Below are 72,089 nucleotides of genomic sequence, written 5' to 3' on the forward strand. Positions count from 1 at the left end.
TAGGGCAACTTTGTTAACATTGGACTTGTTTTTCAAATGCAGTAGTCTGGATTTGGCTGTCTTTGGAAAGGAGGGTGATTTTAGAGAGAAAAATTACGTTCTAATAATTAACCTTTGTGGATGTTAAATTCTAGTTCTGATTAACTGTTTCTGAATAATTGTTGTTTGCCTAAGCTAGACAACTTGAGGTAAACATCAGAGAATTTGACACAATAGCTCATGTATAGACAAGCTTCGTGACAGGACCCCATGGGCATATGGTCACTTGAACAACTGAACAATAAGATGGACTCCCTGACAATTGTGTAAGCCAATGATCACCTTGACCAGTTCTATGTGGCTGGAATAACAAATCACTCCTTAAATGCCAGAGCATACCCCACTCCATGGTGCTAACTGTGAACTTGTGGAAGTAGTGGATGGCCCACTTTCCTTGTGACTGAATAGAGGATGGACTTGGGGACCCATAATCCCAGACCAGTCTTCTCCCACTTGTCAGTGATTCCTCTTGCAAACTTAGGATAATGTTAAGGCCAGACATCAGGCAAAGAGGGCTTCTTGACCCCTCATTCTAACCTGCTTTATTTAACTGTCCCTTGTATCTCAGCCCCATATATTAAAGATGGGTCAAGGTGTTTATGCCACTTTGTCAGTGCCTATCAGGTTCTTCCTGATGTCTGACCACCATTCCTCTTGCTGTGTCCAAAGCCCCCTCCTCACAGATGCTGCCCTTAAAACTCATATTCCCAAGGAATAACTGAGCAGGCAGTGTGTGGAGAGGAGTGACAAGAATGGGAGGGAGGGAGAGTCTGCAGGGGGAAATCAAAAGTTGAAGAAGCCAGAGCAGAGGGAGTGAAAGGTATAAAACATTATCCACAACTCCACCAGATGGTTATAGAAAGAAATAGGCCCAGTGAGGTGCGAAAACAGGAAGAGGGAGAGGAATGGGGAGCAGATAGCTTTTCTGTGGGAAAACAATGTGTGCAGGACACCACTTGCAGAGAAGCTGGTCCCAATGGGGTGGGGGAAGACTGAAGAGAGGTGAGGACTGCAACTTCAATTAGAGGAACTTATGGTCACCTAAGTAAGACCTTCTCAACAGTCTGAGCTGTCCCTCAGCACGACCAAGTAGGGCAGGGCCATTGTGAGGACAACCACTACTCTTGAGCAAGCAAGTAAAATGTGTTATCCTAGCAGGAAGTGAGCTCAGGAAAGAGTGGGTATAAAAGCTGCAAGCTCCAGTCTCAGAGTCCTCTTACCCACTCCCAAGCCTTTCCTAGTGGAGCCATTGCTCTGCAAGAGACGGAAACCAATGCTACCAACCTGTGCCAGGAGGAGAGAAGTAGGAAAAGTGGTCAAAAGAAGACCCTGCTAATGAAGGAGCTAGCTGAGGCTGCTGGGATACTGGCAGACTGCCTGCTCCTCACAGCCTGGGTTCACTTTAGCTTTGGAGCAGGGATGAGGGCAGAGGATAATGGGGAGGCGGTCTCTAAAGTCACTCAGGGGATATCTTCCCTGCCTGCAAAAGGCCAAAAGGCTTGACCAGGTCTCCCAGGAAGTACAGAGCCCAGAACACACTGAAACTGAGGTGGGAGGTGAGAAGGAATCTCTGTGACAGCAATCAGCCTCTCTCTTTGTGTATTTCTGTCTCCCATCTTTTCCCTAGTTTCTCACATCCTGGGGCATTATTTCAGAGGCCACTACCTTGATCTGTCTCCAGGTCTCTGGCAAGATCAAAGCTCTTAACACCTGTTTTGCTTGTGGACTCCTAGGCTGGAGAAGAGGGGGTAGGGTCCATCCTGAGGCAAGAAGAGGGCCCAGACTTCCCCACTTTCCAAGAGAGGGTGAGATGGGAATTTGGACCCAAGAAGGAACCAATTATAGATTGGGTTGACCAACATGCCCCCTGTTGGGAAGGCTGTTATTCTCTTCCTGTTACTGATTTTATTATTATTGATCTTCAGGTTAAAAATTGAAATAACTCATAAAAACAGTAGGGTAGGGGGTGCATGGGTGGCTCAGTGGGTTAAATGTCTGATTCTTGATTTTGGCTCAGGTTATGATCTCAGGATTCTGAAATGGAGCCCTGTGTCAGACTCCCTACTGGACATGGAGCCTACTGGGGACTTTCTATCTCCCTCTCCCTCTGGCTCTACCCACCCTGCTCTTCTGCTCTCTTTCTCTCTAAAATTAAAAAAAAAATAGTACAATAAGTATATTAGAGTGACCAACTGTATACCACATGCGGAAGTTATATAACAATTCTTTATCTCTGTGTTAAGCCCTGTGGAGAGAATATAAAAATATATAAGGTACAGTCTCCTGCTCCAGAAGCTTACAGGTGAGTGTGGGAGGAAGGGAGACATAAGGTAAGCACACTTGAAGACAGTGTGCAGAGACACAGCTATGGTAGATTGACACAAAAGAGTAGAGGAGGTCAGAAGAAATAAATTGCTTCTTACACTGATTATCCAGTTAGTCGTGGGCAGCAGGTAACATTTAAACTGGACTGTAATGATTGTGTAGGATTTCAGTAATTAGTGATTGGGAAGAAAGAATTCCAAAGAAAGACATAGCTACTGGGAAGGATTTCTTGACTTTGGGTATCACTTGATATTGAACTTCTGTTTATTATGAGAGAGTGAAATGCAAGGACCAGTGAAATTCAAGGTAAAAGTGCAAAAGCTGGAGGCTTTCTATAGGGAAGACAGGAGCCTTTGGTCCCTACCAGGGTATAACCCCTTAAGCAGTCATCTGGTCTCTCCTTAAAGCTTTTGAAAGATGTAACTTTCTAATATCCTGGACAGAGTTCAGAATTCCTATTTCATCCCACAACTTCGCCTCCTCAATTAGTATATCACGTTATAACACATTTGATTAAGGGACAGTACCAACCAGAGGGGAGGGATGACAACTATGACCTTCCCAGTCCCATTCAGACCATCATATGAAGTAGGGGAAACAGAATTGGCCAAAGTCCAGACCCATGCAATGCTTGCTCCAGGGGAGCCCCTGAGGACTAGGCAGACCCCAGCAAGGGCACAGCAGGCATGTTTCCAAAGTCAGAAGAATGCCAGAACCTGCCATTGTGACTGGCATGGGAAGCCTGGAGACAGGAGGGTGCCAGGACCCAACTTCTCCCTCTTCTCCAAATTGAATTTCCCCAGTCTAGGTGAGTTGCCAATTCCAAAGTTTTCTGATTTTCCATAGTGCTCACCTGAGGCCAGACACCTCTAATTGATCATCTCAGGCCAGTGCTTCTCAAACCTTAAAGACCATACAGATCGCCTGGGAACCTGTTAAAAATGCATATTCTGATTCAGTAGGTCTGGGTTGTGGCCTAAGAATCTGTATTTCTACAAGTTCCCAGGTGACATCCATGCTGCTGATCCATGGACCACAGCTGAAGAGCAGGGTCTAGATGACCGTAGCAGTTGCACAAGTGGTCTCCCAAGAAGAGTCTATCTGCCCACATCCTTCTGTCTGTCTATCCTCCAGATGGCGATAATCATATCTCATCCCTTCCTGATTCAGGAATCTTGCTCCAGGGCACAATACACAATACAAACCTGGCCGATAAATTCCCTTCAAATGTGAAAAAACACATCCCTCACAAGAGTCACATTCTTTCATGACTCTTAAAGGTCTATGTAGCCTAGAATCACTATCCCATTTCTTTCCAGCTCACCTGGCCCCCTTTTTTCCCCCCAAATTACTCCATAGACAACCTCCTGCGGGAAGTGTGTCTTGACCAATATCTCTCTCAGTTTCTACTTATAGCTTCCTTTCCGAAGTAATGATGCTTCAAACCCTATCCAGTTCCTAATTTTCTCCTGTTTCAGTCCACTTTTATTCTCATTTGGGGTGAATTCTCTCTCCCCAAAGAATCTTAGATGCTCTCACAAGGTTTTTGCACCAGCCTTTCAAAAAAGCATGTAAAGGAGTAGGTAAGTATATGGATAACCTGGCCTCCTCAGGCTTCCCTGGGGTCATCTACTCCCTCTTAGGAAAATGAAAAATTCCATAAGTAAGAAAGTAGCTTCTTATCCCTCCCCCTCAGCGCAGGGCCCATACTTAAATACAATAGAAAAACACTGGCCCTACTAGGCCAACTATAAAACTCTGACTACATCAAAAAGATGCTTATTGTAATAGCGCAAGCTGGAGCCAGTCTTGTCTTCTGGGATTCCCTGGCATCAGGTAGAACTGGTGGAGTCTCCTATCAATTTTACTACTTCTGGCCCCTCCCCAAATCTCAGAATAGATGGAGCAGGAACAGGGGAGTTCATGTCGGGCATTCTCCTTCCCCAGGTCTGTATATTCCCTATTGCTCTTTGAATAAGCAAACCTGTTCTTACTGTTGGGTCTAGAGGAAATGCAGAACCTTCTCCTGGCCCCAACCAAGATTCCACTCTGATGGAACAGACAGGATAGGTCCAGAATTCAGGCATAACCACAGAAAGGCAAAACTAGATGTGCCTGGGTACAGGTCAAGATGCAGGGCACAGATCTAGATATAGTTCTGGATGGAGAGAAATGCTCTTTGTCAAGTAAGTCTCCCAGAAGATAGTTTTAAACAAGTAGCACAGTGATATCCTGAAAGGAAGGAGAGTTTTCTGTACCAAAGAAATGTGTAAGGCTCAATTCAGTTGAACATGGATTTAGAAATGCTCATTATGTGCCTGTCTCCAGGTGGATGCTCAGGGGAGTGAACAAGATAGCCTAACATATGCTCTACAGTCAGGTAAAAAAACTAAAAAATACTAAATAAATAAATAAATAAACAATAAATAATTAAATAAATAAAGACACATAACTGTAGTATTTTATTTTTTTTTTATTTCAGCTTTATTGAGGTATCATTGACATATAAAATTGTAAGATATTTAACATGTACGTTGTGGTGAGTTGATATATATATATATAGTATGTGAAATTATTCACTATGATTTCTCCACTGTGAAAGGATTAATGATTCTATTTTAATATAAATGTTTCATTATGAGGAAATTGTTCAAAGGGCGCCTTCATTTCCCCCGTTTCATCTTTACATGTTGAGGGCTTCAGCTGGATTCTTGGTTCAATGTGAGATCCCTTGAGCATAAGCATAAGGATCACCTAGGTACTTGTTAGCAGTACAAATTCTGGGCCCCGCCGAGACCTACTGAATTCCAAATGCTGGCAGTGGGGCCCAGTAATCTGTGTTATCACAAGCCCTCCAGGTGAGGTGACACCAGCTGAAGTTTGAACATCACTTAGCAAAGAACTATTCCTGGCCTCTATCCACCCTCAGCCCCCCTCATTGTGACCTTGATGAGTGGGTTGAAGAGATAGCACTGAGGATGCCCAGTTCAGCCTCTTCCAGTTTGTTGTTGATTTCCTTTTTTTTATCCAGAACCAAACTGCCCACTTGAGACATGCATTCCAACCTGTTCATACAGAAGAAAAGCAAATAAAAACAAGTTCTCTCCTTGCTGGGAGGTAGGAGGTGCTCAACATTACATGTGATGACTAAGTCTGTTTAATTTAGTGATATGGGATTAGCAAGCCGATGAGGCTGCAGATCTAAAGCTGACATTTTAGTCATCTCTCTCTATGTCTTGGTTATCAATTAGTTCCAAACACAGGCAGGGAAAATTGGGTGGTATTTATTGGACCTCTATAGCTCCAACAATGGGTAGTAATTAAAAGTGGGCAGGATGCAGGTACAGATTGCATGCAGTAAACAGACCTAGTTGAGGGGTGCCTGGGTGGCTCAGTCGTTAAGCGTCTGCCTTCGGCTCAGGGTGTGATCCCAGCGTTCTGGGATCGAGCCCCACATCGGCTCCTCTGCTATGAGCCTGCTTTTTCCTCTACTACTCCCCCTGCTTGTGTTCCCTCTCTTGCTGGCTGTCTATCTGTCAAATAAATAAATAAATAAAATCTTTTTTTAAAAAAAAGAGAGAGACCTAGTTGAGAGAATAATAGGACAGAAGAACAGAGGTAATCTTAGAACTTTTTAAGTAAATGTAACTTTAGAAATGATCAGTTGTGACTTCTAGTGTTATAGGTAAATAAGCAGAGCATGGAAGGAACTGAGTGGTTTGCTCAAGGTCACATTGCTAGTTAGTGGTGCAAACAAGACCAGGACCCAGACATGTGGCTCTTAGCTGTGCACTTTCTGAGCAAGTGGGCCAAAGCAGACAACAGTAGAGAAACTATTTAAAGTCCAAGAATGCAGATATCGCCAAGAAGAACCAACCCCAGGGATTTTCAGCATGAGTAGTGGGTTCAAAGCCAAAGTGCTCTGTGCTCAGAGGAAATCTCTGGCTCATGCTCTGTTGTCCCCTCACATAGTCACAGCTCAAGCTACACAGCCTGCTCAGTGTGCTCGGAATGCTGCTTCCTTCTCCTGTGCTTTTTCTCCTGGTGTTCTCTCTGCCTACAATCTCTCCCTGCCGCACACATGGGGCAAAAACCTACCTGTCCTTGAAGAGAGCCAATTCAAATGCCATTTACTACAAAATCTTATCTGATTTCACCACTCAACCCTCACCACTGCTCCAGCCACAGATGGTCATCCACCACTCTGAATTCCTAAGACACTTTATTTGTATGTTACTTATGACAACACTTTTTACCCTTTACTTCAGCTGTGCTTTACCCCTTGTTCTAGAATATAAAGTCCTTAAGGACAGGGGCTGTATTTCCACTTTTTTTGGTTTTCTGTATTTTTTTTAATTAAAGTATAATTAACTACAGTATTGCTATATTACTCTTAGGTGTACATTGTAATGTTTCAACATTTCTGTACATTTCTCAGAGCTCATCAAGATAAGTGCACATTTAATTCCCTTTATCTAATTCAGCCATCAACCCCCCACCTCCCCTTTGGCAGCCACCAGTTCATTCCCTCTATTTAAGAGTCTGGGTGGGTGTTTTGTTTTCTTTTTTTTTTTTTGTCTCCTTTTTTTCCCTTTGTTCATTTATTTTATTTCATAAATTCCACTTGTAAGTAAAATCATGTGGTATTGTCTTTCTCTGACCAAATTATTTTAGCATTATTCCCTTTAGGTCCATCCATGTTGTTATAAATAGAAAGATTTTTCTTCTCAATGGCTGATTAATATTCTACTCTCTATATAGACCTTACCTTCTTAAAGATTATTTATTTATTTGACAGAGAGATAGAAAGACACAGAGAGAGGCAACACAAGCAGGGAAAGAAGGAGAGGGAGAAGGAGCTTCCCGCCAAGCAGGGAGCCCAGTGCGGGTCTCAATCCCAGGACCCTGGGATCATGACCAGATCTGAAGGTAGATGCTTAATGACTGAGCCACCCAGGTGCCCCTAGACCTTATCATCTTTATCCATTCATCTATTGGTGGAAACCTGTGTTGCTTCCATATCCTGGCTATTGTATATAATGCTTCAATAGCCATAAGGCATGCATATTATCTTTCCAAATGCATGTAAGTAAGAAGGTTTTGCACAATGAAGGGAACCATCAACAAAACAAAAAGACTACTAACTGAATGGGAGAAGATATTTGCAAGTGATATATTTAATAAGTGCTTAATATCCAAAATATATAACAAACTTATACAACTCAACACCAAAAAATCTATTTATAAAATGGGCAGAGGCCAACAGACACATGAAAAGATGCTCAGCATCACTAATCATCAAGGAAATACAAATTAAAAATACAATGAAATACCACCTTACACATGTCAGAATGGCTAAAATCAAAAAGACAAGAAATAACAAGTGTTGGCAAGGATGTGGGGAAAAAGGAACCCTCATGCACTGTTGGTATGAATGTAAATTGGTGCAGCCACTATGGAAAACTGTGTGCAGGTTCCTAAAAAAATTAGAAATAGAATTACCATATGATCCAGTATTTTCACTACTGGGTTTTATTCAAAGAAAACAAAAACACTTTGTCTAGTTCCTTTAATAATAATTTTTTTTAAAGCCAGTAAGCCCCAACAGACACGACTGGAAAGCAGAAAAGTTGAAAGAAAGAAAGAAGAAAGAAAGAAAGAAAGAAAGAAAGAAAGAAAGAAAGAAAGAAAGAAAGAAGAGGAGAAAGAGCAAAGACACATTCTTTACACCACAATACAGAGCTGGGTTAGTGTTCCCCCACCAGATCTCATGGGAGATCTAACATTCCATGAGCTCAAGAGTACTCTCCATTATTGTGCAGGTGACCAGACCACATTCAGGTAATACACTGTCAAAGCAAGTATATACTAGGACTGCTGAGTTCAAGGTCTACAGTTTTGGTCCAAACTTAAGTGGATTTTTCCAAATGACTGTGCTGGATCCCATACCCAAAGTAGAGCGCAAACCCACTGAGTATACAGACACCAAATCTCAGCCAGGTTCCAGTTGCCAACTGCATCATAAGGCAAACATTCACAAAGATGCTCAGGAGTGGGAGGAGAGGCAGAGCAGGGACCTTAAAGGGAAGGCGGGTGGAGCTCTGTGGCTGTCTCCAGATGACCCCAGTGATCCCGGTGATGAGCACCAGGAGCAGCACGACCACTGTGATGGGACCTGGGTCTCCAGAAAGCAGACCTGGCCAGTGGGCCAGCACCAGGCAGAGGAGAGTCAGCAGCAGAGCAAGCACTGAGGAGCAAACATAGACAACCTGGCCAGAGAGTGGAGTGGGGGTGCGGCTGCCTGGAAAAAATAGTCCCTGTAGAGTCAGCTTCTCTGCTTCAGGTCCATTCTCCTCCTGTACCTGTGCCTCATTTCCTCCATTCTCCTCCCGCACCTGTGCCTCATTTCCCCCATTCTCCTCCCGCACCTGTGCCTCATTTCCCCCATTCTCCTCCTGCACCTGTGCTTCATTTCCCCCATTCTTCCTTTCAGGCTGATACCTAAGGATGAGAACACAAGTAGCCACCAGGGAGTGAGTAAGCAGAATCCCAACTAACATGAAATCCACCAGATCAATGAGCTCAAAGAGGAGTATCATGATTGCTGCCATAATGCCTGAGACGACAATGGCCATGACGGGGATGTCTTTGCTGGTGTGGGTCCTAGCAAGAACATGGAACAGGAGGCCATCTTTTGCCATCACAGAGATCATCTGATGGGTGGAGAAAATGTTATTCAAGATGGTGGTAAAAACAGTAAAGAGGCCTCCAGTAGCCACAACATAAGAAGCAAGTTTCCAGTCAATATGCAGAAATGCTTCAGGCAAGGGGATCCCAGGATGAATCTGGTAATAAGGCACCATAAGGGTAAGTGCTGCAGAGACACCAAAATATATCAAAGAGCTGATGAGCAGTGAAATCACAATGCCCATGGGGATGGAACGCTCAGGATTCTGGGCTTCTTCAACTCTGGTAACAATATTGTTGAAACCTATAAATGCATAGAAACAGGTAGCTGCTCCCCGAAGAATCCCTGGGAAACCAAAAGGCACAAATCCTCCATAGCCCAAAGGGCCCAAGCTAGAGGTGCCATTGAGTCCAGCCTTTACATAGTCCTCTTCTGTGAGCTTCCAGTTGTGCAGGTCCCCCTTAATGAAGCCAGAGATGATGAAAAAACTGAGAACCAAAAAGCTCACCAACGTGACCAGTTTGGTAACCAGGATCGACTGCCAATCCCTCAGAGCCAGTATTCCAGTAAGCAGCAACACCAGGCCCATAGCAAAGAAGTCTGTATATTCTAGAAGTATCTGTGGAACATGCAGTAAAACGCTCCCATGGGCCTGAAAAAGCTGGTTCCCAATCAGATAGTCAAAAGCTAAGGTCCAAGCCAGGGCCACACTGGCTGTCCCAGCAACATAGGAGATGATGAAGTTCCATCCTGTGATGAAAGCCCAGAGTTCACCCATAGTGACATATGTGTAGAGATACGCGGAGCCAGAATAGGGAACCCGGGTACTAAACTCTGCATAGCACAGCCCAGCCAACGCACAAGATAGGCTAGCCACCAAAAAGCAGATCACAATGGCTGGTCCTGCTTGATTGCTGGCCACTTCTCCAGCCAAGAAGTACACACCAGCACCCAGTGTGTAGTTTACACCCAGGGCCACTAAATCCAGAGTGCTCAGTTTACTGGCAGAGGCAGTCTCAGCCACAGGTTGCTCCAGCTTACGTCTTCGAACCAGCTTTTGACCAAATCTGTGAAGTGCCTGACGCAGCATTCTAGCTGGAAGTGAAGAGGAATCTAGGATCGGAGACCTGTAGCAAGCCCAGGGAGCAGAGAGTGTGTGATCAGGTTCAGGGTAGCTGAGTTAAGTCTTGTTGGGTTGGGGCTGCCGAGTTCAGTTTCTCAGGCTTCAAATGTGCTACTTCTTATTTCTTCTGGTATGTGCTATCCCTCCATAATGCCTAGGTAAACAATAAATAATATGTTAAAAAAATAACCATGGCCTAAGTAAAAAATAAAATAATGCCTAAATAAAAAATAAACATGGTGTTCAACAAACCAACCAAACTCAGAAGTCCCATGTCACCTGTTGCAGCCCAAATATTACAGAAACTGACACCAAAGAACATTATAGACAAATCAACCCTGCATCCTCTCCCCCCAAGAAAAAGTGCCAAATAAATCCCAACAGTCTTCTTTTTTACACACCACATGACAGAATTCTGTCTGGGTTCATCTAACTCGTGTAGTTTCATGTACTAATTGAACTGTAAGACACAATGGGGCATGAATGCATTGTGCAATAATTCACATGTGGGTTGTGTGCACATTGCTTGAGCATGAGTTATGACACATTAATTCACAGACTAGCTATCTCGTTGCAATTTCAGACCCATTTTAAATATTGTCTGAGGTTAAAATACAAATACCGGTCCCTGGGCCTTAACACCCTTAGCCCCCACATCAGCTAGCCAAGGTCAGATGGCAATTTGGCCCCCTTTCTCTTCATTCTGCGTCATCCATTCAGCTGTACTGATGGCCAAGAATGTGCAGTTCAGCCCTTTCCTTTATCCACCTAGGCCCATAGGGGTGCTGTGAACAGAGAGAGGGAGAAAGGGGCAGGGCTTTCACAACCACCTGCAAGAAGGAGAGGACCAAGCTGCCTGGGAAGGAAACACTGGAGGAATGGGGGCAGCAGCCAACCCAGGGTCCATGACTAAGAAGGGAGAGGAGCCAAGAAGGTGGTTTTGAGAATTCTGACATTCACTGAACCTCACCCAAAGCACCCAGGAAAAATTCACTACAGTTTTTATGTCCACGGTTATGAATATGTGATGGGCAGACAGAAAAGAAATGAGTCACCTAAGTAGCTCACAACCTAAACAATTCCTTCTGTCTCCTCCCTTTCTAGGTTCCAGGAGAGAAGGGAGCTCACTTCTGCAGACAGTCTCCTCACTGGCCACACTGTGCCCTATATACACCCTGCTCCATCTGTGATGTCAGCTGCCAGGGGCCCGTAGATTGTGCCCTGCTCTGTGAGTTGTAGTAAAACACTCACTTATAACTGTCTATTAATTGTTCACAGGGAGTTATTTTTAACTTGCTCAAACCATAGTTTGAATATGCCAAATATATTTTCTTAACGAAGGAACTAGTATGTGCTTCCTCTTGTCCCCTTCCTCCCTTGCTATTTTTCAAATGGACTCCTCCTCAACGGGAGCAAGGCTTTGGATAGAAAATTTACAACAATGCCCTGAAAATGAGTAGTGGAGATCAGAGAAAGCAAAGGCATGCAGCCCCCACTCTCCCCCCTACTCAGCCTTTGGTTGTGAGAGAATTTTAGGACATGTTGTCAAAGGTTTTTAAAGACAGAAAGATGAGCTCAAAACTGAACAGTCTTCTCCATGGATTATCAGAAGGCACACTTGGATTATTGGGTAAGACCTTACACCTCCATATCCATCAAGATTCCTTATTTGTCACTCACCAGTTCCAGTGTTATGATTTACCAACGAGCACCCAAGATAGATAAGAAGGATCAGTTCTTAACTCATGGAATCTTTCTATGCTATAAATCTGATTGAGGTGACCCCACCCACCCTCAGGCTTCAAACCCTGCAGTGGTTCCCCAGAACCCTTCCTTCATAATCTTTCCTTCCTTCATAATCTGACCTGTGCTTATTCCTTCTTCTTCATCCCCTGCACAGTTCCTGCACCAGCTGTGAAATTCGACACTCACCCTGTACCCTTGCCTCTAATGCCCTCTTGGCCCCTTCACTTAGCTAACCCTACTTCTCTTTCAGTTCTCAACTCAGCAGTTGCTTCCCCAGGAGGCTCCTCTGATGGTTATGCTGCCCTTCCTATGTGCTCTCATAGCACCGGGAGCTCCCCCATGTGCCATTGAGCCTAATATATCCAAATTCCAGGACCGTTGCCTGTCTCCTCTAACAGACTGTGAGGTAGGTGCTCAATAAATATTTCTAAAACAAATAGCAAACTGAGAGGAGAAAGCTGAAAGAGGCCATAATCCAGAATTCCTATATAATTCCCTTTGAGATACATACTTTGTAGCCAAGAAACCTTTATAAACCTGGATCAGGTAAAGATATACATGGTATCACCTTCCTTGTAGAAGGCAAGCAACATGGATAGTGTGAAGGGGAAAATAACTGTGATAAACTTTGACCACACATCATTCATGGCAAGTATGAGTGACACAGAGTCATAAAGAATTGTTTGCCTCTGAGGACACTTGTTTAAATATATGAGGCAAACAACCACCCACACCCAGTTAGAGAAGCCCTACTGTTTTGAAGGCATCATGCTCAGGCCCTATAATCCAGGTAGGATATCCTAAGGCAGAGGTTCTCATTTTGGGGGGCAGAGGCAGGCATAATGAAGACACCCGGGGACATTTTCAAACTTCAGATCTTCTCCCTCTGGAGATTCTTGTCCATTAGCACAGTACTTCCTCTGACTGCTGCAAACCACCCCAACTGACAAGAAATTGTCCTCAAGTTCAAGGGGAAGAAATTCTAAAATGTTTCTTCACAGTAAGGCAACACAGTTGAGTAATTAGAACTAAGGGTCTGTAGGTAGACTGCTCAGGTTCAAATCCCACCTCACATCTGATGACTCGGGACAAATTCGTTCACATCTTAGGGCTTCAGTTTCCACAACAGCGAAATGGGAGTAAAAGTAAATACCTCACAGGGTAGTTGTGAGGAGTAAGTGAAATGATGTCTGTAAAGTATGTAGCTCAGCACCTTGAAAACAATATGTACTTAATATCATCTAACTAATCCTTAATATTGGAATCTGATCTAAAGTCCTTAAACTTTGATAACCAGTCTTTATAAATGTCTAGACTCAAAATCTTCCACTAAAACTTGAGCCTGTTAGCTAGCCCTGATGAAAAAATGAAAACAGTTTTTTTCTATGCAATTTGCTTTTAAACTCTAAGGACTCTAACTAGACACCCTCATCCATGTTGGTGCTAAACACTTGGGGGTCCTAGACTTACAGACTTAGACCAGGCATTGAAAAATGCAACACTAAACACAATAATAATAATAATAATAATAATAATAATAATAATAATAATATCTTTGCCTGTGGATGCCTTATCTTATTTCTGGAAGGGGTAGTGTTGGGTGCCATAGAGGTAGGAACAATAAACACAATGGCTGAAATGCTGGATGTCAGCCCTGGCCCTTCCACGTAACTACACGAACTTGGAGAATTTGCTCAATCTCTCTAAGCTTCAGTTTCCTCATCCACAAGGGACTTTTCCTGACCTCTCTCACTGGATCAGCATATGAATTCAGTGAGGAGATAGAAACCATCACATACTGCTGGTGGGAGCATCACTGGGGCCACCATTCTGAAGCACAATCCCCCTGGAATTAAGAACGCACACACCCTCCCACCCTGCAATCCCTCTCTGAGGTAAACACCCCAAGGAAACTCTCTCCTGAGTCCATAAGGAGCCCACGTGAGCGTGGCAGAAGTGGGAGCTGTGCCAGCATCTGTTCCTAGAGGAGTATATAAGTAAAATGTGCCGTGTGTGCACAATGAAATATGCCACAGCCGTCAGAGATAATAAAGTAGATTTACATACAGCAACTTGGGTAGAGCTTGGATACAGTGTTAGGTAGCAAAAGTGAATCAGGACGATGCGTATAGCACAATGCCATTTATGTACATTTAAAAAACAGCCAAAAAAAATTGTATATTTGTCAAAGATACACATATATCTATTAAAAATGTCATGACATTCCCCTTCTCACAATCTTCCACTGGTTTCCCTTTTCATTTAGACTAAAGCCAAAGTCTACATTTACAATGCCCTACAAAGTCCTACAGTATTTGTCACTGACCCAACTACCAATTCTGTTTCTCTCTCTTGCCACACATTTCTCTCTAGCCACTGGCCTCTTAACGATTCTGGCCTCCTAACATACCAGGCAAGACTCTACCTCAGAGCCTTTGTACTGGCTGCCCCCTATAACTGCATGACTGGTAGCCCAGATATCCACATGGTTGCTCCCTTCACTGCATTTGGTGAAAGGGCACATTTGCAGCACAGCCTTCCTGAATCACCCCAAATACAACTGCAATCCCCTCCTAACCACGCATAACAGAACTGATTCCCCTGCCTTTTTTTTTCCCATAGCACTTGTCACTATTTAAAGTACTATATGTTTTACTTATTTATTTGGTCATGATTTGTTCCCTTCAAAAGAATGTGAGCTCCATGAAAGCAGGACATTTTACTGTTTTGCTGTATTCCCCGCACCTACAACTGTGCCTGACCATACAGTCGGTACTGTATTTGTGGAGTGGATGAATGTATCTAAGTACACACACAGAACATGGACTGGAAGAGCATTTGTTAAGTACACTAACACAAGTGCCTCTAGTGAGGAGGGGAAATGAGAACAGAGATAAGGATGAAAGGGGAAAATGCATTGAAAAGAGGCCTGATACGATAGTTGCCAGCAATATACTGGTTCAGAAAAGAAAATACAAGCATTGTATAATAAACTTTATTTTCACTATCATAAAAGGTTCTCCCCCCCATGAAAATAAATAACAGCCTGGGGTAAAAGTGTTTTACTTGAGACTACTTTTTTCCATGAGTGGGTGACACAACACATTTAATAGATTGAAGGGGGAAAAATCATATAGTCATCTCAGTAGGTGCAAAAAATAATTTGATAAAAACTTTCATGATCCTCATTGATAGCAAAGTAGGGCCAGAGGTAAAAATTTTTTAACCTGATAAAGTCATCTGCCAAGAACCTACAGCAAGTTTCATATGTAAATATGAAACAGAAGCCCTCCCATCAAAGCTAGGCTAAGAGAGGATTGCCTTCTATGACAGCTATTGTTCAGCTACTTTCTACAGCTAATTTATTAGAAGCATCCTAGTCAATGCAGTAAAATCCATAGAAAAATAAGAAATGGAAAAGACGTGACCAAATGGCTGCTCTTTGCAGATGATGCATATACATAAAGGAAATTCAAAATAACCTATCATAAATAATAAGAAAATTCCTATCATGAATAATAAGAAAAAACCTATCATAAATAATAAGAAAATTACTAGATAAAATATTGAAAAATATAGTTACTAATAACTAGGTAATAAACTAGTAACATAGGATGACATTTCTCCTGGACAAAACGTGGGTGACAGGAAAATGAGTGGGAAATTGCCAATGTATACTTTTTTGAGCTTTGAGAATTTGTAACATGTATTAGCTATTCTAAAAAAATAAAATGCTTTAAAAGATTTAAAAAAAGAGCGAGAAAAGAAAAAAGAAAAGAAAAGAAAAAAGAAAAGAAAAGAAAAGAAGAGGCCTGACAGGAAACAATGTGTCACTACGCCATGACTGAGGGAGGGACTGACTCCACTCTGAGCACTGCACGTTCAACAACGGAATTGTAGTAGATAATGTTGTGAGAGGACCTGGTACAGAGCCTGATAAATGGCAGGGTCCCAATAGATTTAAATTGAAGGGGAAACTAGAATCCTGTAATAGCCAGGATATGGAGAATACAAAGAAAAAACACCTGCTGGAAAGAGAGTTCAGGACAAGGAAAGATGGGGCACCCCTCCTACCAGTTTCCTCTGAGCTCATTTCCCTTTTCCCAATTTCTCTTTCTCCTTCAGCCCCTTCAGTTGCCTTTGGAGGCTCCTGCACTTGGCACTAAGGTCGCTTGTGCCACATTTCTCTCTGGGGAACCATCTCCAGCCACCTCCCTCCCAACAAAGGGTACAACACTAGTTCTTCACATTTTTTTAAATCACAGACCTCTCTGAGGTCGGTCACCTCAAAAAAATGTCATACACCCTTCTGAAGTCCATCCATGCATCCTGAGCAGGAATCCTGAGAGGAGGACCATCTGAATTGCAGGGTCACAGACTGGTAATGCTTTTGATAATTTGTTTTTCTCAATTGTGTTGTGCAGGGTGGACCTTGCTCTCTTCCAACTTTTACTGAAAATGAGGGAAAGTGGGCCTACAGACAAAATAGGAAGATACCAGAGAAGCAACCCAAAGAACAAAACTTCTGGCAACTAAATAATCATATTTTATGACTCCAACGGAAGCAGGCAGAACAAACAAATGAACAAGCAAACTTACAGAAGAGAAAGCAAACTCATGATTGGGAATCTTGAGAGAGCCTACCACAAGTCCAGCTTATAAAATACAGAAAAACATCGTCCTTAATTGCCATATTCAGAAATGTCCTTTCTCCAAGAAATAATCTGTGATTATTCCAATGGTTTATATTCAGTCCAGACTTTCTGACCCAGCTGTCCAGCCCCAACCTAATTCTTCCCCTGCCCTCAAGCCCATCACCTGCTTCCTAACTCAGCTCCTCACATCCTGACTTACCCTTCTTCGGATGAGCCTTTGGACTGGGTAAGTTCCCTGCCCTGCCAGGGATGCCCTCCTCACTCCTTCTGTCCACTCTTGACACTCTAGCTCTTCTCAACCATATTCCACAACCTTTTTCCGCCTTGCATCTAGGAAGCCTTTCTTAAGCCATACTGACAGGACTGTGCATCCTGACTGATCCCCATCTCCAACTTTCCTCCCCTTCCCACCAGCACTTACAGCCCATCATGATGGTCAGCTGAAACTAATTTTCCCTATCAGCTGGTGTCTGGGGTGTGTCACTTAAATTCCTTTGTAGTCTCAAAGCCTCCAAGGGCTGGGCCAGGATCTATACGCCTCGTCATTCTGGATTCCACACTGCCATCTCCAACTACCACTACACAGCACAAGGATCTGCTCATAATTGCTAACAAGCAACCAAAAGAGGAATTTAAGAGAGAAAATGAATATAGATGTATTGATTGACTATTGCATCTTGAGATTCCTAGAAGAAGGGTTGTTTTGTTTTGTTCTTTTGGAAAGAGAGAAACGGTCAAACAGAGATATAAACAGGAGACTAGAACATTCACCATCATTATTTCAAGAACATTTCCTGAGGACATTTCCAAATGAGGGCCCTGGGTCTGTGATTCTCAATTTAATTAGGAAACAATCTCCCAAAGGAGGTGTTTGCTCAGGGGAGGTGCTTCAGGAAATGCAGACATGGGCCGGGGAACATGAAGCCAGCTTTTATGAATTCCATAAGGGCCTAGCTCATCCTCCCCTCCTTCCTGCTCCCTGTGTTTCTCTCAGTCTCTGAGCTCTTCCAAACTCTAAAACAAAAGTTCCATCCCATACGTCTCAGAAGAATATCTGCGAAATCCAACAATCCACCCACAAAATTTCAGGCTATCTGGCATTCCCAACCAGCCATACCCACTCTTGTCTGTCTTCCTTTGTCTCTGAGAAGGGTACTGCCCTCACTCTGGAACTTTTCAAAACATTTTTCCAGGGCAGTAACTTCCACTGGTTTCCATGGTAGGTAGTGAACACGCCTACCAATCAGGAAGTTGGCCTTGTGGCTCCTCCTGAATGACTTCAAATATAGTTTGGATATGAGTTGTTTTGCTAGAAGTTTGATAAAGACTTGAGAGGAAGGCTAACGAGGCTGTTCAATAATGGTTTTGAAGTTCTCAAAGTTTCAGAACTGTGGACTTTATACAACATCTCTAGAGATTATAGCAATCCCTCTATATCTAAGCATAGGTCCTTCCTGATCCCAAATTGTATAAATACTCTCTTCCTCCTTAAAATTTCCAGACAGTGAAAACTCCAGAGCCAATGAAACCACTGGCTCCCAAACATACAAGTATAACGATTTTGGATAGCTGAGCTTCCCCAGAGTTTCTGAAGTCCTAACTCAAACAGCCCTGAACCTCTGGTAGGGGACAGTCAGGAATACAAGGGTAGAGGCTTTGAGTTCACTGCCAGAGTTTGAAGTAGTAGTAAGTGTGGTGCATGTGTAACCAACACGTCCAACATGGAAACAATTTAGAATATGTATGAAAAGGTAAACAGAACAAAAGCCACCATGAACACTGGGGCTGAGTCTCACATATGAGGGTTAAAAATATATATATAGTTTACAAAATCAAATAAAAATGGAATTTTCCCATTTTCTCTTTCTGTTTCTGCCTTCCCTAGAAGTCTATATCAAATCATTGTCTTTCATTACTCATTCAACAAATACACTGCTCTCCATTTATTTAGTACTATGGATAAAGAAAAGTAAAACACAAACATTGCTCTACTCAAGTTGCTTACATTCCTGCAATAGGAAGCAAAAAATAAACACATTAGTAATAAGAATATGTATTGTTTCAGATTTGCAATCATTGCTGCAGAGAAAAGTAAAGCAAGGAAAGGTTAGGAGGTGCTCAGAGTGGATGTTGTGATTTTACAATTTGTGGTCTAAGACAGCTTCGCCTTCACACTATTGTGCAACCATCACCATCATCCATCTCCAGAACTTGTTCATCTTCTTCAGCTCTAACTCTGTACCCATTAAACAATAGCTTCCCATTTTCCCCTCACAGCAGCCCCTGGCAACCACCATTTGACTTCCTATCCCTATGAATTTGACTAATCTAGGCACCTCATGTAAGTGGAATCATACAATAGTATCCTTCTGTGACTGGCTTATTTCACTTGGCATAATGTCTTCAAGGTTCATCCATGTCATAGCATGTGTCAGAATGTCCTTCCTCTTTAAGGCTGAATAATATTCCGTTGTGTGTATATCCAACATCCAAGTTATCTGTGTATTCACTGATGGGCGACTGATTACTTTACCTCTGGCTGCTATGAATACAGGTATACAAATATGTTTTTGGGGGCTCCTGGGTGTCTCTGTCGTTAACCATCTGCCTTCGGCTCAGGTGATGATCCCAGCGTTCTGGGATCAAGCCCCGCATCGGGCTCCCTGCTCAGCGGGAAGCCTGCTTCTTCCTCTCCCACTCCCCCTGCTTGTGTTCCCTCTCTTGCTGCCTCTCTCTCTGTGAAATAAATAAAATTTAAAAAAATATATCTTTTTGCTTCTGCTTTCAGTTATTTGGGATATATACCCAGAAGAGGGACTGTTGGACCATATAGTGATTGTATATGTAATTTTTTTTTCAAATGACCATACTGTTTTCCACAGGGACTGCACATTTTACATTCCCACCAGCATGCCCAAGTGTCCCAATTTCTCCACATCCTCACCAGCACTCGTTATCCTCTGCTTTTGTTTTTTTTTAATAGCAGCCATCCCAATGGTGTGAAGCGGTACTTGGCTGTTTTGAAGAAATAACAAGGAGGCCTGTGGGGCCAAGACACAGTGAGTGAGGGGGAAGCTGTAGGGGATGAGGTCAGAGAGAGCAGGAAGCTGGAACCTTCACATAGGGTCTGAGAGTCACTGTGATTTGGCCATTACTCTGGGTATGATGGAAACACTAGAAAACTGAGAGTTTCACATGATGTGTACCGATTTTCATGTTCTCTGAGCTAAGTATTGGGTTCTCATACTAAGGAAAGGCCTCCTCCAGAGTTTGAAAACAAGGCTTGGAGACGGGTTTTGCAGAGCTCTCAACAGATGTCTGCTGCTTCTGACAACACAATAAGGGGTGAACAAACTGTGCTTCCATCTGCCTCCCTCTCTAGATGCCAAAGATGGCATACAGCCACCCATGGGACAATGACACGACGATTGCTTTCACTGAAGCTGTTTGCTTTCTGGATTATGTCTAGACAGGATTCCATCTTTTAAAACTCAAACAAAAATCATTTTAGTACCGTCCACTATTTTAGGTTATTCCCCCCAGTATTGTGGATAATCAAGAGCTGACACGGAGATAAAGGGCGCTTTTTCTGGAACCTAGTAAAATTAAGGACTGCAAAGACAAGGATAGGTAGAGTCTTGGGAAGGGGAGAGGAGCCATGTGAATCAGGCCCTTGCAAGTTGCAAAATTAAATAGATGCCTCAAGCACCAGATGCCTCAGGAAGGACTGTCAGTAATGTCTGAGATGCTCAGTGCTGGAGAGAGAAAGGCCCCCCAAGGGAAGCCTGAACACATTTCTGTGAGGCATAACCTTACTGCCCTGGGCGACAAGGATGAAGGCTTCTATATTCAAATAAGAAGTCCAGGAGTTATACAGTTTCTCAACAACAAATAATCCGGAGTGAATGGCTGCCCAAACACAGAATATAAATATTAGAAAATGTACACTTACATGCATGCACGGGGGTGGTGGCAGATGGAGGGTAGAGAAGGAGAGACTTACAAACTGAGGGCTTCAGAGGGGAGGGGAATGGGGGATTGGGATAGGCCAGTGATGGGTATTAAGGAGAACACATATTGCATGGAGCACTGGGTGTTATACGCAAACAATGAATCATGGAACACTACATCAAAAACTAAGGATGTACTGTATGGTGACTAACATAACATAAAAAAAATTTGTTTTAAAGAAAAAAAAAGAAAATACAAAAATAATATATACATATAAAATAAAAGTATATAAACTTAAAAAAAAAAGTAGAGACTTAGGGGGCTGTCCCCACTGGGAAAGGGGGTGAAACAGAAATCCATTTTTACCATGTCATTCAAAGGATTCAAATAGGAGCCAGGGGAGGGAAGTATAATAAAATCTGAAAACCTAAATAACTAATTTCTCTCAGCAAGGAAACAGGCCATGTATTCCCAGCTTTTGTGTGCTATGTCTCTTTCCAGCTGAGGACCACCTTATTCATCATCTTCCCTCAACATAGTATGATCGACACCCACCCCCAAGGTAAAGAGACTGCTCAGCCTACCTCATGTCATATTCTTTATCTCATTTCCTTTCTCTGTGGGCTCTTTACAGATGTCCTGGGTTACCTTTAAGCCTTCAAACATGTATATAAAAATGATACTAGAATATAGGAGAAGGTTGCTCTTTCTCTTGTCCTCAAGTAGAAAAATAATAGAGCTAAGTAGCAGTGAACATCGTATGTCATTCATTCATTCATTCACTCATTCATTCAATAAATATTAAGCACCTTCTAAATGCCAGTCCTAGTGCTTGATGCTATGTATACAATGGAGAGGAAAAATATATGTCCCCTGCCTACGTGGCACTAATTGTCTTTAACAATGCTCTTATATAATATTCCTCCCCAAAATGTGTAACCTGAATCTAATGACAAAAAAGGATCAGTCTGGGTCTATTCCTAGGTATCTTATGATTTTTGAACATCTGTACTCTGAAAACTATAGAACACTTATGAAAGAAATTAAGGAAGACACAAAGAAATGGAAAAATATTCCACGCTCATGGATTGAAGGAAAAAAATTGTTAAAATGTCTATACCAGCCAAAGCGATCTACACATTTAATGCAATCCCTATCAAAATACCACCAGCATTTTTCACTAAAATTTGTATGAAACGAAAAAAGACCCCAAATAGCCAAAGCAATCTTGAAAAAGAAAAGGAAAGCTGGAGGCATCACAATTCTGGACTTCAAACTATATTACAAAGACATAGTCATCAAGACAGTATGATACTGGCACAAAAACAGACACATAGATCAGTAGAACAAAACAGAAGTCCCAGAAATGAACCCACAACTACATGGTCAAATAATCTTTGACAAAACAGGAAAGAATATTCAATGGAAAAAAGGCAGTCTCTTCAGAAATGGTGATGGGAAAATTGGACAGCAACATGCAGAAGAATGTAACTGGACCACTTTCTTACTCCATACACAAAAATAAAGTCAAAATGGATGAAAGACTGAAATGTGAGACAGAAAACCATCAAAATCCTAGAGAACACAGGCAGTAACCTCTTTGACCTCAGGCATAACAACTTCTTACAGACAAGTGTCCAAGGCAAGGGAAAAAAGCAAAAATGAATTATTGGGACTTCATCAAGATAAAAAGCTTCTGCACAACAAAGGAAACAGTCAAAGAAACTAAAAGACAACCTATGGAATGGGAGATGATATTTGCAAATGGCATGCCTGATAAGGAGTTAGTATCTAAAATCTATAAAGAACTTATCAAACTCAAGAACCCAAAAATAAATCATCCAGTTAAGAAATGGGCAGAAGACATGCACAGACATTTCTCCAAAAAAGACATACAAATGGCCAAGAGTCACATGAAAAATGCTCCACATCACTTGTCATCAGGGAAATACAAATCAAAACCATGATGAGATACCACTTCACACCTGTCAGAATAGCTAAAATTAGCAACACAAAAAACAACAGGTATTGGCAAGCTTGTGGAGAAAGGAACGCTCTTGCACTGTTGCTGTGAATGTAAACTGGTGTAGCCACTCGAGAACAGTGTGGAGGTTCCTCAAAACGTTAAAAATAGAATCACCCTATGATCCAGCAATTATACTACTAGGTATTTACATAAAGGATACAAAAATACTGAATCAAAGGGGCACATGCACCCCAATGTTTATAGCAGCATTATCAACTATAGCCAAATTTTGAAAAGTGCCTGAATGTCTAACCACTGATAAAAAGATGAAGAAGATGTGGTATCTATATACAACGGGATATTACTCAGCCATCAAAAAAATGAAATCTTGCTATTTGCAACAATGTGGATAGAACTAGAGTATATTATGATAAGTGAAATAAGTCAGTCATAGAAAGACAAATACCACATGATTTCACTCATGTGTGGAATTTAAGAAACAAAAGAGGTGAACATAAGGGAAGGGGAAAAAAGGAGAGAGGGAAGCAAACCATAAAAGAATCTTAATGATAGAGAACAAACTGAGAGTTGCTGGAGGGATGTGGGTCGGGGGTAGGCTAAATGGAAGATGGATTTTAAGGAAGGCACTTGTTGTGATGAGCACTGGGTGTTAGACGTAAGTGATGAATCATGAAATTCTACACCTGAACCCAATTTTACCACATGTGTTAACTAACTAGAACTTAAATACAAACTTGAAATTAAAAAAAAAAAGATCAGTCTACAAAACAGTTTTCCACAGAAAGCTGACTTTCTATAAAACAACTGGCCTCTGCTGTTCAAAAATGTCAATGTTAGGAATGGCAGGCTGAGGAAATGTTGCAGATTAAAGGAGAATAAAGAAATACGACAATGAGATGCAATGCAGAACCCAGTTTGCGCCTGTTCAGAGAAACATTTTACTATAAAAATTTGGACAATTAGTAAACTTTGAAGAGATCTTACTTTATGCACACATGCACACACACACACACGTTATACCCCTTTTTCTCTTTTTGGATCATATCACTATATTTTTTAAAGTTATTAACAAATATGGACTTGACATAAGGAATAATGGGCATTGCGAACATGCTATTAGTATAGGAAGATCAACAGAGAAGATAAAGGATTGCCTTTCTATTTTAGTCTCAAAACAAAACCCTAAATATGTCCAGAAACAAGGGGTTGACAACACAGGTTTTAAGGACTTTATTCAGGTAAATTATATAAAAATTTGGTATAAATCCAAGGAATTCCAACTGAAATCATTGGTTTCAGATATTTGGGGATTACCAATCGAGAACTCAATTCAATTCAACTGACATGAAGTCACATACACACTAGCGCCTTGTCCACACCACCTCTACCTGGTAGGTTCCTGTGATTTGCAAATCCTGCATATCCAGGGCCAGCCTCCTGCCATACTCATTGGTCCACCTTCCTCCTGGTCCATAAAATTGATAAATCTCAACCATGAGATGCTCTCACCTCTCACTCAGATTCACCCAGAAGCCATCAGAGAGTGCTGCCCTTCCTTGAACCAGGATGACACCCTAAATCACAGTCTTCCCGAATACTACATTGCCCCACATGACTGAAGTGGGAGTACTCTCTATTGTCCTTCTGGAAAATGACACTTTTCTCAAGTCTTAAACAAACACTCACACACACACACACACACACACACAATACCAACCAGACCTGCAGTTTCCTGCTCTCTATCAAATCCAAACTTTTAGATTCTATTTATAATCTTATTTATAAGTCTTTCTTTTTTATAATCTATATTTATAAATATTTCTTTTCACTGTTTTCTTCCACTTTCCTACTATTAACCTTTTCTGTGGCAACTGATTGAACAGGATAAATCTTTCCCCACACACCCACATCTTGATGGTATTAACATCACCCCTCACATACTGTCCCACTCTGCCCAGAACATGCTCTTTCCAGACCCTGTCAACATGACTGTACTTCCAGAATTGGCTTAGTCACACCTACAGATAGATATCCAATCTCTCCAGTATGTTCCACTTGCTCCCTTCTCTCCCCTCATTAATGTCCAGTAGCAGAACTCAGGGCATAGAATTCTGCCCTGGGAGAAATCCCAGTTAGTGAAGAGGATAGAGGAGTAGTAGGTGGTGAGGTGGAGCCCAGGAGCAGAGCTTCCGCCTGAGGATGCTTTCAGCTTGCCTTTTCCTCCCCACCTGAAGCCTGAGGTACGAAGAGTTAACTGGCCACAGCCAAGGAAGTACCCCAGGATCTATAGCCAGCTTGGCAAAGTGAGAGATCTGACACAAGAACTGAGGTCTCTTTCACCACAAGTTTCTTTCACCACAACAAAGTGAAAATACAAGGGAAGTAAGCACAAAGTTCATTATCTGTGACATTTATGATTTGCTCCAGTGTCATGCCCATGATGTGTGACAATTTAAAAGACAGACAATACAGAGTTTTATTACTTCCACTGCTTTACATTACTTGGGAAAGAAGCCATGTAATGTTTTGGCATCAGGCAACATGACATGATTCTCGAACTGCAATAATTACATATAAGGCTAGCCTGCAGAAGGGAGGAGTGTACAATAGTCGATTGATTGACTGGTGTGTAGAACAGGATATTGCTTATTTCAGGATAGGGAAGTGTCCATGAAATGCCCTTATACTGTAAGATCCGAGAGAAAAGGTATTTCTGTATTTGCTACCATTTTTCATGTACTGTCTGTAAATAACTATACAGATGGGTTCTGTGTAGAATGGGTCGGGTTTGAAGTAAGAAATTGGATGTCTTCTCAGGTAGAACCAGATGAAGTTTCTAAGTGAGAAAGACTGGATTCAATCTGTTAAAGATCAGATTTGAACTAAGTATACATGAATACAAAGGCAAATTCCAAATTAGAAAATTCAGGTAAACATCGATTCTTTGTGCAAAAGAACTCAAGCAAAAACACTTTTCTTCCCACTAATTTATCGACATCACCATCGTTAACCCCCAATCATCACATACCCTGTTACACACAGCATAAGACAATGGTGGCATACATAGATTCCCCTCTCTAAGAATTTACGATTTAGTGCATTTCATGAACACCTCTCCATATGCCAAAATAAGTAAAATATACATAAACTGTGAACCAGGAAGGGTATTCCTAAGTAAGAAATGAACAGTCCCGGCAAGGACCGGTCAAGATCACAGATAACTTTCTAGTCAGTGAAAGGTAAGATTATTAAGGACCAAATTTTCAGTGCTGGCAAGACTGGTGAGAATCTTCTGTGAACCATGGGTCAACCTGAGAAGGCTGCATGGAAGAGGCAGGAATTACCCCATTTTGATATTGTATATAACTGTTTCCCAGGAAAACATCAGTTCAAGCTACATCTTCAGTGTGGGCCATGATCCAATAAATTGAGCCTCTTTATGCCTTCCTTCCATGTCTGCGACCAAAAACACGAAACAAATTCCACCATACCTTGAGCGAGTAAATCCACTTTGCCCAACTAGACAGATACAGTTAAATATTTGCTACAGATATTAACACAGATCAAGACACTAAGATATAATAATAATAATAATAATAATAATAATAATAATAATAATAATTCTCAGTCCTAGTCTGTGCAGGAAAGAAAGAGAGAAAGCACCAGAGTAGTAATAAATGTATAACTTCTCTCCTGGGGAAAGAGAATGAAAGGTCAAATAACTTCTTTGAAAAGTTGGAAAGAAAGAGGAAGTAACCAAATGCAGCTCATGCTAAAGAAAATAAATATCCAAACTTATCTCCCAGGAGTCATCTGAATACAACCTCAGCAAAAGGATCACTTATCAGGCATCCTCCGACCTCTGACCTTACCTTGTACTATATTCTGCGTGCATGTTACATGAAAGAACCTTTTTTCTCCCTTTTGAAAATAAAAACGCCTTAGGGTAGAACCTGCTTCATGTTCTCTCCATGAGGCTAGAAACCTAAATTCTGCCAATAAATTTTACTAGGTGCAACCAAGACTTGAACTTGAAGGCATGAGAGTTTCCAAACTGTCTGCTTAGACAAGGGGAAACAGAGCCACCTCCTCCAACCCATCTACCTACCCTACCACTCCCAGCACTACACTTCTCAAATCCCATCCCAGTATGGCAGAAGCTGAATTCCAAGTTAGTAAAAACCCATCCTGATGCAGAAAAACACACAGCAAACCAACTATACATAGATCAGATCCATCCACTGAAATGTAGCCCAAAGTCTGTATAGATGTAGACCAAAACATTTCGCTTCCTTCCTACAAAATATATGGAGTCCCTGCTAGCAGCAACACTATGCTAGTATCAATGCACCATTATCTCGGTACACAAGCAGATTGTCAAAGCTTCTTTAAAGGCTCTATAGACTCCATATTATTAATATCATTCTGGGATGGTTGTGAACATGTGCCTTTTCTTACGCCCTCTGGGATAACTGCAGAGAAAACAGAGTGAAAGGCTATGTTCCTCATTCATGATTTGACATATTTACGGGTTTAGATTCAGTTAGAACCCAGTGTTGGAGATTCTTCACATTTTTATCATACTAAAACAAGATGATCAACTTGACAAATCAGAAAAGCCTGAGCTTCTGCTTCTAGAGGTCTTCAGAAACTAATGGGCTACCAGGAAGAATCATAATGAGATTTTCCAAACAGGAATCAGAAAGAGAGCTGGGAAAGCCAGGAAGGGTGTGCAGTTAAGGGATTAGTATGTGATGTGCTACATTGAGGTCAACAGTGGAAATCACCTTCTTCTCTATTCTCCCTATGATTCTCCACTCCATTTTCTCAATCCTTAATCCTATCAACACAGAACAGCTAACAAAAGTCATCAGGAGGAAGCAGTAGAAGGAAATCCACCTGCCTGTCTACTTCATTTTCCAAACTACAACTATAACAGGGGCACACTGACACACAGTCATCTTTTCCAAGAAGCCTTACTAAACATCTTTGTTTTTTACCCCAAACCCTTCCATTCCTTGTAAGCACAGAATCTAAAAATCCATCCAGGGGCGCCTGGGTGGCACAGTGGTTAAGCGTCTGCCTTTGGCTCAGGGCGTGATCCCAGCGTTATGGGATCGAGCCCCACATCAGGCTCCTCCGCTGGGAGCCTGCTTCTTCCTCTCCCACTGCCCCTGCTTGTGCTCCCTCTCTCGCTGGCTGTCTCTATCTCTGTCAAATAAATAAATAAAATCTTTAAAAAAAAAAAACCCATCCGTCTTCCCATCCATCAGTATACTCTGTCTTCACTATTATACCAGCAATTGTGAGTGGTCAGAGCCCACGGCTTCTTCTTCCATGTACCTCCTCCCAGTCCATCCCCTCAGTAACACAATGAACACAACATGGCTTGGGAAAGGCAAACTATCACTCTGGTTATCCTCCTTCATATCTTTAAATGTGTCCTTCTGTCCTTCCCTGCAAGGACTCAGCTGCCTCTCTCTCCGTCCTCTCTCATCAGACTGTGCTTGGTGCTCTCATAGCTCTCAGTGGCTGCTCCACATCAACACCGGCTCCCTTGGAAAGTTAATTGTTTTGTTTTGTTTTTTTGTAGGAAAGACACAGATCAACCGAGTCATGTGAACATTGTATCGTGCTTCAAAGTCCTGAACTCTTCTCCAAATACAGATCCATATAACTTCTCCACCAAGATGCACCTGCCTCACCCCAGCTCAGACAACATAACCTACAACAAAGAGCTTCTGCCAACACTTTTTAAGGGACACTCTGTAGTCCTCTTCCTAGTTCTTTCTCATCCCCACTCTGCTTTGTGATTTCTGTGATAATCAAAGAAAAAAGGGACAAAGATAAAGCAAATGAATATCATCCAAAAATCATATTTATCAATTTGGAATGTACTTGCTGAAGAAATTGGCCTTTCTGCATGATTTTGCTTTAACAAAGGTTTAAATGAATCTGCCTTCTAGAAGTACATAACAGATATCAATTGATAATGGAGAGAAGTTGCCCAAGAACTGCTAGAGGGCAAGAGAAAGACAGCCTAGAAACCAACACTCACCACATATCATCAATAAAACAGGTGTCACGCATGGATGAGTGTTGTCTGGGCTTCTGGTGTTGGGATGCTGCTCACAGTGTACATAGCAGTGGGGAAGCAGGGAGGGTGGAGAACAGTTTAAGACTCCAAGGGCTTTCAAAATTAAGGAGTTGCAAATACGTTTTGTGATAACAGCAAACCGCCTCTGGGTGACTGTTTTAAAGACCACTAGGTGGCCACACCCCAGGGGACCTTGTTAATCTTTTCTCCTATAGCCTGACCTGGACTATAATCCATCCCCACCACAACTTCTTTAAATTAGATAAGAAAGTCAGGGAAATACCTTCAGCAGCTGTAAAAACAGATATCTAGCTCCTTGAGCCTGGAGGAAGGAGACCATCAAATCCTCTCTGGTGATGGGGGACCACCCTATCACACTGGAGCTGCTATTCTGTAAAGTGCACACCGATGTCCTTTCTGAGAAGATACACACGGAGACTTTCAGACTCTCCAGCAAGAAAGCATTGAAAACATGAAGCAGAGCAATGAAAAAATCTTCATTCATTCCAGGAACATGTGTAAGCATATTGTGTGCTGGACCCCGTGGGAAAGACAAAGGTGAAGAAAGCAAGCTCTGCTCCAGGTCAGAAAGGAAAGTTCAGGAAGGAGGGCAGGCAAAAAGGTGGGAAGGATGCTGGAGGAGAAGTACTAAGGAATAATCTCCCCTAACTCATATTTTGCTCATCAGAGCTGAGAACCTTTCTGGTCTGGAGGAGAACAGAATGTAGGCCTCCAAATCTCCCTGTCCCAGTAAAATTCCCTGCCCTCCCCAAAGTCGCAAGGTAATGGTCTGTACCCTCCAAACCAGACTCTAGATTTGGTGCCATGAAATACCCAAACCCCATAGTGCTAGACAGCTAGTAGAACTCCAAGACTGGCCTGCTTCCTCTCTGGCTCTGTCTCAGTTTTCTTGTCAACTCTACAAAAATGAGAAATCTCTTACCATTGGGCTTTTTCTGCGTCAGAGGAGAAAGATCTCAGAAGAAAGTGCAAGCCAAACCAGGGACAGAGAAAGGCTTGGCCAAGCAGAGTCATGACTTGGAGTGGAGCTTAGTGGGGCTCTCAGGGAGTTACAGCACTGGGGAGGCGGGGTCCTCTGGAGGTGGGGCCCTCGTGGAGGAGGGGCCTCAGGAGTCTGAGCACTAATAAGGCTGGGCCACAGAGAGTTGGGGCCAAAGCAAGGAAGAGGCCTGGGGAGGATGTGACAATAGGAAGGAGGTGGCTTACTTGGAATCCTGGAGGAAAGCTGGAAGTGGGTAATGGAAGACTAGTGGGGCCCTTCATGGGTGAGGAGATGGACTGAGGGCTTAAATGGGACTTTGCTGCAGACTTTCTTAGGAGCAAGATGTGAATTTAGAAGTAAACAAGCTCTCCAGGGTCCTGGGTATGGAGGAGGTCTATCTGGCAGGAGGAGAGTGTGGGAAACGCAGTGGAGGCCAGCCTGTGGTGATATAGAGGCCAGTCCAAGATCTAGCTACAGAGCCCTCTCAATAGTCGTGTAACAAGGATAGAAGCACCTCCCCCCACCCAGGTGCCTCTTCTAGGATCTCCTACAGTTTCCTCTACAACTACCACCCATCCTGGCCCCTCAGACACATTTCCGATCACGCCAGGAATAAAACTAAAAGGAAACTGTCTTAAGCTTCACCACAAGGGATTTCCTGAAACAGTCACTGAGCGTTCATAGCATATTCTGACTGAATGTGCATTGAGCCTTGTGCTGGAGGAAGAAAAGAAAAAGATGTAATTCCTGCCTACAGAGCTTCCTGCTCTAGACAATCCTAACGTAACACTTCCAAGACCCTGAAACAGTGACCAAAGGAAGGGGCGTCCTCCTTCCCAGAATGTGAATCTTCAAACAGAGGCAAGACTTCTCAGTGATGGAGAAGGTGGGGCTACCTTGAGACCCAGGGCTGAATGCACAAGTGATGGGCCCACAAACCAAGGGTCTCAAGGAAAAGGGGCACCAGTGCCTCTGCTTGATAGTGCTGATAGTCCTCTAAATCCTAAATTGTGTCCCTAAAAGACTGGGGTGGATGTGGAGGGAGGAGAGAGAAGGGTAACAGCGGGTCCCTAAAGGGACAGAGTCTGTACTAACTGTACTAAAACAGAGCATTGAACTTGGAGCTGAAAGAATTGCTCTAGATCTTAGGAAGAACCTCCTATAAATCACACTGAACCTGCCCTAACACATCTCCAGGAGGCATGGACCAAGGGCACTAATTGAGCACCTCCTGTGTTCCAGGTGCTATGCTGGGTAGTGGATGAGTGACCAGCCAAGACGACAGAGCCAGAATTGCTAAAGGCAAAGGAGAAAGGCAGGATTGGAAGGATGGTTGTCATGACAGAACAGTACAGGAGGAACATCTGGGTGTTTGATCTGTGTCTGTTCCAACAGTCCTAGGCTGTCTCCCCTGCCTCCAGCTGGGATTTCCCTAGTCTGTCTATCCTTGCATCTGGTCCCAAGAGTAATCCCTTCCCCTTTCTCCCTGTGCTATTCACTGCCTGCTGGGTATAGGGTGGGAGGCTGGGGAAATGCCAGGGCCACCAATCACCAGGTAATGAAAAGAACTGGTCCAGGTTCCCTTTTACCCTCCCTCCCACAGGCCAGCAGCAGTGCACTGTCAGATTGGAGTCCCTAGGGCCTTGCATTAGGCATGGCGCAGCCCAGAGGGCCAGGGATGGTGCCTTGAGCCTGGGCACTACAAGACTCGTCCCTCCAGCCCCTGTTGAGCTCCAGTTGCCCCATCATGGCCGAGGTCATAGTCCCCGTGTTCCTCTGCATGCTACTCCCCACCCTACCTGCCCCATGGAGTGGGCAGCCTCCCGAACTCCCTCCAGCCACTTCAGGGTCACACCCAGAACCCCCTGCAAATCTGACCTGAGTTCCACTACCCTTGTTCACCTCCCAGGGCTGTGCCCAGTGTCCATTTCAGGTGGTGCCAGAGCCCCCAGCCATGCTGATCCATGTGGACTTGCCCCCCTTTCCTACTGCCCCCATGAGTGCACTGCCACCGCTGCTGTCCTTGCTGCTGAGCCCCCGGCTTGGCCACCTCCAGAGTGGACACAGCGGCTCTGAAGGCTCTGCTGCCTGCCCCAGGTATCCTCACCCACTGTGCCGGCCGCATCCATTCTCTGCTGCCACCATCGCTGCAGCGACCGCCACTGCCTCCGTAGCCACACCCTGGATGGTTGCCGGGACCCAGGTCTCATCTGTCTGGGAGAAGATGGCAAAGAGCAAGAGGCCCTACACGTGTGCCCTGTGTGCCCAGGAGTGCTAGAACAGCTACAAACTCGGAGACAGAGGCCATCCACGAGGGAGCCCAGGCTGGCCGTGTCCCCTGGGTGCTATGGAGATGCCCACAGTGCAGCCCTGGAGCCTCCTGAGCGTCCCCAGCTGAGCGGAGCCGCTGGGGTAGGGAGAGACTGGGGATTCAGGGGTGGAAGGGCTGCAGGGTCACGGAGGACACAGGTGGCATTGGTGGGCATCCTGACCACCTGAGGGGGGGGGCGCGGGCAGAGCACACCTGTGGGAAGCACACCTGTGAGAGGTGCAGCAAGATGTCCTGAGATGTCTTCAATCAAAAACGACAGGAGCTGTGCCACTGGGACTAGGAGCCCTGCCCTGCCCTGCCCAGTGTGCCAGTAGCACCACAAGCACAAGGACCCCGTGAGCTACCACGCATAGGCACAGGACAGGAGCGCGCAGTGCACAAGCCCAACAACTGCTCCCAGTGTGGCCAGAGCATCTCCTGCAGGATCACCTCATCAGTCATGCTCACAGTGCGCTCCACAGATAGCCCTTCACATGCGACATGTGTGATCCCTTTTGCTACGAAGGATCCACTGCAGCACACACAGAAAGGCTCACAGGGTGAGACTCACAGAGATGTGATGGGAAGAGAGACCCTCAGACACTGAAGGAGGGACTCAGGAAGGGGGGCAGCCAGAAGGGGGAGCTGAGGGCAGCCCCTGTCCTGGGAAATCTCAGACCACAGAATATCTGGAGTCAGAGAGACAGACAGACAGGCCCACAGACAGACAGATGTGCTGAAAGAGATGAAGGTGAAGGAGGCCAAGACTAAAGGAAGCAGACAGAGCTGCAGGGAGGAGGAGGAGGGAGCAGACACAGGGAGAGGAGGCAGGTGTGCAGCAGGAGTGGAGCCAGGCCAGGGAGGGGGCTGCATATTGGCTCCAGGAGCCTCTTCCCTCTCACCTGACTCCTGCTGAGCCCAGGCCCCTCTCAGGAGCTGTTGCTGCTGGAAGGGCCCAGAAAGCTGAGAGGGTGAGGCTGCTGCCAGGGCTGCCCCAGGCTCTCTCCCAGTGCCCCCCTGGGGCTCCCAGAGGCCCTGCATGGATAAGGACACTGCCTCTCCTCCCCTCCCTGCACAGCGCTGCCATACAAAGAGGCCTGAGCTCAGCCCTAATTTCTCAAAGGTCATGCAGCCTGTCTCACCCCCATGCTGCAGAGTGGGGGCCAAGGAGAAAAAGAAACTGAGGCAGGCAGGCAAGGGAGGCTGAGTAGCCCTGGAGAAGGTGCTGGACACACTGGACAGGGATCCCAAGGAGGAGAGGGAGGAGAGGTGAAGGCCTGGGACTGGGTCTGAGTTGAGAGCTGAAGAAGCACCAGGCACAGTATGAGCAAAATAACCTACTAGAGACTGTCCATTAACTTGGGGTCAACAGTGTAGACATGTTCTGAGCAGTCAGGATCAATGCCTTCAAGCAGCTCCTCACTAAAGGGTCCCCACAAATATGCATATAAACCCACAAAAGGAGACACTGAGGCAGAGAATACCGAGATCAGCGTCCATGCTGGAATCTAGGTTTTAAGGGACCCGTGATGAAGCATCCATCCAAGGGTGTGACGATCTAAGACTTAGCATGGCAGCTGGGCCCTGCCTTTTCCCCCAGGCTTTCTTGATGTTCTGCAAAGATCAGCTCCACCAGCTCCTCTCAGGGCCAGGGGAGACCCCTAGAACATTAACTCAAACATTCTAAAGGGGAATAGTTCTCCCTGCCCCCTTCCCTGCAGCCACATTTGAAGGTCCCAGAGGCCTCATGTGTGGTGACAGCTAGAGTGCAAGGACTCTCTGTAGCAGCAGAAGGGAGGGTAGAGAGAGAACCTTCCAGAGAAGTCCTGCAGAGAAGACCAGGGAGTAAAACCCACCATGTCCATCCCACTACCTTTCATACTTAGAAGTATAATGAAGTTCAGAATGTCCAGGGCTTCCATGTAACTATAGTCAGGAGCTGCGTAATTATGTTTCTTCTCCAAATTCTACCCGTTACTCTCCTTCTCCCCCACGGACACACATCTTTTATAAAACACATTGAACCAGATCCTGGACTTCAGAAACTGCCTCCACTAGAGAAATGGACGTAATTTTAGCAATAAAATTTAGAGCAAGCTTTGGAAAGGATTTCGTTAGAGCTCTGTTTGGTAAATGTTAGAACTAGAGAAACACACAAGCACACACTCTTATCACACGCCCACAGGAAAGGAAAGCCCTCACTTGACTGCTCTTTCTTTGCCTGTGGGATGGGCCCTAAGATGACTTGTCCCACATCAGGAAACACAAAACAGTATCTATAAACATGAAGAGATGAATTCCCCTCTAACCTTGAGCTTCAGGAGGGAGATGATGGTTTCCCTCCCCCGTCATGGCAAACATTCTGAGGAAGGATGACGCAGCCTGGAGGGAAGAGCCCACCTGTAGACGCCCATTTCGCTGTCCTGTCCCCCGGGCCCCCTCTCCTGCTGGATCTCCAGCACTCTGCCCTTCTCATTGGACTCCTCCTGTGATCCAGCCCAGGGGGAAGGAAAGCATCCAAAGGAGGAGAAGACAGGGCCCTGCTCTCTGGGATGTGAGAAGAGAGACACAAGGGGAGAAACCATGGAAACTATGGGAAAAAAAAAAGGCATGGAAGTTAACAGAGTGTCGCCCGATCCTCCAGTGCTGAGAGACTCTGGAAAGGAGGATGGGAGCAGAGATGGAGAGCAGCAAGCAAGAGCAGGGGGAAGGAAATGCACATTGAGAGGCTGGGGGTGCAAAGGGCTGGGAGATAGGAGGCTGGTGTGCTCAGCAGGTCTGCAGAGAAGAAGCTGAGAAGACATCAGAGATGAGGGTGAGGATGGAATAAATGCCTGATGCGCTCAGATTTATTAGTCTTGACACCTGTGCACGGTTCTTCTGCATGAATCTCATTTTCTCCTCAATAACAGGCAACAGAAGAAGGTGTTAGTGCTGCTATTTTACAGATAATGAAACTAAGGCACAGAGAGGGTAAGTAACTCCTCTCAAGTCACAGAGCAGGTGAGGGGCAGAGCAGAGAATCACATGACTGCATGTGGGGGCCCCTCCTGTGGCTCTGCCCTGGGAAGAAGCCAGGCTTGGGGCCCAGGTGTGGGAGGGAGAAGGTTCTCCCCAGAAGGCCAAAGCCCTGCCTCCTGGGCCCTTCTCAGCATGTCCTGCCCAGGAGAGCTTTGCCAAGTTGAGGCCTCAGCTGGGGAGTGGGGAAGGGATACCTTACCCTCTGAAGATAACAGGCTGAACCACATGATTTATGGAAGGACTTTGCACTTAAAACACAGAATTCAGTCCATGGAAGGGGTGGGTGAAGGGGAGAGCCCGGAGAAAGGTCTCAGAACCTTCAGGCTTCCCATGACCCCTCTGCATCCTATCCCTGCTTCCTTCTCCCTCTTTCTGTCTTCTGACCCCCAGGGCTCTCCTTCTCACCTGTCCAGGCCCCTGCAGCCGTCTCCCCCTAGCCATGGCTCCCTAGCCTGTGCGGTCCAGGCTCAGTCGTCCTCACAGCCTAGGAGGACACATCAAGGCCAGGAAGTCAGTCTCGCTCCCAGCGTCCTGCCCGCCCAGCCCAGGGTCACCGCGGAGCTACAACCCTGGACATTTTACACTGTGACCAGCATCCAGCAGACCCTGCCTCCTCCATCCCTCTGCCTCCCTCACACACATTCCCCAACACACACACACACACACACACACACACACACACACACACGCACGCACACGTCCTTCCCCAAGGTCATGCTCTTCCTGAAGCTCTGACTTCTCTGATCCTCTTCTCTCCATGTTCCTGCTCCTTGCTGACTAACTGAGCATCATTCTCCTTGTCTCCTCGGAAATTCTAGACTTCTGTGTCTGCCTCCATCTTCGTCCTGTGGTCATTGCCTGTCTCCCATCATCTGAGTCATGGGGTCTCCCTGTCCTGCTGTCAGCCTCCTCTCCCAGCTGTCAGGGAGCTTCCCCAGGCCAGGCCCCTGCTCCTCTCTCTGGATCTCCCCTGGGTGCCCAGCACACACAGAGAGGCATGAGTGGGGGACTGACTGCTTCTGCTCCCAGGGAGAAAGGAGGGAAGAGAAAGAAACCCAGGCAGGGACACATGTGAGCCTCCACTGCCCTGTGAGCCTTAGTGTCAGCGCAGCAGGCAGCTGGAGGGAATCCCTGTCTAGGGGGCCCTGTTTTCCTCTAGAAATCCCAGTGCACTTGTGTGTGTGTGTGTGTGTGCGCGCACCTGCCATGCAGGGAGGGGAGAGGAGGCTGTGGGTGTGAGGCTCCAGTAGTGCAGGTCCTCTCTGGAGCGGAGAGTCCTGGGGGAGCTGGACTCACAGACCCCCGCCAGCTCCCAGCACACATGGCCCATGACCACAGGGACAGAGGGCGGCCAGCATGGCCACCACAGGATGGATGCAGGTTGGCCTTTGGGCAATGCCTCCTTCCTCCCTGAGTGTGAATGTGGTCATTCACATGGTTTCCACAGATGGTTCAGTCCAGTCTCCATCCTCCCTGCTTGTCCACACTCACAGGCATTTCCTGTGTTCTGAGCTTAAAGCTTTTCTTAGGCTGAACCATATGAAATTCCTGCTAGTCAGTGAGTTTTGGCTTCTACAGTCTATTACTTTCACTCTTCTCTTTTCTAAACATTTATCTTGACTCCAGACCAAGGGGCCAGGGGAGCAAAGTGAGGAAGGGCAAACAGTAAGAGCTCACAGTTACTGAGCCCACACTGTGTGCTGAGTCTGTGGCCTTCCCAGCACAGCGCTGATGCTCACTGCAGCCTCGTGAAGGATGTCCTGCAGCCTGACAGCGATTCCCCACCTGTTACAGATGAGTAAGTCCAGGTGAGGAGGCTGCATGGGGAGGAACAGGGCTGGGATCAAATTCAGGGCCAGACCTCCTGCTTCCCCACCAGCAGGGAAGTCCTGGCAGAGCCTGGGAGCCAGAAGGCCATGCCTGCAGCTTGAGGACAGGGAGGGGTGGAGACAGGCCACACTGGGACTCTTTGGGGGTCAAGAGAGCCCCATGGAAGGGGCGGGGCAAAGCCCTGGGACAACTCTTGAAACTGAGCTGGAGAAGGGCCGGTGTGAGAAAGAACCAGTGCAGAAACACAGGGAGGGCCTGGAGGGAACCTGGGAGGTAGTGGCCCCCAGCCATGGCCAGAGCCGGGAAGGCAGGAGCACCTGCAGAGGGAGACCAAGTTGGGTGTGGACAGAGCAGAAGGGCGGTGACAGGGAGGAACCAGGCTGCAGAGCCTAGAGCACCAGCGAGGGAGTGATAGCGGGGGCCTGGGGAGGAAAGATAAAGTCCAGGGAAAGGATGGAGAGCAGGAGGGAGGGAGAGAGCCTGTGGAGATGTGGGCCTGAGGCGCATAGAGGGAACTCGGGGTGGAGGCAGCTTCGGGAGAAAGGGAGCAGGAGTTGGCCACAAAAGAGGCGTGAAGGAGGGAGGAAGGGACCTAGCAGAATTGGTAAAGGAGTGAAGGAGGGGCGCGCACACACACACACACACAAAGACAAACATACAACACACACACACACACAATACACCAAGCCAAAAGGAGCAATTGTCTGATGATGGGCTCCCATGTGCAGTGAGTGTCCCCAGCCCCATCGCCCCAAACCCTGGCAGGCATGTGGAGGTGATGGAAGGCAGGGCCACAGGGATCAGCAGAGGGGAAGGGAAAGGTCATGAGCTAGTCTTTGTGTGTCCTTCTATGCATGTTAGTGCCTGTGAGTACACCTGCTCCGAGGAGCAGCCTGTGCCTGCAGGACCTGGTGTCTGACCCCTGGCGCTCAGGCTCCTCATGGGGGTTTCTCCCCCGCAGGGGGAGTGCGCATGGGTTTGACAATGATGCTGGTCTCTGTGGGCAGAGCCATTTGTCCTTTTGCTGTTTGTCTCCTTGTCAGGACCTCAGCGGGGCAGATGGAGCCCATGCAGGGAGAGACAGCAGGGGATGCTAGGGCAGCCAGGGCTCCCGCAGGCCCACCCCTGCTGCAGACATGTGCGCACACACACACACACACACACACACACACACACGATCCCTGCCCACGCTCTGCCCTCCACCAAATGCAGCCAAATAAAATACACAAAAGCAACTGAGACACCACCCACACATGACCACATGGAGACACACAAATGCACAAAGGAGGTCAGACTAACATGCCATCACCCACACAGAGGGATACAGAAGAGCCTGGGGCACAAAGCCAATGTCACATGTCCATCTCACTCCCCTCAACACACACAGACACACACGTGCACACAAACACAACACAGGCACACACACAGAGGACATGCTCACTCGGGCACACACATCTCCAGACAACTGTGCACATACACATCACTGTCTAACACGCCTCAGTGCTCCCTCCAGGGGCCTCAATTCCAATCCCACCAACTTCAGAACCCACAGCCTGGCTTGTGAACATTTGCCTCCCACTCCCCTCCATGCTGGTCCCCAATCCAGCTGTTTATTCCAGGTCAGCACAGCTGGCTCCTGCCTGGCTTTGGTTTGCTCATCCTGCTTCAGAAGCAACAGAGAGAGGTTCTCCTCCTCTTGTCCTCCTCCATCCCTGCCCTGCTGGGTTTCTCCTTCTACAGCCCCTCATGACTCTTCTCCTCCAGGCAGCCTTCCCTGATGAACTCACTGACTCATACTGAATTCGCCTGGTCCTTTGCACTTGTGGATCTGTGCTGGGTGAGTGTCACCGGGTTACTATGCTTATGAGTGAGCAGGGAGGGGACTGTCAGCTCCCCAAGGGCAGGACCCCTTGACCAAGTATTTCAGGCTGTGGTTGCTCCTGGGAGCTCTGGTACCTGGTTGTAACAAACACACAGAAAAATGACACGGGGGCTCCAGCAGCCACCAGGAATGTCCCCTTCTGTCACAGGCTGCAGTGTCTCCTTCACAATGACCTTCAGAGCCACGTGGGAGGAGGCCCATCCTCCACAGTGTCTGCCCACATCCACCTGGTTTTCCACTGGAAATACTGCTTCCCAGCTGGGTCCTCACCATCTTCTCCAGTCTCGGAGAACACTGGGCAATTCTCAACACTTACACCTGCCCTAAAGGACACCCCTGTGTCCCTAGTGAGGAGGCTTAAAGCAGCCCTGCAGGCTGGGAAGGGATCCCCACAGAGGAGTCAGCATGAGCCAACCTCCTGCAGGGGTGGCTGTCAGTGCCACTGGGAGGAAGGTGACGGACAGGGGGACAGGCTCACTACACTGAACACAGGAGAGAGGGACAAGGTCACCCTGAGAAGCACACATGACCATCTCCCCATCTCAGCCCAGGCTTGTGTCAGTCCTGCCCAGCTCTCTGGGGAGAGAGGAGCCCTGCTTGCCTCCCCCCTGACCCTGATCTGCTTCTCCACAGCCCTGGCTCCCCCTACACCCCTTTCCCTCCTGCAGTGAGAGGTGCCCTCCTCCTCCCTGTCCCTGTCTCTCCTGCACCCCTGCCTCCAGGAATGTCCTTCACATCTCTGTCCCTCTCTGTCCTCTGTCCCTTTCTCTGCTCCCTTTCTCACTCTCAGCTTCTCTCCCTCTGATCTCAGTCTGGACTCTGCCATTTCTTTCCCAGCACAGTCTGTCTCCAACTTGCATCTTGTTTCTCTCCCCCCTCATTGCTCAGAGCAGGGGCTGCGGAGGGAGGGGTGTGGGGGTCAGTTCAGCAACAGAGACTAGAGCCCTGAACTGTTGGGTTCCTGCCCCCCTACACACATACCCACAGGAGCCTCCCCTCCCACCAGAGCCCCAGGTCGTGAGAGGCCAGTAGAGCCCTTGACTCAGAGTCTGCATCGCCCCCTCTGCACCTCTATCAGCCCCTTCTCTCTGTCTCCCCAGCAGCCCCCACCTCTTCCTTCCCTTCTCTCTCTCTCTCTCTCCCTCTCTGTGCCCACTTCTCTGGCTCTCTCCTCACCCTGACCCCCTGTCCATGCATCTGTCTTTGGCCCTGTGTCCATCTCCTGTCTCTGAGTCCCCATCTGTCTGTACTATCTCTGGCCTCTGGATGTCTCTCTGTGTCTGTCTTGGATACTTAGCTCTGCTCTCTGGAGGATCCTGTCTCTCTGTCTCCCTGTCTCTCTGTTTCACTGTCTCTGTTGAATCTGTTTTCGGTCTATTGGACTGTCTTCACTTGAATTAACTGTTCTTTCCTGTCCCTGACCCTGTGTCCATCTCTCTTATTCTGTGCCATCAATGCTGACCCATGGTACTGGGCATGGATGGCCTGGAGGGAAAAGGCAAGTGGCCCTTTGAGTGGAAGATGGACTGCTGGACCACTAGGATGGAGCTCGGGCTTCAACTGCAGTGCTCCGCTCCTCACAGAACATTCTCCAGGATTTCAGATGTTGGTAGCCTCCCTGCCTGCTATGCTGGCCTGTCATTCCCTGAGGCTTGGCTCTCCCCCCCCCACCCCGTTCATCCAATGGGAGCCATTGGAAATTCTGGGAAGATATTCAGTGTCAACCTAGGCCAGGAAATCACCCATCTGGAGCATTCTGTGAGAAGAGGAGTGAGCAGAGCCAAGAGGCCCACTGGAGGAGCTTTGCAAGAGAGGGATGAGGTTTGCAGAACAGAAGATGGAACAGAAAGACAGGAGCTCTGCATCTGCATCCCAGCCAGCACCGCCCAGCAGATCCTTCCAGGCCTCACACAGGCACACGTGGGGCCACCAGTCCAGGGAGGAGGTGCAGCAGGTCTTCAAGTACAGAAAGGGGACAGAAAATATGTGTGTCCATCTTTCATCCCCTCACAACACCTGAAACCCTTCCTTGCCCACAGGAAGCTCTCCATAAGGTCATTGGCTCCTATGTCACCAGCTCTCCCAAAATAAGCCCCTAAATCAGTGGAACTCAATCCCTTCCAATATTCCTTTCCACCCCCACCCCCACTCTCTCACCCCCAGCCCTTCAGTATCTGCCCCCAGGACAGTGTCCCTTGCCATTCCCAGCACCCCAGGGATCATGGGACCACAGCTCAAATCCCACTCATCCCAATCCCTCCTCCTCCCTCATTACCTGGTATCTCTCTCTCCTCCTCTCCCCTCTTACCCCCCCCCCAATGTAACTTGGCCCCCTGTGTATCTCCCCAGAGAGACTGGCAGTCACTAATGAGCATTAAGCACTAGAAGGGGAGGGCCCAGGGCAGCCTGGTGGGGGAGGGGATTCCAGAGCTAGAGATAAGGAGTCCTGTCAGCATCTGTCACATATGCCATCTCCTCCAGCATCGCTGTCTCCTGCCTCCTGCCTCCTACCAATCTATCTACTGCAGAGGCTGACGGCCTGAGCTCAGGTGCAAATTCACGGAATCTAGACTGCTAATGCCTGGTCTGCTTCAGACCCATTTTCTCCAGGATGTCACTGCCCCTGCCATCTTTCGTTGACAACTCCCGGCAACCCTGGGAAGCTGAGTTGGTAGATGGAACCCAAGGAGGAAGAGACATTGCTCTCTCTGCTCAATATCTTGATTTCAGCCCCTTATCTCCACCTCACATCCCCACAAGCGAAACTGAAAACCCCAGTCAATGGCAAAGAGGGTGAAATCTCAGTAAGACTTTCCCAGTGTTAAGGAGGTCCTGAGTGCTTCCAGAAACCAAGGGAGATGGGGGGAAAGATGAGGTTGGAGGAGCACAGAATGTTTCCTGTGATACACACAATTTCCACCAGGGGACTAGGGACTCAGGGAGGAGGACATATGGAGAACCTTCTCAGCAGCGACCTGCAGAGGGCCAGAGGCCACAAGAGGGCGGCAGAGAACAGCGCCCCCTGCAGAGCCAGCCCTGGGCCCTGGGAGCTGAGACAGGGCTGGGCTGCCAAGGCTGGGGGTCTGTGGCTCCAGCAAAAACCCAGGAATTTCTGAATTCTGGGAGCGCCTTCTGCCGCCCTTCCCACCTGCATCCCTTATTCCCTTCGGCCCCTAAAATGCCATCCCCACTCCAGTCCCCTTCCCTTTTCTGGTCCCCAGCCCTGGGGCTGCTGGCACAGAAGGTCTACCTGGCTTTTCCTTTATGGTTGGACAGCAGGTGACATCCCAGCTCCCAGAGCTGAGGTCTCACAGGGGACCCGCTGAGAACTAGAGCCAGAACTGGAACCCACGTGCTCTTGATTCCCACTGCAGGGTCTTCCCATGGGTGCTGACTGCTGCTCCTAAAAGCAAAACACATTTCATGGCCCCAGTGGGAAGCCAGCTCAAAACCCTGGGTTCACACCCCGATGTCACAGCTCCCCCTTCCCCATATGACCTATGCTACACACAGAACTGGGCACAGAATACTGTTCACCACGAGCACAGACATGTGGGCCACACACACCATGCTGTGCACACCCCTATCCTCAGCACATACCCCCCTCTGCTCCTGAGTCCCACAGCCCTGCCCCCTCCTCCTACTTCCTGAGCTGCCAGAGCACCTTCTCCTCATTCATCATGTGCTCTTTGCCCTGTGTTTCCAGGGGCTCCTCACAGCTACACACAGGGGAGCCCTTTCCCTGCTCTGATCTGCTCCCTCCTACCACAGGTCCTGATTCCAGTTCCCCTGGCACAGCCTGGAGTGAACCTACACTCTGACCCATGTCCCTACCCAGAATAAACTAATCTCATGCTTGGGGAAGGGGATGCTGGAGTCCAATTTCACAAACTCAGCCTGGGCTTATAGGGCACAAAGTACAATCCGAGGATTTGATTTAGACTCAGTAGGAACTTCCAGCATAAGCGGTGTGAAAGCCTCAGCTTGTATGAAATACAGTAAGAATGCACACATGGCCTCACCAGAGGCCTCCAGGAGACAGAACTTGTTCTGGACTTGTGTGGGTCCTACTGACTAGGGACAGAGGTTTTCACTGTGATTTAGGTCATCCCAGCCTGAGCAGGTGACACACAAGGATTTCTGGGGGCTCTGAGGCCCTCAGGCAGAATAGGTGGAGTCTAGAGTTAGGAACTGCAGCCTGGTTCCATCATTCCCAAATCCTGGGGAGGTGGGGCAGCGGGGAGAGCACTGACCTGAACCCTCCACTGTCTGACCCCCTTCCCCCCCTGCCCCCCCCCTTATGGCCCTCCCTGGTCAGAGTAGGACCTCTGAGCTCTTCCAGTACAGCCCTGAGTGCAGGCCTCAGGCCCCAGTGTTCACCCAGCCTCAGACCCTGGACCCTGATGCCACCCCCCTGTGCCTGGCAGGACAGAGACACCCACTGCTCAAGCTCCCATCCCCCACACCCCCAGCACTAACAGCCTTCCTCTCCTGGCCTCCCCCCTGCCCCCACCCCATAGCACAGCCTGGAACCTGCTGGAAATGTGCACAAATCAAAGACATCTGCAGCTGTGAGTCTTCAGGCTCCTCTGGGACAGCTTACACACACACACACACACACACACCTGTGCACATGCACATACACACAGATGCTCACACTCATACATACACACAGACACATACCCTCAAATACACACATATACATGCCCATACATCACATTGTCACATGCATGTAACACAAAGACATATACACACTCATACATTTATGGACAGGCATGTACAGCCAGACTTACACACTCTCACAGACTCACCAAACACACTTGTGCACACATACGCACCACTCTATTTCTTTCTTCTAAGGCTCCAGAGCCCAGTCCTCTAGATCCTAGAGATCTAGAATGTGCAGGGGAAAGCAGGGAAACCCACAGGGAACCTGCTTCCGGTTTCCTGGCCCGCACAGCCGCTCCCCTGCTTTATCCCCTTTCACGCTACCAGAGTCTCTGGGACTGTGACCAACACTGGGGAAGTCTAATCTGCAGAGACAACTCAGTCCTTCACACAAGCGACACTTGTGAGCACCTACCTGCCACCCCCCACCTCACCCCCACCCCCAGGCCTGCAGCTAAAGGAGACGCATAAAAGAGTAAGACCTTCTGCCCAGTGGTGTGGGGGAAGGGCAAGAACTCAGGAGCCAAGGGCCCGAGTTCAAATCCTGCCTTTGCCTCTTCCTTCCATCTTGGCCTCCTTCACTTTCATCTCTGTCAGCACATCTGTCTGTGGTCCTGTCTGTCTCTCTGATTCCAGATATTCTGTGGTCTGAGATGTCCCAGGACTGGGTCTGCCCTCAGCTCCCCCTTCTGGCTGTCTCCCTCTGTGAGTCCCTCCCTCAGTGTCTCAGGGTCTCTCTTCCCATCACATCTGTGTGAGTCTCACCCTGTGAGCCTTTCTGTGTGTCCCCCGCATGTCCTCCTGTCTGTCTCCTGTGCTGCCTCCCCATCACTGCTCCCTCTCTGCCCTCCCTCCCAGCTCTCTTCCTGCTTCTCTTATCTCTGTGTCTCTCAGCCCCTTCCCTGTCTCAGCTCACACCCCTGCCTCCTCCCCTCTTCCCTCCTCCCCCATCAGGGTTCAGACACTTCGTGTGACATCACCTGGGTGGGATCCACCTGCCAGGTCCCCCATTCTGTCCCCTCCTCCAGGAGAGACTTATGTCCCCAACTCTGCATCCTCTGTACCCCCCTCTGTACCCTAGGCCCATTCTTTTCCTTTCCTTTTTTAAAAAATGTAAAATGTATTGTAATAGGTCCCTGCAATAGGAGGAGGGATGAAGAGTGGGAACATGCAGGGGACACAGGAACAAGATGACATGGCCAGGGCCACAACTTCTCCCAGGGAGCAGCGGGATGAGAAGAAAAGATCAGGGATGAAGTGGGGTGGACAAGAGATGAGGTCATTGTGGCTCCAGTCCACCCACTTCCAGAAAGGTCCTGTAGTGACTGGATACCCCGTTTACCCTGGCACCTTAAAATTCCATCTCTTGTCCTGGCTCTGGCACTAGTGGCTCCTTATTTTGTTTAGAGCCTAAACCCAAACGTCCCCATCTTCTGAAGGTAGTACCCTTGTCTTCCCTGCTTCTGCCCCTTTTCCAGTCTTACCTTTTCCCCACTTTGGGAGAGAATCTATGATTCCCTTCATTTCCCCCCCTCCCTTCCCCTGGTAAAAAACAAAAGCACTAACTCCCCAGCGAGGGACAGCAGACAGGAGTGGGGGTGGGAAGGAAGGAAGAGAGCAGGGAGCATCAAGGAGAGGGCTCACAGATCTGGAAGGGCAGGGCACGGGGTACAGAGAGGAGAGGGCGTGAGGTCAGTGGCCTCCCTTGTCCTCTGCCACCCCTGCCCACTGTCCAGGGGGCTTCAGTACAATGGGCGGGACAGTTCTGTGTGGCGTCTGGTCTCCCAGGCCACTGTCACCACTGCTGTCCTAGGACAGAGCTCACCGGTGTCTTTGCCTGACATCCTGGCAGCGCACCTGGCACATGGTAGGAAATAGCAGCGGTGCTTGGCATCTTGCCACACACATGACCCTGCACCTTGTCCTCGTGCGGTTCTGTGTGTGCTGCAGTGGATCCTTCGTAGCAAAAGCCACCACACACGTCACATGTGAGGCGCCGTCTGTGGAGCACATGGTGAGCATGACTGTTGAGGTGATCCTGCGGGAGCTGCTCTGACCACACTGGGAGCAGTTGTAGGCCTTGTGCACTGCTCTCGCCTGTCCTGTGCGCATGCGTGGCAGCTCACGGGGTCCTTGTGTTTGTGGTGCTACTGGCACACCGGGCAGGGCAGGGCTCCTAGTCCCGGTGCCATAGCTCCTGTCGTTTTGGATTGAAGACATCGCAGAAGGCCTTGCTGCACCTCTCACAGGCGTGCTTCCCACAAGTGTGCTCTGCCCACCACCTCCCCAGGTGGTCAAGGAAGCCCACCAATGCCACCTGTGTCCTCCGTGACCCTGCAGCTCCTCCACCCCTGATTCCCCTGTTTCTCCCTCCCCAGAGGCTCCGCTCAGCTGGGGACGCTCAGGAGGCTCCAGGGCTGCACTGTGGGCATCTCCATAGCACCCAGGGGACACGGCCAGCCTGGGCTCCCTCGTGGATGGCCTCTGTCTCCGAGTTTGTAGCTGATCTGGAATATCTTGGCATACAGGGCAAACGTGTAGGGCCCCTTGCTCTTTGCGATCTTCTCCCAGACAGATGAGACCTGGGTCCCGGCAACCATCCAGGGTGTGGCTACGGAGGCAGTGGCGGTCGCTGCAGCGATGGTGGCAGCAGAGAATGGATGCGGCCGGCACAGTGGGTGAGGATACCTGGGGCAGGCAGCAGAGCCGTCAGAGCCGCTGTGTCCACTCTGGAGGTGGCCAAGCCGGGGGCTCAGCAGCAAGGACAGCAGCGGTGGCAGTGCACTCTTGGGGGCAGTGGGAAAGGGGGGCAAGTCCACATGGATCAGCATAGCTGGGGGCTCTGGCACCACCTGAAATGGACACTGGGCACAGCCCTGGGAGGTGAACAAGGGTAGTGGAGCTCAGGTCAGATTTGCAGGGGGTTCTGGGTGTGACCCTGAAGTGGCTGGAGGGAGTTCGGGAGGCTACCCACTCCATGGGGCAGGTAGGGTGGGGAGTAGCATGCAGAGGAACACGGGGACTATGACCTCGGCCATGATGGGGCAACTGGAGCTCAACAGGGGCTGGAGGGACGAGTCTTGTAGTGCCCAGGCTCAAGGCACCATCCCTGGCCCTCTGGGCTGCGCCATGCCTAATGCAAGGCCCTAGGGACTCCAATCTGACAGTGCACTGCTGCTGGCCTGTGGGAGGGAGGGTAAAAGAGCACCTGGACCAGTTCTTTTCATTACCTGGTGATTGGTGGCCCTGGCATTTCCCCAGCCTCCCACCCTATACCCAGCAGGCAGTGAATAGCACAGGGAGAAAGGGGAAGGGATTACTCTTGGGACCAGATGCAAGGATAGACAGACCCTCCCCTTGCCCTCAAGCAGATGCACATCTGGGGAAATCCCAGCTGGAGGCAGGGGAGGACAGCCTAGGACTCTTGGAAGAGACACAGATCAAAGCCCAGAACCAAAGAATACTCATTCTATTCTAATGCCCATGGAACATTCTCAAGAATAGACCATGCTCTGGGACACAAAACAGGTCTCAACCAATACCAAAAGATTGAAATTATCCCCTGCATATTCTCAGACCACAACGCTCTGAAATTGGAACTCAACCACAAGGAAAAATTTGGAAGAAACTCAAACACTTGGAGACTAAGAACCATCCTGCTCAGGAATGACTCGATAAACCAGGAAATCAAAAATCAACTTAAACAATTTATGGAGACCAACGAGAATGAAAACACAACAGTCCAAAACCTATGGGATACTGCAAAGGCAGTCCTAAGGGGGAAATACATAGCCATCCAAGCCTCACTCAAAAGAATAGAAAAATCTAAAATGCAGTTTTTATATTCTCACCTCAAGAAGCTGGAACAGCAACAGAGGGACAGGCCTAATCCACTCACGAGGAAGCAGTTGACCAAAATTAGAGCAGAAATCAATCAATCAGAAACCAGAAGTACAGTAGAGCAGATCAACAGGACTAGCAGCTGGTTCTTTGAGAGAATCAATAAAATTGACGGACCACTGGCAAGACTTATCCAAGAGAAAAGAGAAAGCACCCAAATTATTAAAATTATGAATGAAAAAGGAGAGGTCACGACCAACACCACTGAAATTGGGGGGATTATTAGAAATTTTTATCAACAGCTATATGCCAATAAACTAAGCAATCTGGAAGAGATGGAATCCTTCCTGGAAACCTATAAACTACCAAGATTGAAACAGGAAGAAATTGATTTCTTAAACAGGCCAATTAATTATGAAGAAATTGAGTCAGTGATAAACAACCTTCCAAATAACAAAAGTCCAGGCCCGGATGGTTTTCCTGGGGAATTCTACCAAACATTCAAAGAAGAAATAATACCTATTCTCCTAAAGCTATTTCAAAAAATAGAAACAGAAGGAAAGCTACCAAACTCATTCTATGAGGCCAATATTACCTTGATCCCCAAACGAGGCAAAGACCCCCTCAAAAAGGAGAATTACAGACCGATTTCCCTAATGAATATGGATGCCAAAATCCTCAACAAGATCCTTGCTAATAGAATCCAACAGTACATTAAAAGGATTATCCATCATGACCAAGTGGGATTCATCCCTGGGATGCAAGCGTGGTTCAATATTCTCAAATCAATCAGCGTGATACATCATATCAACAAGAAAAGACTCAGGAACCATATGATCCTCTCAATTGATGCCGAAAAAGCATTTGACAAAATACAGCATCCTTTCCTGATTAAAACCCTTCAGAGTGTAGGGATAGAGGGTCCATTCCTCAATCTCATAAAAGCCATCTATGAAAAGCCTACAGCAAATATCATTCTGAATGGGGAAAAGCTGGAAGCCTTTCCCTTAAGATCAGGAACACGACAAGGATGCCCACTCTCACCACTATTATTCAACATAGTACTAGAAGTCCTTGCAACAGCAGTCAGACGACAAAAAGGGATCAAAGGTATCCAAATCGGCAAAGAGGAAGTCAAAATGTCTCTCTTCGCAGATGACATGATACTCTATATGGAAAACCCAAAAGAATCCACTCCCAAACTATTAGAAGTTATAGAGCAATTCAGTAACGTGGCGGGATATAAAATCAATGCTCAGAAATCAGTTGCATTTCTATACACGAATAACGAGACCGAAGAAAGAGAAATTAGGGAATCCATCCCATTTACAATAGCACCAAAAAACCATACGTTACCTTGGAATTAACTTAACCAGAGACGTAAAGGACCTATATTCTAGAAACTATAAATCACTCTTGAAAGACATTGAGGAAAATATAAAAAGATGGAAAAATATTCCATGCTCATGGATCGGAAGAATTAACATAGTTAAAATGTCCATGCTACCCAGAGCAATCTACACTTTCAATGCTACCCCCGATCAAAATACCGAGAACATTTTTCAAAGGACTGGAACAAATTGTCCTTAAATTTGTATGGAAACAGAAAAGGCTCCGAATTGCCAAGGAAGTGTTGAAAAGGAAAAACAAAGCTGGGGGCATCACAATGCCGGATTTCGAGCTGTACTACAAAGCTGTGATCACAAAGACAGCATGGTACTGGCACAAAAACAGACACATAGACCAATGGAACAGAATAGAGAACCCAGAAATGGACCCTCGGCTCTTTGGGCAACTAATATTTGATAAAGCAGGAAAAAACATCCGGTGGAAAAAAGACAGTCTCTTCAATAAATGGTGCTGGGAAAATTGGACAGCTACATGTAAAAGAATGAAACTTGACCACTCTCTCACACCATACACAAAAATAAACTCCAAATGGATGAAAGACCTCAATGTGAGACAGGAATCCATCAAAATCCTAGAGGAGAACATAGGCATCAACCTCTACGACATCGGCCAAAGCAACCTTTTTCATGACACATCCCCAAAGGCAAGAGAAACAAAAGATAAAATGAACTTGTGGGACTTCATCAAGATAAAAAGCTTCTGCACAGCCAAGGAAACAGTCAGAAAAACTAAGAGGCAGCCCACGGAATGGGAGAATATATTTGCAAATGACACTACAGATAAAGGACTGGTATCCAAGATCTACAAAGAACTTCTCAAACTCAATACACGAGAAACAAATAAACAAATCAAAAAGTGGGCAGAAGATATGAACAGACACTTTTCCAATGAAGACATACAAATGGCTAACAGACACATGAAAAAATGTTCAACATCATTATCCATCAGGGAAATTCAAATCAAAACCACACTGAGATACCACCTTACGCCAGTTAGAATGTTAAGAAAAAGACAAAGCAAGAGACAACAATTGTTGGAGAGGATGTGGAGAAAGGGGATCCCTCCTACATTGTTGGTGGGAATGCAAGTTGGTACAGCCACTCTGGAAAACAGTGTGGAGGTCCCTTAAAAAGTTAAAAATTGAGCTACCCTATGACCCAGCCATTGCACTACTGGGTGTTTACCCCAAAGATACAGACGTAGCGAAGAGAAGGGCCATATGCACCCCAATGCTCATAGCAGCAATGTCCACAATAGCTAAATCGTAGAAGGAGCCGAGATGCCCTTCAACAGATGACTGGATTAAGAAGTTGTGGTCCATATATACAATGGAATATTGCTCAGCTATCAGAAAGAACGAATTCTCAACATTTGCTGCAACATGGACGGCACTGGTGGAGATAATGCTAAGTGAAATAAGTCAAGCAGAGAAAGACAACTATCATATGATTTCTCTCATCTATGGAACAAAAGAACTAGGATGATCAGTAGGGGAAGAAAGGGATAAAGAAAGGGGGGTAATCAGAAGGGGGAATGAAACATGAGAGACTATGGACTATGAGAAACAAACTGGGGGCCTCAGAGGGGAGGGGGGTTGGGGAATGGGATAGACCGGTGATGGGTAGTAAGGAGGGCACGTATTGCATGGTGCACTGGGTGTTATACGCAACTAATGAATCATTTGCCTTACCTCGGAAACCGGGGATGTACTGTATGGTGACTAACATAATATAATAAAAAATCATTAAAAAAAAAAAACCAGATGCCCCTCCCCTACTGTTCTGTCATGTCCTTCCCATCCTGCATTTCTCCTTTGCCTGTAGGAATTCTGGCTCTGCAGTCTTGGCTGGTCACTCATCCCCTACCCAGCATAGTTCCTGGAACACAGGAGGTGCCCAATTAGTGCCCTTGGTCCATGCCTCCTGGAGATGTGCCAGGGCAGTGTCAGTGTGATTTATAGGAGGTTCTTCCTGAGATCTGGAGCAATTCTTTCTGCTCCAAGTTCAAAGCTCTGTTTTAGTATAGTTAGTACAGACTCTGTCCCTTTAGGGACCCGCTGTTACCCTTCTCTCTCCTCCCTCCACATCCACCCCAGTCTTTTAGGGGCACAATTTAGGATTTAGACGACCATCAGCACTATCAAGTAGAGGCAGTGGTGCCCCTTTTCCTTGAGACCCTTGGTTTGTGGGCCCATCACTTGTACATTCATCCCTGGGTCTCTAAGTAGATCCCACCTTCTCTGGCTCTGAGAAGTCTTGCCTCTTTGAAGATTCACATTCTGGGAAGGAGGACGCCCCTTCCTTTGGTCACTGTTTCAGGGTCTTGGAAGTGCTACGTTAGGATTGTCTAGAGCAGGAAGCTCTGTAGGCAGGGACTGGATCTTTACTTCCTCCAGCACAATGTCCAAGGCACATTCAGTCAGAACATGCTATGAACACTGAGTGACTGTCTCAGGAAATCCCTCGTGGTAAAGCTTAAGACGGTTCCCTTTTAGTTTTATTCCTGAAGTGATTGGAAATGTGGCTGAGGCAAGGATGGGTGGGGATGGTAGAGGAAGCTGTAGGAGATTCTGGGAGAGTCACCTGGGTGGGGGGAGGTGCTTCTGTCCTTGTTTACAGGACTGCTGTGTGGGCTCTTTAGCTGGGTCTGGGCCTGGTCTCCAAATCACCATAGGCTGGCCTCCACTGGGCTCCCCATACTCTCCTCCTGCCAGCCAGCACCTCCTCCATAGCCAGGACCCTGGAGAGCTTGTTTACTTCTAAATTCATATCTTGGTGCCAACAAAGTCTCTAACAAACCCTATTTAAGTCCTCAGTTCACTGCCTCAGCCATGAAGGGCCCCACTAGTCTTCAATTTCCCACCTCCAGCTTTCCTCCTGGATTCTACTTAATCCACCTCCTTCCTACTTTCACATCCATCCTAGGCTCCTTCTGTCCTTTGGCCCCAACTCCCTGAGGCCCAGTGTTGTTAGTGCTCAGACTGCTGAGGACCCTCCTCCATGAGGGCCCAGCCTCCCCAAGGCCTCAACTCCCTGAGCACACCCTGTGAACTCCACTACAAGTCCTGACTCTGCTTGACCAAGCTCCTTCCCTGTCCCTGGGTTTGGCCTCCACTTTCTTGAGAAGTGTTTCTCCTCTGAGGCAGAAAAAGCCCATGGATAAGTGATTTCTCATTCTTACACAGTTGGCAGGAAAACTGAGACAGAGCCAGAGAGGAAGAAGGCCGGGCTTAGGTGCCTCTGGCTATAGAAGCCCTGTGGGAGTTGAGCAGAGAGTATTTCATGGCACCAGAGCTAGACTTTGGTTTGGGGGGTGTAGACCAGTACCTTGTGAGTTTGGGAAGGGCAGGGAGGTTTGCTGGGGTCAGAACAATGTGGGGGCCTACAGTCTGTTCTCCTTCAGACCAGAAAATTTCTTAGCTCTGTTGAGGAAAGTATGAATTAGGGGAGGTTATTACTTGATGCTTCTCCTCCAGAGTCCTTCTCACCTGTTTTCCCAGAGCTCCTTCATGGCCTTTCCTTTCTGACCTGGTGCAGAGCTTGCTTTCTTCATCTTTGTCTTTCCCACAGGGCCCAGCACACAGTATGCTTACACATGTTCCTACAATGAATAATGATTCTACCACCTCGTTCTCCTGCCTCCTTCATCTTTTGCCTCATTTCTCATTGGAGATTCTGAAAGTCTCTGTGTCGTATCTTCTTAGGGAGGACATCGGTGTGCACTTTGCAGGATAGCAGCTCCACTTTCATAAGGTGGTCCCCCATCACCAGACAGGATTTGGGGTATTCTTCCTCCAGGCTCAAGGAGCTAGGTATCTATTTTTACGGCTGGTGAAAATATCCCCTACCTTTCTTATCTAATTTAAAAAAGTTGTAGTGGGAATTGATTATAGACCAGGTCAGGCTGTAGGAGGAAAGATTATCAAGTTCCCCCGGGGTCTGGTTGCCTCATGGTCTTTAAAAAATTGGGTCATTAAGAGGCAGTTTACTGTTATCACAAAACACATTTGCAGCTCTTTAATTTTGAAGGCCCTTGGAGTCTTAAACTGTTCTCCTCCCCACTGCCATGTACACTGCAGGCAGCTCCCTAATACCAGAATCCCAGACAACACTTATCCATGAATGACATCTGTTTTGTTAATTATATGTGGTGAAGGTTGATTTCTCTTGCCCTCTAGCAGTTCTTGGGCTACTTCTCTCTGTTCTCAATTGATACATGTTATGTGCTTCCAGAGTGCAGATTCATTTTAACCTTAGTAAAGCAAAATCATGTGGAAAGACCAATTTCTTCAACAAGTATATTCCAAATTGGTAAATATGATTTCTGGATTATGTTCATTTCATTTATTCTTGTCCATTTTTCTTTTACTATCACAGTTATCACAAAGCAGAGTGGGGATGAGAAAGAACTAGGAAGAGGAATAAAGAATTTCCCTTAAAACGTGGTGGCCAAGGCTGTTTGTTGTAGATGATGTTGTTTGAGCTGGGGTGAGTTAGGTGGGTCTTCGTGGATCTATATTTGGAGAAGAGCTCAGTACTTTGAGGCAGGATACAACTCTCATATGACTCAGATGATCTGGTATCTTTCCAACAACAAACCAAAGCAAAACCAATTAACTTTCCAAGGGAGCAGGTGGCGGTTTGAAACAACTACCTAGGGTTATGAGAGGACCATGCACAATCTGGTGAGAGAGGACAGAGACAGCCAAGTCCTTACACAGTAGGCCAAATATACCTTACACATTCAAGGTATGAAGGAAGATAACCAGAGGGATAGTTGGCCTTTCCTAAGCCACGATGTATGCAGTATATTACTGAAGGTGTCTCTTGGGAGGAGTACATGGAAGAAGGAGCCATGGGCTCTGATCACTCACAAATGCTCGTCTAACATTGGAGATAGAGTATAGTGGTGGATGGGATGACTGGATGGATTTCTAGATTCTGTGCTTGCAAGGAAAGGAAGGATTTGGGGGGAGGAAAACAAAGCTGTTTAGTAAGCCTTCATGGAAAAATGACTTGGGATCAGTGCTCCTTGTAACAAAGGCCTTCCTATATTACAATTGTAGTTTGGAAAATAAGGTAGACAGACAGATAGATTTCCTTCTACTGCTTTCTCTATTAGATGTTCTGTGTCGACAATATTCAGGGTAGAAAAAAAGGAGTAGAGACTCATGGGGGAAGTAGAAAAGAAATTGATTTTCACTGTTGATACCAATAACACATCACCTTCCAATCCCTTAATTTCACACCCTTTCTAGCTTTTTCCAGTCTCTTCCTGATTCTTTTTTGGAAAATCTAATTCTGTTTCTTCCTGGTAGCCCATCTATCTTCTGAAGACCTCCAGAAGCAGAAATGCAGGCTTTTCTCATTTGTCAAGTTGATCGTCTTGTTTTGGTGTGATAGAAATGTTAAGAATTTCCAGCACTGGATTCTGACTGAAACTAAACCTGTATGTGTCAAATCATGAATGAGGAACGTTGTATTTCGCTCTGTCTTCTCTGCAGTTATCCCAGACAGACTAAGAAAAGGCACCTGTTCACAACCATCTCAGAATGATACTAGATAATTTGGAGTCTATACAGCCTATCTGATTGTTTACCCAAATATGGTACAATGATACTCCCATTACATCTGCATGTAGCGTGGACTCCATAGATTGTGGAAAGGAAGCACATATATTTTGTTCTACATCTACATAGATTTTGGGCTACATTTGGGTGGATGGATTCGGTCAACATACAGTTGATCTGGTATGTGTTAGTCTGCATCTGGATGGGTTTTCACTGACTTGGAATTCAGCTTCTGCCAGACTGGGATGGGATTTGAGAGGTATAGTGCTGGGGATGGTGGGGTAGGTAGGCGAGTTGGAGGAGGTGGCTCTGTTTCCTCTGGGTCTAATAAGCAGATCATTTGGGGGCTGTCATTCCTTCAAGTTCAAGTCTTATTTGCACCTATTAATATTTACTTGCAAAATTAGGGTTTCTACTCTCTTTGAAAGCACATGAAGCAAGTTGTACCCCAAGGAGTTTTTATTTTAGAAAGTGAGACAAAAGCTTCTTCAAAGTAACATGCAAGCTGAATATAGTACAAAGAAGGATCATAGGTGGGAGAATGCCTGGTAAGTGATCCATTTGGTTATGTTGTTCTCAGAAGACTCCTGGGAGATAAGTTTGGATATTTACTTTCTTTAGAATGAGCTGAATTTGGTTACTTCAGCTTTCTTTCTGACTTTTCAGCGAAGCCTTTACTTCTCATTCTCCAAGGGAGAGTTTACATATTTATTACTACTGCAATGGTTTCTCTCTCTTTTACTTTTCAGCACAGATCAAGACTGAGAATACTATTATTATTATTATTATTATTATTATTATCATTATCATTATTATTATTTCTTAGTATCTAGATCTGTAACAAATATTTAACTGAATCTGTCTAGTTGAGCTATTGGATTTATTGGTTCAAGGTGTGGTGCAGTTTGTTTTGTGTTTTTGGTGGGGGGCATAGAAGGAAGGCCTGAAAGAGGCTCTTTTAATTGGATCATGGCCCAACCTGAAGATGTAGCATAAACAGATGTATTTCTGGGAAACAGTTACTTACCATGCCAAGATGGGGTAATTCCCCCTCTTCCATGCAGCCTTCTCAGGTTGACCCATGGTGCACAGAAGATATTCCCTAGTCTTGCCAACACTGGAAAATCTGATCCTTGCTACTCTTACCTTCCATCAACTAGGAAGCTGTCTGGCATCTTAACATACACTTACCATGACTGTTCATTTCTTATTGAGGAATACTTTTCTTGGTCATACTTCATGTATCTTTTACTTATTTTGTCAGGTGGGGAGGTGTTCAGGAAATGCCCTTAATTGTAAGTTCCCAGAGAGGGGAATTCTCTATATTCCACTATTCTCTTGCACTGTGTGAAACTGAGTGTGTCATGATTTGGTAGTGTTGATAATTCAGGGTGAAGAAAAATGTTGCTTTTCCTTGAGGCGTTTTGCACAAAGGACTACTGTGGTGCCTGAATTTTCTCATGTGGAATTTACCTTTGTATTCATTTATACTTAGTTGAAATCTTATTTTTTTTAAGATTTTATTTATTTATTTGAGAGAAAGAGAGAGAGAGCATGTGTGAGCACATGAGTTGGGGGGAGGGGCAAGGGGAGAAACAGACTCCCTGCCTAGCAGGGAGCTCCACTGGGGGCTTGATCCCAGGATCTCAACCTGAGCCAAAGGCAGACACTTAACTGGCTGAGCCACACAGGCACCCCGAAATCTAATCTCTTACAGACTGAATCCGGTCTTTCTCATTTAGAAACTTTTTTGGCTTCTACTTAAGGGACGATCCAGTTTTTCACTTTAGAGCCAACGTAATGTACACAGAACCCATCTGTGTAGTGATTTACAGACAGTACAGGCAAAATGGTAGCAAATACAGAAGTATCTTTTCTCTGAGAGCTCACATTATAAGGATATTTCCCTATCCTCCTGACAAGTGAAATCCTATTCTACACGCCATTCAATCCTTTGACCGTTCCCACTCCTCCGTTCTCAGGCTAGCCTTATATGTAGTTATTGCAGTTTGAGTATAATGTCATGTTGCCTAATGCCAAAGCATTAGGTGAGTAATTTTCCAAATAATGTAAAGCAGTGAAAGTAAGAAAACTGTCTGTTGTCTGTCTGTTCAGTTGTCACACATCAAGTGGATGACACTGCAGCAAATCATAAATGTCACAGATAATGCACTTTGTCTAGGCTGCCTTGGGACACTTCCCTTGTACTTTTAACTTTGTTGTGGTAAAAGAGACTTGGACCTCAGTTCTTGTGTCAGATTTCAGACTTTGCCAAACTGGGCTGTAGATCCTGGGGAACTTCCTTGGCTGTGGCCAGTTAACTCTTTGTACCTCAGGCTTTAGCTGGGGAAGGAAAGGTAAGCTAAAAGCAACCTCAGGCAGAAGCTCTGCTCCGGGGCTCCACCTCATCACCCATTACTCCTGTCCTCTTCCGTAACAGGGTATGCTTTCCTTGCAAAGGTCTAGGCCAGTGAGTATGACATGGACATTGAAGAGGGGAGAGTAGAGGGAAAACAGAGCATACTGGAGAGATCAGATCTATCTATATGTGTGGCCAAAGGAGGTTTGGGAAGGAAGGAGGATCCTGTTGAACAGGGTTCGGAAAGAGGGTGTTCTAGGCAGAGAGGGATGGTCTGTGTGAGGGCTGATGATAATGCCAGCAAGATGTGCACATGTGGGGAAACATTTGTCCTGTTTGTGTAGGAGGCACAGAAAAGGTCAAAATTAAGAGTAAGTGGCAGAGCGACAGTGAGAAGAAAGACTTAGAAAAATAATCTTAGAAGTTTTGACTTAATGGAGAGCAGGAAACTGCAGGGGTGTGTGTGTGTGTGCGTGTGTGCACGCACATGGACATGAGTCTTTTTAAGACTTGAGGAAAGTGTCATTTTCCAGAAGGAGGATATAGAGCACTCACACTTCAGTTATCTGATGCAATGCAGTTGTCAGGAAGAATGTGATTTAGGGCTTTATCTTGTTTCAAGGGCAGCACTCTCTGATGTCAGCTGGGTGAATCTAAGTGAGAGCTGAGAGGATCTCATTGTTTAGAGTTACCAATATTATGGACCAGGAGGGTGGACCAGGGGATATGGCAGGAGGCTGGTCCTGGATATACAGTATTTGCAAACTGTAAGAACCTACTAGATAGAGGTCTCATGTGGATAAGGTGCTAAGTGTCTAAGTGACTTCATGTCAGCTGAATTGAGTTGAGGGCTAGGTTGGTGATCCCCAAATATCTGAAACCAATGAGTTCAGTTATAGTTTCCGAGATTTATTCTATATTTTTATTCAATTTCCCTGAATAAAGTCAGACTCCAAAGGCTTCTTTGTCAATCTTCTTGTTTCTGAACATATTTGGCATTTTTTCCTTTTGAAACTAAAACAGAAAGGCAATCCTTTACCTTCTCTGTTGATCTTCCTATAGTAATAGCATGTTCAGAATATCTGCTATTCCTTATCTCAAGTCCATATTCCTTAGTAACTTTAAAAAAAAATCAAGAGATCCAATATTAGAACAAAGAGGTCTGTACTGATGCCTAATGTCCATTGGTCTTTGTGCTTATTTCCATGGATGATTAATAAATACTAAGGATGCTCTAAGTGCTGTGAGTGCAGAGCTGGTCACAGACATGGATCGTAATGGAGAACACAAATGCCCATTTTTTATATTCTAATAGGTAAGGTCTCTGGTTGTCCACAACAACCAAGCCAGAATTATCAATCTGATATAGCTGGAATATTCTTTCCAGCATCACTCTGCCATTTTAGCTCTGGAAATGTGTTCATCATATTTTGGAGTGACTGAGGAGCTGACAATTTTCTGATTCTGGTTCTTCTGGGTTAAGAGTAAAGAGGACATTGCCATTTCTGGCATACATTCAACCTGTAAGGAAATGATGTTGACTGTGAGAAGGAAGGAGCATCAGAAGATCAGTAAAAGCAGTGGGAACAGCATGAGTGCAAAGGCTCATTTTCAGGAATTGAAAGGTGGCCGGTGAAATTGGTGTTGGGGGGACCACATGGCCTGTAGAGGTAAGGATAGAAGAGAGATCAAACACAGCACTCTAGTGTGTAAGGAAGGCATGGAAACTGTAATGGCGGAGAAACGCGAAGGAAAGTCAAACGATTTTCAAGTTGGAGAGTGACATACTTTCATTTACGTTTTGAAATATTTCCTCCAGCTTTTTAAAAAAGATTCTATTTATTCATTTGAGGGAGAGAGAGAGAGCAAGAGACAGAGCATGAGGATGTGGAGAAGATGGGACACTTGCACATTGCTGGTGGGAATGTAAAATGGGGCAGTCCCTGTGAAAAACACTGTGGTGACTTCTCAGAAGATTGCATATACAATTACCATGTGATCCAGCAATACCACTTGTGGGTGTATATCCCAAGGAATTGAAAGCAGGGACACAAAAAGATATTTGTATACCTGTATTCATAACAGCATTATTCACGACAGCTAAAAGGTGAAACAACCCACATCCCTACAGTTCAGTGGGTGGATTGTTGAATTTGACAGGAGTTTTTCTTGGAGACTTAGGATGAAACTTTTGTTTAGGAGTTTGGAAGAAGCTTAGAGACTGAGAAACACAGGGAAGGGGAGGGAGGGAAGGGGAAGCTGAGGGCATTATGGAATTCATACAAGCTGGCTTCCTGTTCCCTGGCTCCTCTCTGCATTTCTTTAAGCAGATTCTCTGAGCAAGCATCTCTTTTGGGAGAGATTGTTTCCTAATGAAACAGATTCACAGACCCAGGGCCCTCATTAGGAATGCCCTCAGGAAATGCTCTTGAAATAGAAGATGTTGCATGTTCTAGTCTCCAGTTTCCTCCTTGGTTTGGCCCTTTATCTCTGTAAAACAACTAAAAACAAAAACAAACAAAACAAAAGAAAACTTCTTCTAGGAATCTTAAGATACATTAGTCAACCAATACATCTCTATATTCCTTTTCTCTGTCCTAAAAGCCTTTTTTGATTGCTTGCTGCAATCATGAGCAGATCCTTGTCCTGGGTAGTGCAGGTTGGGGGTAGGAGTATGGAAATCAGAAGGAGGAGGTATATGGATCCTGGTCCTGCCCTCTGGAAGCTTTTAGACTGTAAAGGAATTTAGGTGACACACCTAGCACACTAGCTGATGGAATGGGAAAATGTTTCAGCTGAACATCAGGATAGGCTGTAAGTGCTGGTGAGAAGGGGAGGGAGATTGGAGATGGGGATCTGTCAGGATGGCTTAGAAAAGGCTTCCTAGCTGTGGGGGAAATGTTGTAGAATACAGTTGAGAAGAGATAGAGGGTCAAGAGTGGAAAGAAGGAGTGAGACGGGCATCCCTGGCAGGACAGGTACTTACCCAGGCCAAAGGCTCATCCCAGGAAGGGTAAGTCGGGTTGTGAGAAGCTGAGTTATAGAGGAGGTGATGGGCCTGAGGGTAGGGGGAGAGTATGGGCAGGGCTCTGACCGCTGGGTCAGAGAGTCTGGACTGAATAGAAACTATTGGAATAATTGCAGATTATTTCATGAGAAAGGGCATTTCTGAATGTGGTATTGGAGGACGATATTTCTCTGGTTGTTATAAGCTGGATTTGTGGTAGACTCAGGATTCCCAATCATGGGTTTGCTTTCTTTTCTGTAAGTTTGCTTCTTAATTTGTTTGTTCTGCCAGCTTCTGTTGGAGTCATAAAATATGATTATTTCATTCCCAGATGTTTTGTTCTTTGGGTTGTGTCTCTGGTTATTTTCATACACTCTGTAGGACTACTTTCCCTCATCTTCAGTAAAAGTGAGAAGAGCACAAGACCACCCTGCACAACACAGCTGAGGGAAATAGAAATTATCAAGCATTACCCCTGTCTGACCCTCCCATTCCGATGGTGCTCCTCTGGGATTCCTGCTCAGGGTCCATGGATGGACTTCAGAAGAGTGTATGACGTTTTTTCAGGTGATCAACCTCAGAGGGGTCTGTGACTCAACAAATGTTAGGAACCACTGTTGTGTCTTTGTTGGGAGGTGGTGGCTGGGGACGGTTCCCCAGAGACAGAAATGTGGTACAAGCATCCTTAGTGCCAACTACAGGAGCCTCCAAAGACAGTCGAAGGAGCTGAAGGAGAAGAAGTTGAGAAAAGGGAAATGGGTTCAGAGGGAACTAGTAGGAGGGGTGCCCATCTTCTCTGTTCTTCACCCTCTTTCTAGCAGGTATTCCTTCTTTGTATTCTCCATATCCTGACCATTACAGGATTCTAGTTCCCCTTCATTTTAAATTTAATGAGTGCCTGCCATTTATCAGGCTCTGTACCAGGTGCTCTCACAATATCACCTCCTGCAATTTCTGTGTCGAAGCTGCAGTGCACAGAGTGGAGTCAGTCCCTCCCTCAGTCATGGCGTGTTTGCACCAACAGTTTCTGTTAGTCCCCTTTTCAATGCATTTCACATTCCCTTTTCATCCTTATCTCTATCTCATTTCCCCTCCTCACAGAAGGGTGGACTGTACATTCATGGTCATCAGTACAGCTGAATGGATAACGCAGAATGAGGAGAAAGGGGGCCAAAGTGCCATCTGAACTTGGCTAGCTCATTTTGGGCCCAAAAGTTTAAGACCAGTGGACCAATATTTGTATTTTAGGCTCAGATGATATATAAAAAATGTGGGTCTGTAATTGCAACGAGACATGTAGTCTGTGAATTAATGTGTCACAACTCATGCTCAAGCACCAAGCACACATCCGGTGTGTGAATTATTGCACAAGACATTCCTGCCCTGTTGTGTCTTGCAGCTTACTTAGTATAAGAAGCTAAATATGTTGGATGAACCCAAATGGGATTAAATCATGTAGTATGTACAAAAGGAAAATGTTAGGAGGTATTTGGCATTTTTCTGGGTGGAAAGCAGGGCTGATTTCTCTATGAGGTCCTCTGGTGTCAGTTTCTGCAATTTTTGGGCTGCAACAGGTGACATGGGTTTCTGAGCTTTTTTTGTTGGGTTGAATAATGGATTGGGTAAAAATTTATTGTTTACCACGTCTTAGGCATTATAGAGGGAGAGCACGTACCAGAAGAAATATGAAGCAGCAGCTTTGAGGCCTGAGCAACAGACCTTGGCAGCCCCAACCCAACTCGGCTTAACTCAGCCTCACTGAACCTGATCTGGGACTCTCAGCTCCCTGGGCTTGCTACAGCTCCCTGATCCTAGAATCATCTTCAATTCCAGCTATAATGCTGCATCAGGCACTTCAAATATTTGGTCAGAAGCTGGTGCACAGACGTACGGTGGAGCAACACAGGGCTGAGACTGCCCCTGCCAGAAGCCAGAACACTCTGGATTTTGTGGCCTTGGGTGTGGGCAACACAGTGAGTATAATTGTGTATGTCCTGGCTGGTGAGGTGGCTAGAAATATAGCAGGACCATCCATTGTGATCTGCTTTTTGGTGGCCGGCCTAACTTCTATGCTGGCTGGGCTGTGCTATGCAGAGATTAGCACCCGGGTTCCCCAGTCTGGCTCTTCATATCTCTATAGCTTCGTCACTGTAAGTGAACTCGGGGCTTTCATCACTGGATGGAGCATTATCCTCGCTAGCATTTCTAATGTAACAATTGTTTTCTGATACTGGGCCTTACCTTTTGACAACTTTTTTGGGGACCAGATCTCTCAGATCCTTCATGTTTCCCATGTCTTTGCAGAAACTCTAGGCTTCTTTGTTGCAGGCCTCTTGTACCTGCTCATGGAATTTCTGACTCAAAAAACCAGGCAGATTTTCCCAGTTATCGAAGCATTCACATTAGTGAACCTTTTCATTCTTGGTTTTGTCATCATCTCTGGTTCATTAAGGGGGACCTGCACAACTGGAAGCTCACAGAAGAGGACTACGTACAGGCTGGACTCAATGACACCTCTCACTTGGGCCCTCTGGGCTCTGGAGGATTCGTGCCTTTTGGCTTCCAGGGGATTCTCCAGGGATCAGCTACCTATTTCTATGCTTTCATTGGTTTCAACATTATTATTACCAGAGTTGATGAAGCCGAGAATCCCCAGCGTTCCATCCCCATGGGCATTGTGATTTCACTGTTGATCTCTGTGTTGGTGTATCTTGGTGTCTTTTTGGCACTTACACTCATGGTGCCTTACTACCAGCTTCAACCTGGGTCCCTGCCTACTATGTTGTAACTTTTGGATTTTTCTGTAGTATTTTTTTTACAAAACATTGGCTTTACATTCTTCATACATCGGGTAATATTCATGATGGCACAGGATGGCCTCCTGTTCCCTGTCTTTGCCAGGATCCAAACTAGCACATACATCCGCATCATGGCCACTGTGATCCTTGTTATTACTGCAGTAATCATGGCATTCTTCTTCAGACTCACTAATCTTGTGGACCTTCGGTCACTTGTATCTTTGTTAATTTTCTCTCTGATGTCTTTTGGTGTTCTCATCATCAGGTATCAGCCAGAGAAGAAGAATGGGGGAAATGAAGCACAGGTGCAGGAGGAGAACGGATCTGCAGCAGAGAAGCTGACTCTACAGGGACTATTTTTTCCAGGCAGCCCCACCCCCACTCCACTCTCTGGCCGGGTTGTCCATGTTTGCTCCTCACTGCTTGCTCTGCTGCTGACTCTCCTCTGCCTGGTGCTGGCCCACTGACCAGGTCTGCTTTCTGGAGACCCAGGTCCGATCACAGTGGTTGTGCTACTCCTGGTGCTCATCACTGGGATCACTGGGGTCATCTGGAGACAGCCACAGAGCTCCACCCGCCTTCCCTTTAAGGTCCCTGCTCTGCCTCTCCTCCCACTCCTGAGCATCTTTGTGAATGTTTACTTCATGATGCACATGACAGCTGCCACATGGGCTGGAGTTGGTGTCTGGATGCTGATTGGGTTTGTTATTTACTTTAGCTATGGGATCCAGCAAAGCCTGGTCACTTAACTGCATTTAAGGGCCCAAACCATAGACCTTGAGCTCAGCAGTGCCAGTGCACATTTCACTTGACATCATTTCACCTCAGTGCAGTCTGGTTCCCAGAACATAATGGGAAGTACTCCTGAGCTCATGGAATGCTAGGCCTCCCTGGGATGTTGATGGGACAACATTAATAGAGCTTGTATTTATTGTGGAGTGAAGGATGTGTCTTTGGTCTTTCTCCTTTTTTTTTTTTAATTGTCTACTTTTCAGTTTGTGTCTGTAGCTGCACACTGACTTTAAAAAGCTCTTATTAAAAGAGCTAGAAAAAATGTTTTGTTTTCTTTGGTTTAATATCCAGTAGTGGAAATACTGGACCACATGGTCAGTAGTTCTATTTCTAATTTTTTCTAAAACTTCCATACTGATTTCCACAGTGGCTGCACCAATTTACATGCCCACCCAAAGTGCATGAGGGTTCCTGTTTCTCCACATCCTCACCAACTTTTTATTTCTCGACTTTTTGATTTTTGCTATTGTGACAGGCATAAAATGATATCTTATGTAGTTTTAATGTACATTTCCTTGATGATTAGTGACGCTGAGCATCTTTTCATGTGTCTGTTGCCCATCTGGTATGTTGTCTTTGGAGAAATGTTTATTCAGGTCCTCTGCACATTTTTTAATGGATTATTTGTGGGGTTTTGGTGTTCAGTTATGGAAGATCTTTATGTATTTTGGAAATTACACCTTATTGGATATATCTTTTGCAATATCCTCTCCCATTAGGTAGTTTGTCTTTTTGTTTTGTTGATGGTTTCCTTTTCTGTGCAAATGTTTTTATTTACATGAATTCAAAAAGATACATGCACTCCTATGACAGAGATATATGCACTCTTATGACAGCGTTATTTACAAAAGCCAGCATATGGAAGCAACTCAAGTGTCCACTGACAGATCAATTGATAAAGAAGATGTAGTATATGTATGTATGAATATATTAATATATATAATATATATAATATGTATTATATATAATATATAATATATATATTTATATATAATGAAGTATAATTCAGCAATAAAGAATGAAATCTTGCCATTTTAACAACATGGACATAGCTAGAGGTTATAGTGTTAAGTGGAATAAGTCAGTTGGAGACAGACAGATACTATTTCACTCATATGTGTATTTAAGAAATAAAACAAATGAACATAGAAGAAAAGGGGGTAAATGGGAAAAAAAAGACTCTCAAATTTGGGAACAAACTAGTGCTTGACAAAGGAGAGATGGGTGGGGTGATGGGTGAAATAGATAAAGGGAATTAAGAACACGCTTAATTTGATGAACCCTGAAATATGTATAATATTGTTGAATCATTATATTGTACACCTGAGATTAAAATAACAACACTGTATGTTAATTATACTTCAATACAAAAATAAATTAGAAAAAAAACAAAACAAAAATTAAAAAATATGATTGCCGCCTTTAAGGAGCTTAAATTCTTTTTTATTCTTTTAATTTTCTTTTTTTTAATTTAAATTGAATTAACCAACATATAGAACATCATTAGTTTCAGATGTAGAGTTCAATAATTCATCAGCTGCATATAACGCCCAGTGCTCATCACATCAAACGCCCTCTTTGGTACCCATCACCCAGTTACCCCAGCCCTCCACCCACCTCCCATCCAGCAACCGTCAGCTTCTTTACTATAGTTAGGGGTCTCTCATGGTTTGTCTCCCTCTCTGATTTCTTCCCATTGCATTTTCCCCTCCCTTCCTCTATGATCTTCTGTGCTGTTTCTTATACTCCTCATATGAGTGAAACTACATGATGATTATCTTTCTCTGATTGATTTATTTCTAAGGAGCTTAAATTCTAATACAAGGAGTAAAGCATAGCTATAACAGAATATTGTCATAAGTAATAAACAGATAACGTGTCTTGGGAATTCAGAGTAAGCATATATTTTGTGGCTGGCACAGTGGTGGGAGTCGATTGGTGAAATCAGAGAAGACTTTGCAGAGGAATGGCATTTGAGTTGTCTCTCTCCAAGGACAGATAGGATTTTCCATAAGTGAGCAGCAGGAAGAGATTGCAGGTGGAGAGAACAACACCAGGAAAAGCGCAGGAAAACAAACCAGTGTTTAGAGCATACTGAGCAGGCTTTGTAGCTTGAGCCTTGGGTGTATGGGGGGAGGGACGGGGGGGGGGGCAATAGAACATGCACAGGTGGATTGGAGCCAGAGGTTTCCTCTGAGTACAGAGCACTTTGGCTTTGAACCCACTACCCACGTTGAAAATCCCTGGGGTTCGTTCTTCTACTTGGTGATATTTGCATTCTTGGACTTTAAAGTTTCTGTACCGTGGTCTGCTTTGGTCCACCTGCTCAGAAAGTGCACAGCTGGGATCCACATGTCCCAGGTTCTGGTCTTGTTTCCACCACTAACTAGCAATGTGACCTTGAGTAAGCTGCTCAGTTCCTTCCATGCTCTGCTTATTTATGTGTAACATGAGAGGTCACATCTGATCATTTCTAAAGTTCTGTTTACTTACAAAGTTATAGGATTTCCTCTGATTCTTCTGTCCTGTTATTCTCTCAACTAGGTCTCTCTACTGCAAGTGATCTGAACCTGCATCTGTCCCCTTTTCACTACAACCCAGCGTTGGAGCTGGAGAGGTCCAATAAATAACACCCCATTTCCTTCTCCTCTGTTTGGAATTTATTGATAATCATGACATAGAAACAGATGGTTAAACCCTCAGCTTTAATCTGCAGCCTAATTTTCTTGGTTAATCCTTCATTGCTCAGACTGACATACTCCTCATCACAAGTAGTGCTGAGCAACTCCTGCGACCCAACACAGGATGGAGCCTACTTTTATTAGATTTTCTTGTGTATCAGCAGATTGAAATGTGTGTGTCCTGTAGGCATGTTGGTTCTGGGTGAAAAAAAGAAAACCAGCAAAAACCTGGAAGGCGCAGAGCGGAACATGCTCACTGCTATCTCCTCAACTCATAATCAAGTCACAGTGAGGGGGTGGTAGTCGAGAGCGGTCAGGATAAGTACTCTGCTCAGACGTGCTCAAACTTCAGCAGGTGCCACCTCACCTGGAGGGCTTGCGAAAACACAGATTGCTGAGCCCCACTGCCAGCACTTGGAATTCAGCTGCTCTGGGTGGGGCTCAGAACTTGTCATTCTAACAAGGTCCCAGGTGATGTTTGATGCTGCTGGTCCAGGGACCACACTGAAAACCTAAGCTCCAGCTGAAGCCCCTCCACAGGTAAAGATGAAGGGAGAGAAACAAAGGCACCCTTCGAACACCTACCTTCATTTATTTGTTATTTTTTAATGAAACATTTAGATTAAAATACCATCATTAATCCATCCACAGTGGGAGAATCATAGTGAACCATTTCACAATGAATATGTATGTCAAATCATCACAATGTTCACATTAAATTCTCACAATTTGGTGTCAATTATTGCTCAATAAAGCTGAAACGAAAAATAAAATACCACAGTTACCTGTGTGTCTTTATTTTCTTTATTTTGTTACCTGATCATAGATTAGGAGTCTATCTTCTTCATTCCCTGAGAGCACCCAGCTGGGGGCCAGGCACATAATGAGCATTTCATAAATTCATGTTAAATTGAATTGAGACTTACACATTTCTTTGGTACAGAAAATTCTCCTTCCTTTCAGGCTAGCACTGTGATACTCCTTTAAAACTATCTTCTGAGAGACTGTTCAAACAGTATTTCTCTCCACCTAGAATGATATCTAGAACTGTATCTAGATCTGTACTCAGACACTTCTAGTTTTGCCTTTGTGTGTATGCCTGAATTCTAAACCTGTCCTGTCTGTTCCATCAGAGTGGACTCTTGTACAGGAAAAGAGTAGGTTCTCTCCTTCCTCTAGACCCAACAGTGAGAACAGTGTTATTCTTACAAAGAACAACAGGGAAAATACACCCCCGTGGACAGGAGAATGCATGACATGACTTCTCGTGGTCTTGCTCCATCTATTTCCATGGGATATGGGGAGGGGATGGAAGAAGAGAAGTTGATAGAAGGCCCCTCCAGCTCTACCTGACTCCAGGGAATCCCTGAAGATGAGACTGATTCCAGCGAGGGCACAACAGACACCTTGTTTGGTGTAGTCAGAGTTTTATGGTTGGCAGAGAGGGCTAGTGTTTTTCTACTGTATTTGTGTATAGGGCCTGCTCTGGGAGGGAGGGATAGGAAGCTACTTTCTTACTTGTGGAATTTCTCCTCTTCTGAAAAGGGAGTGAGTGAATTCAGAGAAGCCTGATAGAGGCAGGACTACCCATATACTTACCCACTCCTTTAGATGATTTTTTGAAAGGCTGTTGCAAAAACCTTGTGAGAACATCTAAGATTCTTTAGGGAGGGAGAATTTACACCCCAAATGGGAGAAAAATGGATGGAAATAGGAGGAATTAGTAACTGGGTAGGGATTGAAACATCATTACTCTGGAAGGGAAGGTATGAATAGAAACAGAGAAGTATTAGTCAAGAGACACTTCTTGGAGGAGAATGTCTATGGAGCAATTTGGGAAATAAAAGAGAGATAGGTGGGTTGGAAAAGAAAAGGGACAGTAATTCTGGACTGCAAGCACCTTTAGGAGTCATGAAAGAATAAACTCTTGCGAAGGATGTGTTTTAATACTTGAAGGGAATTTAGAAGCCAGGGTTTTTTTTTGTTTTTGTTTTTTTAATGTTCAGTTAGCTAGCATTAGCACATCATTAGTTTTTGATGTAGAGTTCAAAGATTCATTAGTTGCATATAACACCCAGTTATGAGCCAGGTTTGTATTGTGTATTGTGCCATGGAGTGAGATTCCTGAATCAGGAAGGGATGAGACATGGTTCTCACAGCCATCTGGAGGACAGACAGACAGAAGGATGTGGACAGATAGACTTTTCCTGGGAGACAGTTGTAGCAGCTGCTACAGTCATCTAGATCCTGCTCTTCAGAGTGTGGTCCATGGACCAGCAACGTGGGTATCACCTGGGAGCTTGTTAGCAACACAAACTCTCAGATCCTAACCCAGACCTGCTGAATCAGAATCTGCATTTTTAACAGGCTCCCAAGTGACCTGTATGGTCTTTCAGGCTGAAGAAACACAGCCCTTAGATGATTAATGATAGCTGTCTGGCCTCAGATGAGTACTATGGAAGGTGTGAAAACTTTGGAATTGGGAACATAAGAGGAGGGGCCTAGGCTGGAGAGGTTGAATTTAGGGAAGAGGGAGAAGTGTGCGGTCTGACTGCCCTCCTCTCTCCAGGCCTCCCATGGCAGTCACTATGGCAGGGTTGAGTACTCTGTCCACATTGAGAAAAAGTCTGTCGTGCCCACGTTGGAGTCTACTTGGGCCTCAGGGGCCCCTGTGTTGCAAGCATTGGTTGGATCAGGAATGCTGCCAATTCCGTTTCCCTTACTGCATATGATGGCCTGAATGAGCAAGGGGAGGTTGTATTAGTCATGTCCCACCTCAGGTTTGTACTGTCCCTTAATCAGATGAGTGATAACCTGATGATACTAATTGAGGAGGCTCTGGAGGTTGGGAGATTGAAATAAGAGTTCTTAACCATCTGCCCTGGAAATTAGGACACTTTGATCTTTCAAAAGCTTTAAGGACAGACCTGATGACTGCATAAGGGGTTATACACTGGTAACGACCAAACTGATGCTTTTAAAGAAATTTTTGGACTATGTTTAATGGGTTAATAACAAACATGAGAGCTATGATTCCAGAGACCTGGAATGACAAGCAACGAAACAATGTTACCAGGTGGGCATTGGAGATTTTTCTTCTGCCTTTGAGGGTTAGTGTACCTCATCCCTAATCAGAATGGGTGAAAAGAGAGGTCAGTAATGAAGGAAAACACATTGAGATTGAACATAAAGAAGACTTTTCTGAGACTAGAGGGTGATGGGGCAGATGGGAGGGTGTAGGCTCTCTGGCCCAGTGCATGGCTGTCTCACTTGAGTTTAGAAAACCTCAGATGGACTCCTGCCCAGAAACAGGGAAATGTACAAAATGACTGTCAAAATCTTTTTTATCCCAAGACTTCTCTAGTCATCTCCTGAAATGAAAGGCTGGGGTGGATATGCAATGGATCACTGATACAAGGTATTAAATAAATAGCAAGATCCTAAAAAGCAAAAAAATAAATAAATAAAAATAAAAATGTATGCATCCCTAAATAAAGTTCTTTATAATAATAATTATTAATAATAATAATAATAATAATAATAATAATAAAAAAAAGAAAGCCTGGGGTGGATGTGTGGTGTATGTAAGGCTGTGAGGCACGGGGATGATGAATGACAGAAGGAAAACACCAATCTTCTCATAACATTGAAGTCTGCTAAAAATAAAACAGGGCTTTGATTTTGGAGAATAAGTTGCATGTTAGGGCTGAAATAAAAGTTTTAGGTTTATAGGTCCTTCCTCTGTTCACGTATTTCTCTTGTCTCATTGATGAGATTTTAAAACCTGTTAGGGGGAAAAGCATCTGTTTTATGTATTACTTCTTTATATCTCCAGTGACCCCCAAATGATGATGATAGTAATAGCTACCATTTGCTAAGTACTATGCCCTATACTTTGTGCCAAACACTTTTCAAAATCACCTATTTAATTGTTATGATGTGAAGATTGTTATGCTCATTTTACAGAAGTTGAAACCAGGCTCAGAAAGGTTAAGTCGTTTGTGCAAAGTGAGTAGTGAAGCTAGGATTTGTACCAAGGTTGAGCAAAGTCTTGTGCCTATAATCCCTGAGTTATACTCTGCAGGGAGTAGCTGCTCAGTAAAGGGCAGATGATCACTGAAACTTGATGGCATAGAGGTAATTGATAGACAAATAGTGAATAATGAATAAGCACTTTCTATTTGTTAGTGGCATGTAGTGGGAGACAGACTTAGTGACACACACAGCTCATACTCAGACACTCTCTCCTTCACCTTCACTGGGCTCCACCCTGCAGTCAGGAGCTGGGAAAAAGGTCGAGGCTGGATGCATATATTCCCAAAGCACCTCATTGATAGTCATGTCTGTGTCTACTATACGGACATAGATGTTTGAATTTGAGTGGAAACATGCACCAAGATGTGGACTGTGTTGACCTTGGTAGGTCTATACACATCACGATATTATTTCGACTTTCTGGGTATGGGATGTATGTGTGTGTGTGTGTGTGTGTGTGTGTGTGTGTGTGTGTACAGAAATCCTGAAGGAGTTCTACCACCTATAAGTAACTGGATGCTTTCCTTTCCTGGCACTAGTTTGTGTGTTTGTACTGAACCGTGGTATTTATTTTTCATCCCCTCTCAAGGGAACCTCAATGAGTTTCTTCCTAGGAAGTTTATGGCTAAGACCCTGGGCTGCTGTGGAACCCTCTACATCTGCTACAATCAGAAGAGGTTTACAGAGAAAGAGAAACAGCAGCTCCTGTCTTTTACTTTCTAGCCTAATACACAGCTGACCTTGTATGTACACCATCCACGTCACCACCTCCCCTCTCCTAGAATCCCCTCACAGAAAGTACTAAAAGAAGCCACTTTATTTAGTTCCCTTCCAAGAGGGACTTTCTATTTGAGCCACCCCAGAAAGAGAAGAATTAAAAATTATACTAATTAAGGAATCTAGAGTAGAGACTGTGAGAAATGGGTGATTGTGAATCTAATTTCATAGAAAGCGATGGGCTCTGACAGAAACAAGGTTGGTAAGAGGAGTTGAATGTCCCTGTTACTTCTTTAGAAAACCTGAAGCTAAGCTCCTGGAAGCAGGAGGCAGGACGACCTGCATGTGGTTTGAAGGCAGACACAGCACAGGAGCCCCCTCCTCCACCTTCCAACATCAGTGCTTGGGAGACTGTTCTATGAGGGATTTTTATGACAAACTTTAGTTTCTATGTGACATTTAACAGCATCTCTTGTCCAGAAAAGGAGGTATAGATAATTTTTTTTACATATAGTATCAGAAGATGGAGGAAAATTGCCTATGGAGGTAGAAGGTAGAGGGGTTTCTCTCTTTCCCCAGGTATGCAATTCACCTAATTTAATTAGTCTATATTCTTTTCTGTGCTTTGTGTTCTTGTCAGTAATGAGATGAAGAAATCCTTTCATTGTTAATAAAGAACTCAGTGAGGGGAGAGAGGAGATGAAAGACATATAGATAGAGGCATTACGGTTACCCTGTTCCATTTGAACACTACACCCCTTCAATAAGATCAGGTGTAAGAGAAGTGGTGATAACTGGAACCTGACCTGGGACCTAGGTCCTGGCTCCTGTCTTCCCTATAGAAAGCTTCCAGCTTCTGCAGTTTTACCTTGAATTTCACTGGTCCTTGCATTTCACTCTCTCATGATGAACAGAATTTCAATATCAAATGATGCCAAAGTCAAGAAATCCTTCCCCCTAGCCCTGTCTTTTCCTTGGAATTCTACCCTCCAAATCCTGACTAGTGAAATCCTATAAAATCAACAAGGTCCAGTTTATTTTTATTTTATTTTATTTTATTTCATTGTATTTTATTTCATTTTATTTATTTATTTATTTATTTTTATAAACAGAAGCTCTTCCAGCCCTCACTCCCAGGGCCAGGCACATCTCTGCCTGTTGTGCTTCTAAAACCACAAGCCGCCACCAGTTCACATACTCGGCCCCATAGCTCCAGGTTTCAGTCTGGGGGGCTGCCCTAAAGTCCTTTCCCCACTGCTACTGGTCTGTGAGTCTGTGCCCAGTCCCCAGCACAGGAGAGTTTTGCCTTCCCAGCACAAGTTCTCGGAGGCTCACTCCCCCTTCTGTTTATCTTCGCATATCTGCCCACAGAATCATGGCTCCCTGCTTCATACCTCAAGACAAACTGCCAGAGATATTCTGTGTGTAGAGATCCATATATATCTTCTTACATCTCAGGCTGATTTCATGGGTATTCAGAATGGTCTGGTAGATATCCACTCACTTCAGGGGACTGGTTGAAATAGGGTCCTCTACTCCTCCGCCATCTTTTTTT

General features: G+C 45.5%; 1 protein-coding gene and 1 pseudogene across 1 annotated transcript; one reads left to right on the plus strand and one right to left on the minus strand.

The window, feature by feature from the left end:
* Positions 1 to 5,404: 5,404 nt before the first annotated feature.
* Positions 5,405 to 29,656, minus strand: LOC113257812 (cationic amino acid transporter 3-like). Its single transcript, XM_057318851.1, has 2 exons — positions 29,555 to 29,656; positions 5,405 to 10,329 (listed from the first exon to the last, which is right to left on the minus strand). The coding sequence occupies exon 2, from the start codon at positions 10,140 to 10,142 to the stop codon at positions 8,274 to 8,276; it is 1,869 nt and encodes a 622-aa protein (XP_057174834.1). The 5' UTR covers positions 10,143 to 10,329; positions 29,555 to 29,656; the 3' UTR covers positions 5,405 to 8,273.
* A 31,693-nt stretch (positions 29,657 to 61,349) lies between these two features.
* LOC113257818 (cationic amino acid transporter 3-like) lies at positions 61,350 to 63,058 on the plus strand (annotated as a pseudogene).
* The last annotated feature ends 9,031 nt before the right edge of the window (positions 63,059 to 72,089 follow it).

This window comes from Ursus arctos, unplaced genomic scaffold (assembly GCF_023065955.2).
Source record: "Ursus arctos isolate Adak ecotype North America unplaced genomic scaffold, UrsArc2.0 scaffold_26, whole genome shotgun sequence".
Lineage (NCBI taxonomy): Eukaryota > Metazoa > Chordata > Mammalia > Carnivora > Ursidae > Ursus > Ursus arctos.

What these genes read in the sequence shown, in the direction of transcription:
- LOC113257812 (XM_057318851.1), bottom strand. Translation starts at nt 10,142, where the DNA reads ATGCTGCGTCAGGCACTTCACAGATTTGGTCAAAAGCTGGTTCGAAGA.